The sequence below is a fragment of the Ochotona princeps genome, chromosome 24 (assembly GCF_030435755.1).
Source record: "Ochotona princeps isolate mOchPri1 chromosome 24, mOchPri1.hap1, whole genome shotgun sequence".
Taxonomy (NCBI): Eukaryota; Metazoa; Chordata; class Mammalia; order Lagomorpha; family Ochotonidae; genus Ochotona; species Ochotona princeps.
Genome location: NC_080855.1, coordinates 3,514,478 through 3,575,425, shown reverse-complemented (window position 1 = coordinate 3,575,425; position 60,948 = coordinate 3,514,478). Strand labels below are relative to the sequence as shown.

Genomic DNA, 60,948 nt, shown 5'->3' with positions numbered 1-60,948 from the left:
AAGAGGGTAGGAGCAAAGTGGCAAGGTTGCATGCTTTAATGAAAAGTAACTACCTGGGCCCGGCGGTGTGGCCTAGTGGCTAAAGTCCTCGCCCTGAACGCCCCGGAATCCCATATGGGCGCCGGTTCTAATCCCGGCAGCTCCACTTCCCATCCAGCTCCCTGCTTGTGGCCTGGGAAAGCAGTTGAGGACGGCCCGAAGCCTTGGGACCCTGCACCTGCGTGGGAGACCTGGAGGAGGTTCCTGGTTCCCGGCATCGGATCAGCGCGCACCGGCCCGTTGCGGCTCACTTGGGGAGTGAATCATCGGACGGAAGATCTTCCTCTCTGCCTCTCCTCCTCTCTGTATACCTGACTTTGTAATAAAAATAAAAATAAATAAATCTTTTTTTTTTATTAATTTTTTTTCTTTTTATTGTATTGTTGTTGACAATCTTTACATAGTTAATTACAGTTAAAGGAAAAAAAAAAGGTTTAGGGGGATAGGAAAGTGGGTAATGCTATTATGTCCATATTGTTTCCATCACGGATCTGAGATAAAGGGGGATATTGAGGGAGAAGCCCCACCCGGTTTCCCGCCCACCCTAAGTCCCGGATGTGGGGCATGCTCTGAGATATGTGCTCGAGTGGTGTTAATAGTTCTGCAGTTATGAATCGCTGCCAGTTTCGCTCGATGAGGTCGTCCACCAATTGATATGGTCCATCATAAAGTCTCCGTTTGCCCCATAATTTGCTGCCAACATATAGCTGAGATGAATGATTGACCTGTTCTGTCTTCTCTCCTTTCCTGGTTAGAGTTCTGAGTCCAGCAGTTCGATTGGGGAGATCTCCAAAGATACTTTGAGGTATTCCCAGACTAGTTTCTTGTATGTTCTAGCAAGCACAGGGCCCGGCACAGTCCATCACCCCGATCAGCTGGTGGTTGCAATTGCTGGGTTGGTTCTGTTTTCAGTCCCGAGTTGCACTGGAACCAATGGGTGTTGCAGTCCAGTCTGGTTCGGCCCTTACATCACCCAGTGGGAGCTGCAGCCTAGTAGGGGCGACCCACAATAACCCCCACCAAGCCTGCCCCCTACCCTGGTTTGCCAGTATGTGTAGCAGAAGACCAGTCTGTCCCCCATCCCATTTGGCTCTGGTACTTGTCAATGGGTATTAAAGCTTAGTTCTATCTAACCAACTCAACCATCCAGCCCTCCCAGATGTTGTTGAGTGCCTCTCTATCTAGCCATCCCAGCCCCCATCCTAGTTTTCATGCCCTCCCACGGGAATAGTGACCCAAGAAGGGGGAACCCACTTTTCCCTCCCAGGTCTCTCTGTCCCGGTTTATGCACTCTTTAGGTGGTCCTGAGATTTGACTCGACAGAATTAGTCCCCAGTGCCAGCTTCTGCCAGCTGATGCTGCGGCCCTGATCTAGTCCACATGCAGCGCACAGGTGTTATAGCCTTGCTTGGTCGGGTCTTTAAAAAAAAAAAGTATCTACCTAACAGGGAAGGCAGGCATCTTAGCAAAGCACCTCAGGGGCCAGTGCTTGTGATTCAACGGGCTCATTTTCAAACTTCAAGCACCAGCAAGGTGCTGGTTTGAGTCCTGGCTGCTCCACTTCCCATCCAGCTCCCTGCTGGTGGCCTGGGAAAGCAGTGGAGGGCAGTCCAAGTTCCTGGGATCCAGCACCTACTTGCCAGACCCAGGGGAGGCTCCTGGCTCCTGACTTAGGATTGGCTCAGCTCTGGCCGTTGTGGCCATTGGGGGAGTGAACCAGTGGATGCAAGATATTTCTCTGCGTCTTTCCTTCTCTATGTAAATCTGCCTTTCTAATAAAAATAAACAAGTGTTAAAGGAAAAAAACACAAGGACCTCAGAGCACAACATGGGTGCATAACGGAATGCGGTCCAGTTTTCCCTGCCCTTTCTCCTCCCCCACCCACTTCTCCCACAGGATTTCCTCCGTAGGAAATCGGTAAAATTCTCATGAAGCTTTTACTCCCCAGTGTTATCAGGCTGAGCAGAGAGGGTTCTCCCAGGGTGCCTTTCTTGGGAGCAGGACTGGGACCACCTTTATGAGGGTGGAGGTGGGACTCGGTAGTGTAAGCACTGATAGGCTAATTCCTATCCTGCTGCCTGTTGATGAGTTGTGATACACAGTGCGCCCCTTCAGCCCTGGACTCACCGGGCATTGCAGTTACTGGCGAGCGTGGGAGTAGAACAGAGGGACATATAGCCTGTGACATCTCTGCGGTGTCCTTTGAAAAGACAAAGAGCTAAAAACCACATGTTTTTTCAGCGTCCAAGTTGGAGGTTTTGGAAGGGAAAAAAAAACATCACAGGAGCTTTTGGTTGCCGCCACCGGCACAGGGGCTGCTTGCAGGTGCGCGAGTCTCCTGCACAGCCCGAGAAGGAGGCATCTGAGCCAAGGGGTGCTGCTCATCGGAACCTGGGTCACAGGCTCAGGCCCAGGCCGGTCACAGGGCAACTGCAGGGTTCCCCTGGGTGCTGCATGCTCGTCTTGGGGTGTCGTCAGAGGGGTCTGTCAAGGAGATCTATGGCAGCTGCCTGTAACCAGCAGTCTCCCTGTGTGTGTTGATGAACAACACACCCTGTGCACCCCAGCCACTGGCTTCAAGCTGACATCCACAAGCCCTTCCGATACCTCCAAGGCAGCCCATAGGGCCTCCAGAGCTAGATGTTACAAGGCCCTGGCCCACATGTCTCAGCCCACATGCCCACATGCCCCATGCCTTCCTGGCCAGAAGGTAGTATTTGTCCAGGCTCCTACCGGGATCCAGGAAGGAGGTGTGTGGCCTTGCGTTTGCCCTCACCCCTAGGGCATTGCACTGGCCCCTCTCGCTCACTGCTTCTCTTGCCTGGTCTTGGCCTCCTCTGCCGACCCTCCGTGGGGCTGGAGAGGCTCGGCCCCAGGCTGCTCCCTTGCTCTTCCTAAGGAATCACCTCCGTTCTCGGTGACCTTGCACCTGCAAGCGCCACTGCAGCTGTGTAGATAAAATTTCCTTCCCCTCCTCGGAGGGCGCATCTCCTTGAGGCTGCCTCGGAGACATTGGCCTTTGCATCTGGGAGATGAAGGGCATCCCGCCCACGGCCTTTTCCTTCAACCCGCCCTTGCTCTTTCCACAACTCCACAACACCCAGGTGCCTGCTCATCCTTCCACAATACCCAGATCCCCATCCAGAGTGCTGCCCCCACCCCCAGCACGTCCTGTGCTTTGACGCAAACCCATTCACACCCTCAACCACCCCCACCCTCCATTACCTCCAGACACACGCCTAACTCGAGTTAAATGGCTCAATCCAATTCACAGGTAAGCTTCTTTTACTTGGTGCCGAAACCAAGAGTCAGATACCCCAGCCTGGTCTTCCACATGGATGGTAGGGTGCCCAACTGCTTTGGCCAGCCTCTTTTGCATTCCCAGGTACATCAGCAGGGAGCTGGATCAGAAGTGGTGTAGCCTGGAGGGGATTCAAGTCAACGCTTCGACAAAGGATGCTGGTATCAGGCAGGGGCTTACCCTGCTTCCAGCCACAACATTGGCCCCTTGTTGATGTCACCGAGTTGTCAAATCACACCATTCCTGAAGCCAGGGTCCCTCTTCCGACTTTGCAGTAGCAGAGGACCCAAGAAGTCTCCTTGATGGTTTCATCCAGTTAGAGTCAGGCTCATGGGCTTCCTGAAACCCCAAGCCCCCGAAATGCCCTTTACTCTGTTCCTGTGTACTCATTACCTCTGTGGCTCCTGACCCCGGAGGACACCACCTATTAAATGTGCCTCACACGCATGATCTCCCTAACCCCTCACCATAGCCCCTGGAGGTACATGGCTTTGTGAGGGGTTAAATGACCGAACAAAGCCAGTCAATCAGCGGCTGGTGTTGGACTGGAGCCCAGGAAGTCCGATATCTGTGCACACGCTGCGAACCCCAGCATGACCTCGCACCCCGTGTTGCCTCGTTGCCCCTTCCTGGAATATTATCTGAAGCAGAGCTCGGGTAGGATCACTCCTGACCCACACCGGGTGTCAAGCATGTCTCCAGGTCGTTAACCAGGAGCTGTCTCACATAGGCTCCTTGGTGGCTCCAGTGCCTTCTCCCTTCCACCTCCCTCCGCAGGTGCACCGTCTGCAGTGCAGACGCCAGGTCGCAGCGTGCCAGGGCTGAGCCTGACGGGAGGTCCCAGTTCAAAGAAGAGACTGTGGGCCCGGCACCATGGCCTAGTAGCTAAAGTGCTCGCCTTGACACACCGGGATCCCATATGGGCGCTGATTCTAATCCCAGAAGCTCCACTTCCCATCCAGCTCCCTGCTTGTGGCCTGGGAAAGCAGTGGAGGACGGCCCAAAGTCTTGGGTTCCTGTACCCACATGGGAGACCTGGAGGAGGTTCCTGGCTCCTGGCTTCGGATCGGCACAGCACAGGGTGTAGTCACTTGGGAAGGAAGATCTTCCTCTCTGTCTCTTCTCCTCTCTGTGGATATCTGACTTGGCCATAAAATTACAAGAATAAATCTTTAAAAAAAAAAAAAAAAAAAAGGAGGAGACTGTGAGTGCTAATTGCAGCCAGCAGAGCCTGACGCCTGGAGGGCAGCAGGCACGGCAGGGGAGTGCCCGAGGGAAGCAGAAGTTGGGCCCCTGGGCACTGTGCTTCCAGAGTGACCAGTGGTGACACACGCTGTCCCCAGGCCCTGGCCCTGGCTGCCCACTGGCGACTTTTGCCCTGGTGATATTACCTGTCATTCACCCTTGCTGTTTCACTCATCCATATAACTCTTTTTTTTTTTTTTTTTGTTAACTGAACATCTGCTAAGAGCTGGTCATGAAGTCACTGCTGAAGTTGTAACAGGCAGCCCCACAGACCTAGTCCTGGCCCTCCAACAAAAGTACCTCTGTTACATTCTCGTGTGTGTGTGCTTTTTGAAAGATCTGTTTGGGGCTTGGCGTGATGGCTTAGCGGCTAAAGTCCTTGCCTTACCTGTGCCAGATTCCATATCGGCTGCTCCACTTCTCATCCAGCCCCCTGCTTGTGGCCTGGAAAAGCAGTACAGGATGGCTCAAAGCCTTGGGACCTTGCACCTGCATGAAGATATTTCTCTTCCTCTTTCTTTCTGTCTATAAATCTAACTTTATTATATATATATATATATATATATATATATATATATATATTTTTTTTTTTTTTTTTTTTTTTTTTTTTTTTTTTGCGAGGCAGAGAGATTGGGGAGGGGGCGAGCAGAGGGGAGGAAGAGAGAAATAGAATTTTCATCTCCCCACATGACTGCAATAGCCAGGTCTGACCTAGTCCAGAACCAGCAGCCATGAACTACTTCCGGGTGGCCCATGTGAGCAGCACTTGGTCCAGTAACCACCACCTTCCCAGCAGCAGTAGCAGTAAGCTGCATGGGAGGCAGAGTAGGCGGGGCTCAAAGAAGTATTTTGGTGTGGGATGCCAGCATCCCAAGAGGCAGCCCCGTTGGCTGCACCACGATGACCTTACTTTTCTTTTCTTTCCCCATTCCCAAAGTGCTGAAGACTCATGAATCAAAGCCCGTGAACAAGCACCAGCTGATCTCTGGGTACCATGAGAGCAGTTTCCAAAATGTCGCCTCTGCCGTTCCTGCGGGCACAAGGGGCAGTGCTGCAGTGTCAGTCCGTCTCACCGCAGGCAAAAAGCCGACACCCCAGGTCCAGCTGCAGGGGCTGACGGGAGGGCTTCCCACAGGGCTGCAGGGGCACAAGTGTCGCTGGGGGTGTAGATGCGTTCTACCACACTTGAGTGAAAAGTGTTGGGTTTCAGCTGAAACCCAGCGTTTTTTTGTTTTGTTTTGTTTTCTCGTATGATGTTTATGAAACACTTGCATCACAGCTCACGTGTTTAAAGAACAGACAGGCCAAAGTGAAATGCCAGGAGCGAACTGAGTGTCAGGAGGTGACCATCACTCAGAAATTCATCCTGAGGAAAGAATTCAGCAGAAATAAAGACCATTCATAATGGAAAGCAGCAAAAATGATACACATGACAAAATAAGTGAAAACCAAGTCCATTGTATTGTACTGGGTTAATAATTAGAGCTGTCAAGACAGGCGAAAAACACTTAAACAGAAAAGCAATTCAAAATGACCTGGACCTTATTATGATAGTTATGTATACTTTTATGATGAGCATGAAATCCACACTTAAAAGATTTATTTATTCTTATTGGAAAGTTGGATATACAGAGAGGAGGAAAGACAGAGAAGAAGCTCTTCCGTCCAAAGGTTCACTCCCCAAGTGGCCGCAACAGCTGGTGCTGCGCCGATCCGGAGCCAGGAGCCAGGAGCCAGGAACTTCCTCCAGGTCTCCCACACGGGTGCAGGGTCCCAAGGCTTTGGGTCGTCCTCAACTGCTTTCACAGGCCATAAGCAGAGAGCTGGATAGAAAGTGGAGCTGCCAGGATTAGAACCGGTGCCCATATGGGATCCTGGCGCGTTCAAGGCGAGGACTTTAATTGCTAGACTACCGTGCTAGAATACCCATATCCTCACTTTTTACATACATAGAAATATGAGGGTACCTCAAAAAGTTTATGGAAAATGCACACTATGAATAAAGTATGAAATGTATCTTTTAATTGCATTTTCCATGACTGTTATGAAGAACCCTGGCTCATAGTGCTCAAGCCACAGTTAAGATAATAATATATATTGGGGCTCCTCTAGGTATAGCACATCAAACCTGTGCCTGTGACGCTGGCATCCGCTGGGGTGCTGGAGGTGTCCCGTCTGCTCCACTTCTGATCCAGCTGCTCGCTGGGGACCTGGAAAAAGCAACAGACGATGACCCAAGTTCTGGAACACCTGCATCCACATGGGAGACACAAATAAAGTTCCTGGCTGCTGGTTTTGGGTCGGCCCAGCTCGGCCCACCTGTGGCCACCTAGGCAGTGAGCCAGCAGATAAAAGATCTAGCTCCCTTTCATCTCTTATTTGCCTTGCAAAAAAAATAAATAAATTCTTTTTAATGACGGATTTATTTTATTTTTATTGAAAAGACAGATATATAGAGAGGAGATAGACAGAAAAGTCTTCTACCCGCTAGTTCACTCCCCAAGTAGTCGCAACAGCTGGAGCTGAGGCGATCCGAAGCTGGGAGCCAGGAGCTGCTTCTGGGTCTTCCAAGCAGGTGCAGGGTCCCAAGGCCTTGGGCCACTTTTCTCTTGCTTTCCCGGGCCACAAGAGAGCTAAATGAGAAGTGGAGGAGCTGGACATGAACAAGCGTGGATATGGGATCCCAGTGGTTGCAAGGCCGGGGTTTAGCCACTAGGTTACTGCTGTGGACCCATACATAACTTAAAAAAAAAAAGTGGCTAGGCTGTTGTGGCCATTTGGAGAGTGAACCAGTAGTTTCTCTCTGTCTCTCATTCTCTCCTTCTGCCTTCCAAATAATGTGACAAGGACTAGGATTAGCCTGATTATCTGCGAAGACTACATTTCCCAGATGACCTTGCACCTAGCCACAGCCACATAATTAGACTCAAGCCAGTGAGATCTGGGCAGGAAAGCTAGGTACAACTTCACACTTCCATCCTCAGAAGGAAACCACCAACCACTGCCTTTCTTTTTCAGGACACACACACACACACACACACACACACACACACACACACGGAAGAGAGAGGCTGACAGAATGCTCCTACCCATTAATTAACACGTACATGGCCATAGCGGCCTGACTAGGCTCCGGCCAGGGGCCCAGAACATAAGCCAGGTCTGCTGTGAAGGTAGCAGGTGCCCGGTTACCTGAGTTGTCCACACTGCCTCCCCAGGCTTGCATGGCAGGAAGCTGAGTCAAGGGCCAGAGCCTGGCACTGAGCTGTCTAATGTAGGGAGGGCGAGGGTACAGGGGAGTGGGTGTGTTAGCTGCTAGAGCAAACAGCTGCTCCCAAACTACTGAATTCTCAAGCCTAAGTGGGTTTGCATGTTGGGCTGTGTGTGAAGCTTTTGGATTCTCTCTTCCATCTTCCCTATTCATTAAAGCAGTAGCATCACTGTTATTCACCATCATTATCCCTACCTTCCAGGGCTACTCTTTCTCTTTTTTAAAGACTTATTTTTATTGGACAGATATCCAGAGAGGAGGAGAACCAGAGAGGAAGATCTTCCGTCTGATGATTCACTCCCCAAGTGGCTGCAATGGCTGAAGCTGAGCCAATCTGAAGTCAGGAGCCAGGTCTCCCATGCGGATGCAGGATCCCAAGGCTTTGGGCCATCCTCAAATGCTTTCCCAGGTCACAGGGAACTGGATGGGAAGTGGGCCTGCTGGGATTAGAATCAGTGCCCATATGGGATCACGGCACGTTCAAGGCAAGGACTTTAGCTGTTACGCTATCATACCAGGCCCCTGAGTTACTCTTTTTTTTTTTTTTTTTGACTATCACAAAAGTTTATTAAAAAACAAACCAAAAAACCATGAAAATGTACATGTCCCAACTTTCACATCACACTATAGCAAAACAGGTTCTTCTGGAGAGGGGATCTGGATTTCTCTGCCAAACACTCATTATACTCGTTCCAAGGTTTCTAACATGATACTATTTCCTCGTATTACTACCATTCCAATATTGTTCTGCTGTCCACTATTTGCCATCTCCACACAGTCATCTCCACACATCTACCACCAGATTCACGAAGGGATCAAATCCTTGCAGTATTCCCTGGACATGTCTGCCACCATTTAATTTTAATGACAACTTCTTGTCCATAAATTTCTTCAACTCGGGAGGGTGAGCTTTGCTCATGGCAGCGGCTCGGACGCTCACAGACTCCTGGAAACGCAGTCAGCCCCCTGAGTTACTCTTAAGCACTAAATGACCATTGTGTTCTAATGGTTGGATCACTGCCTGAGACACATTCGGCATTGTTTGCTGAGGAGACAAAGTGAATGCCACGTCATCCATCAGAAGGGTGAATGTTAAAGAAACTGATCCTATCGAACGTTGCCAACGAGTTAGAAAAGGGCTCTTTTGGGTTTTTGTGGCTGACAGGCCAATTAATTGCATTTCTTAAAATTAAAAAAAGAAACCCTGTGCACTCTTTGGCCCAGAAATTCTACCTTTTTGTAGCTGCCCTAGATAAATACATCTGTGTAATGAAGCTCCTGTAGGTATCTCCATTGCAACACTGCATGCACAAAAATGGAAATTAACCTAAATGTTTTGCAACCAGTCAGTGTGGCTACCTGGTGATCCTGGGGCTTTGTCCTACGGGTGTGCGGTGGTATGGATCTGAACAGTGTTGTCAGATCTGAAGTCAGCTGCCAATAGGCAGAACACAGACTTTGGTACAAATTTCCAGACTTTCAATTGCTCTTAAAACTCTCCAACTCTGTGTCCTCCGGATCGATGTGTCAACACTAGAACAGGGGCCAACATTGTTAGCATTCAAAGAAATGAGCGAGACTCCAAGGCACGTGAAATGTCTTATTCTGCAATCAAGCGACCATTTGCCATGAGCAAAGCACCTAGAACAAAATAAATCGGGGTGGGGGTGGAGCATCTATGTAAGAGTGAATATTTACGTGACAGTGGAGAAATACAAATATGATGAGGCTCTTCTTTGTGACACAGAGCAGAAAGCAGGCAACAAAGATTCGCGATGAACAGGCTCAGGATTCCAATCTTATCACTTCATTGTAGACACTGTAAAACAATGCCTTGGGGGTTGCTGTCCTTTCTGTACATCCTAAAACTCCAAGATCCTATCCAGCTCCTGTCTGCTTCCTGATACTTCAAGAAGCAGTTTTCGTTTCTTCAGGGTTCAGACTTCCAGGAATACAGTCACCTTTACAAGTAATCCTTTTACCGCATCAAGGTGGAGCTGAGAAAGTCACAGCCTCCTATGCCAGTATCCTGTTATAAACAGTGGTTCATGTCCCCGTTGCTTCTCTTCCCATCCAGCTCCCTGCTAATGGCTCAGGAAGAGACTGAAGCCAGGAGCTGGAAGTCCATCTAGTTCTCTTGTGTGGGGGGTAGGGACCCCAGGACTAGAGTGACCACCACCACCACCCCGCCTGCCATGGCGCCCCAAGCAGGAAGCTGGAATTGGAAGCACTCCGACTTGGGGTGTGGGGGTCTCCAGCAGCCGTCTTAATCACTGTGCCGAATGCCAGCTCTTTTTTAAAAGCTTCTTTATTTTCATCCCACTTGAAAGGCAGTGAGAGACATTCTCTGTGAACCTTTGAAAGGACACACCTAGGCATGGTCCAGGAGGTACTGGAGCACACACGCTAAATCCAAGTCAGTAATTCTAACAAAGAACTGTGAGTCAGGCAAGCTGGAGGCCAAGGGAAGCTTTGGTTTCAGAGCTTAATTCTTTCCCAGGAAGGATGAGAATACAGCATTACATACATTTTGAAATATATTGATTCACTGATTTGAAAGGCAGAGTTAGAGAGCATCATGCGCTGGGAGGCCAGAAGCCTGCTGTGCCGTCCGTCTGGACAGACAGCCAGCCCAAGGACCAGAGCCACCGGGCGCTGCGTTCCCTGACGCAGTGACCCCCCACTCTCGGGTCCCGGGGGGACAGGGGACAGCAGAGAGGGTTGCACCCGTGATCAGTCTTCCCTAGTCACAACACCTCTCCCGAGGTTTTCATTTTTCTGAATTCTGTAGCCACAGGACAAGATACAATGTATACAAGATAAGGTGTCCAGGTAGGTTAGGAATTACAAAAAAAAAAAAAAAATGTTTTTTCAAGAAGCAGTCAGTGTGTGGATCTGAGGCACTTCCCCTCAGCGGAAGGCTGCGCCTGGGTGGGGTTTTCAGAAGCGTCCAGAATAGCCCGGTCCCAGCAGGTGCAGGGACACTTGGAGCAGAGAACTGACCTACAGGGCTCCTCTCAACGCTCTGTTTGGAAGCTCTATTCACCCTAGACCTGCCAATCATGAAAAAAAAAAAAAGCGCTCCCTTTCATCCTCCTGGGAGGAGAGACAGGAGCCGGCCGGTGCCGGCTAGTTGCTTCTGAGGTGGAAGACGCGAGTCCAGCCCGGACTGGCCCCACAGCGTGTCCTGGCTGCATGCAAACTGGCTGTTTAAACTCCTCAAAGTGACCCGCCCGGGGCCTCCCCTAGCGAGGCCACAAGCCCAGCCCCGCAGGGAGGAAGCGTTTTTCCTAAGTCTCCGGGCCCTAGAGTCCCACTTTCCAGGTTCTCACACGCAACCACCGCCCGCAGCAGCTGGCGAGGAACACACAACAAGCTAGCGGCTGGCCCTGGCCTCCCGGACTATGGCCTTGAAAGTACTTCCGTCGCGCTGACGTCACGGAGCGCCGGAAGGCTCGGGGCGCGCGGAGCAGCTCCCCGCTCAAGGCGGCTGCTTGCTGCGTTAGCCTTGGCGGTAAGGGCGGCTCCGCGGTGGCCGTGTGCCACCCTGACCGGCCCCGGGGTGTCCGTCCCCCCGACCCCGGCCGTCCCTCGTGTGTGTGTGTGGGCACGGCCTTCACTTCACCGCCATTGAGGCCCGGTGCCCTTGGGGTCCCTTTAGAGCCGACTACGCCCGCCTTCCTGAATCCCTTCAAAGGCCCGGTACCGTTCCTCCCGGGCCCTGGCCTGCCATGTCCTCTCCCGGCCGGCTGAAGACCCAGCCCTGTTGCCCCCTCTGGCTGCCTGGCTTCAGGGACCCCGGGGAAGCCCGACCCCCCACCCCACAGAGGCCAGGAGGGGTCGTGCGTGTAGCCTTCTGCGTGGGTGACTCGGGGATATGGGCTTATGGGCAGCGAACAGTGGACCCAAGACTACCGGCTTGTTCCTAATTAATTGTTTCTCCCTTTGAGGCGCAGTTGGGTGGGGGGCGACCTTCACTGTTCCCCAACATCCCGCCAGCGCCTGCTCTGCTTAGGATGCAAGACTCAGTAAGCCTCGCTGTGTTGTCCACACACAGATCCGGCCTGAGGGATGGACGAGCCATGCCTACAGCAGCTTGGGGTGCCAGCTGCCGTGCCAGGCGCCTGCCCACCAGCGTGAACCTCCGAAAGACAGACGGATACCAGGGCTGGCGGCCGGAAATCACCCAACCAAGACTCATAGTAGGCCAGGGAGCGAGTGAAATGTCTTTATTCTTCAGTTGTGCGCCCACCCCCCACCCCGTGGGAATTGCTATGAATTTGTCCCTGGGGTGGTGTGTGTAGGTTGGGGTTTGGGTTCTCGCGTAGAATTCTGGCTGGAGCACCGTAGGGTCTGCTGAGGCCCAAAGCAGCCGTTTCCTGTTGGCCTACCCCTGGCCTGTGTGTTGACATGGGGGCTGGTGGGTGTCCCCAGCTTCCCAGAGGGAGGCTTCACAGGACGTGGTGCTCAATGCCGGCTCCAAACCTGCTTTGTCACTGGCAGGCAGGCAGGTCAGTCCTCCCTCACCCCCAAGGCAGCCGGACCCTAGTGTTCAGTCAGCCAACTTGACCCGAAAGGACAAAGTATAGCACTGCCAGGGAAGCCCCCCAAAAGACAGTGTGGTTCCATGGCGTGTGTCATGAGTAGTCCGCCCCAGTGGGCAGCCACTCTCGCTGTTACCTTGCAGGCCCCAGGATGGACTTCCTTGTGCTCTTCTTGTCCTATCTGGCCACGGTGCTGGCCAGTGTCATCGTGCTCTGTGTCTGCTCGAAAACCGGCCGCTTGAGAGGCCTCGTCGGGGGAGCCACGCAGGTAACCACTCCCCGGGCCAGGTGGCGTTCAAGCCTGTGGTGCCCCATCAGGGTCACCTAACAGGCCGAACAAGAAGTGTTTCATTGCGTCGGCTCCCATGTTCATTTGTGGCATATGGAGCGGGGACCCTGTCTTTGGGACTGCTTGCCATGAGGCCATGTGGGGAGAAAAGCTCTTCATTCCGCCGCGTGGCTCCTCGCCTCCTGGTTCCAGGCCTGTCACTGGGCCTGGGCGTAGCCATTGCCTTTGTTTCTGCTCACCTCCCCATCAGCCCACTCTGGGGATCCCAGAAATGGACAGAATGGAGGAGTTGGCATCGCAGGAGGGCGGTAGAAGACGTGCACTTCTTGGCTGTCCCTGCCTTGGTCACCTCTCTGCCCTTACTAGGGGACATGGTGGTCACTGCCGGCTGTGCTCGGGATGGCTGATTTGTTGGGGAATGGTGATGGGGGCGGCGTGGGGGCAGGCTGGGCCAGGGTGGGGCAGGGGTGGTGATGTGAGTTGAGTCCCCCCGCGTTTGTTTCAGAGGGTTTCCCGTTTTATCCCAGAATGCCTTCAGAGATCCGTGCGAAGCCTGTTTCACTACCTCTTCCACACGAGGTATTTATATTTTAGACTTTAAGTAAGACTTTTTTTTTTAAAGAAATGGATGAAGTGTTTTTTTGGGATGTGCAGAAGTAAAAACCATATTGTGAGGCTGGGGGAGGGGGCTTCCGAGGCCGAGGCTGCCAGCCCACCGTCCCGTGGGAGCACATGGCCGACCCTGCAGCCTTCTCTTTTTTGTCTGTGCTGACTCTTTTTTTTTATTATTGGAAAGCCGGATATACAGAGAGGAGGAGAGACAGAGAGGAAGATCTTCCATCCGATGTTTCACTCCCCAAGTGAGCCGCAACGGGCCGGTACACGCCGATCCGATGGCGGGACCAGGAACCTTTTCCGGGTCTCCCATGCGGGTGCAGTGTCCTAAAACTTTGGGCCGTCCTCGACTGCTTTCCCAGGCCACAAGCAGGGAGCTGGATGGGAAGTGGAGCTGCCGGGATTAGAACCGGCGCCCATATGGGATCCCGGGGCTTTCAAGGCGAGGACTTTAGCCACTAGGCCACGCTGCCGGGCCCTGTGCTGACTCTTTAAAAAGAGAATTATTTATTTGAAAGGCAGACTTAGAGAGAGAGAGAGATGTTCCACTGGCTCACTCCTCAAGTGGCTGCAATAGCTAGAGCTGGGCCAGTGTGAATCCAGGAGCCACAGCTGGGTCTCCCACATGAGTGAGGGGGCCCAAGGACTCGCACCGCCCTCCACTGCTTTCCCAAACACATCAGCTGGAAGCTGGATTGGAGGTGGAGCATCCAGGACTCAAACCAGCACCCATAAGGGACGCCAGCATTGCAAGTACTGGTTTAACCCTCTGTGCCAAAGTGTTGACTGCCTCAGGAGGCTTTCTGTGGTTTCCAGGGTGGTGAGGAGAAGGTTCTGGAAGGTCCTGTGTCTTGGGTTCCAAGCCCCAGCTCAGACTGAGCTGTGGTCCTCTCAGTGGTTTGTCTGTTCGTGACCACAGGTGATGATGGTCTTGGATGAAGCTGCAGCTCTGGGTGTTTAAACCTTCATTCATTTGACAGCTGGAGCTCTCTGCCAGGTCACACACACCGCCCTCCTTCCCCAAGTGCGTGTTACAGGTGGGAGTGGGCCTGGGTGAAGCTGGGGCCAGGACCTCAGGCCAGGTGTCTCCTGTGTGTGGCAGGGACCCAGCGGCATTAGTTGTCACTTGCTGCCTTCCAGAGAGCTGGCATCAGAAGCAGAGTGGGGACTTGAACTCAATACGGGATGCGGGCGTCCCAGTCAGGTCCTTGGCTCTGGGTTTTGGCGTATCTTCTGGGTGTTCTGTTTGCCTCCTTTACTTCTTCCCGATTTGTCAAGCCCGGAGGACGTGGTCCTGAGCGCTGTACTGCTTCTGCCCGGAGCAGCGCTTGTGAACAGGCTGTGTGCCTGCTTCCTTCCAGAAACCACAGCTTCCTCATGCTGCACCTGGCACTGCAAGGCATGGTTTACTCGGAGTACACCTGGGAAGTGGTTGCTTACTGTCTGGAGCTGGAGTTCTCCTTGTTTTACCTTCTGCAGCCCTACCTGCTGCTGGCTGTCAGCCTGGTGTTCTTTGCCGTGACCTGTGTAAGCAATCCTGGTAAGTGGGTCAGCCCTGCTGGCTGCCCAGCCGCCTTGCTGATGGCAGTGCTGTGTACTAGAAGGGCCCCCCCCTTTAATAAGAAATTGGTACATAGGCTTCTATTACCTGTTAGGTGGAGATTTTATGTGTAAATGTGTTAGCAATGATAGTCCTTTTTCCAGGGAATTAAATAGTGTGATGTTTAGATTGAAAAAGATTTATTTATTTATTTATTTATTTTAAAGATTTATGTATTTTTATTACAAAGTCAGATATACCGAGAGGAGGAGAGACAGAGAGGAAGATCTTCCGTCCAATGATTCACTCCCCAAGTGAGCTGCAACACCCGGTGCTGCGCCAATCCAAAGCTGGGACCAGGAACCTCTTCCGGGTCTCCCACGCGGGTGCAGCGTCCCAAAGCATTGGGCCGTCTTCAACTGCTTTCCCAGGCCACAAGCAGGGAGCTGGATGGGAAGTGGAGCTGCCAGGATTAGAACTGGCACCCATATGGGATCCCGGGGCACGTTCAAGGCAAAGACTTTAGCTGCTAGGCCACGCTGCCGGGCCCGAAGAAGATTTATTTATTTATCATTTGAAAGAGCTACCGAGAGAGAAATTTCATGTGCTGGTTCACTCCGTAAATGGCCACAGTGGCCAGGATTGGGGCTGGAGCTGGGCCAGCAGGAGCCAGGATCCTGGAGCTTCTTCCCACATGTTTGCAGGGAGCCGAGGGCTTGGGCCATCCTCTGCTGCTTTTCCCAGGTGCATTAGGGACCTGGTGGAAGTGGAGCAGCTGGGATGTGATCCGCTTCCCATGTGGGATGCTGCCACTTTAGTAGGTGGCTCTACTTGCTTCTCCACAGTGCCGGCCCGTATTCGTTCTTATGACATGCATTCAAGTTAAAGTTCGTGTTCTGTCTCTTACTGGTAAACTTGATCTTTTCCAAAATAGAATCTCTGTGTCACTACTAATGTTTTCTGCTCTTGAGTGTCATGTCAGCTGTTTTTATTGTTAGACTCTGTTTTCTTTTTTTCTCCTCTTTCTTTTTCTTTTTCCTTTTCTCTTCTGCCAGAGCTCCTGTTTGCTGACTCACTCCCCAGGAGCATGCGCTGACGGGGCTAGGCTGCAGCCCAAACCCAGCCATGCCCAGCTGGAATGCAGTCCGGGACTGCTAGATGGCTGTCAGGGCTAAAGCTGCTTCAGCCTTCGCCTGCTGCTCCAGGGTCTGTGTGCGTGAGAAGCTGAGATCTCGGCAGGCTGGCGCCATCTCCACTGCCACCCCTGGGTGTGCTCCTGTGCCCTGTGCCCTGCACTCTGGGCAGGCCGGCGCCATCTCCACTGCCACCCTGGGCCTGCCCCTGCGCTCCGTGCCCTGTGCTCTGGGCAGGCTGGCGGCGTCTCCACTGCCACTCCTGGGCCTGTCCCTGCGCCCCGTGCCCTGTGCTCTGGGTAGGCTGGCGCCATCTCCACTGCCACCCCAGGGCCTGCCCTTGCGCCCTGTGCCCACACTGTCTTGGTGTGTGTGCTTTTAACCCTTGCTGTCTTGGAAGTACCCAGAACCCAGCAAGTGGTGAAGGAAGCAAATGGGGGTGTCTCCAGATCATGAGATATTGAGTTATTCTGCAGCCGCAATAATGTTCTTTTTAATTCTATAACATGAGTGAGAGGAGCACATCCTAGTGTCAGGAAAAGGCAGATCTGTGTTATTGCCAGTGGTGTGCAGGGTGGAGGGCACCGGGCAGGGCAGGAGAGTGGCTGCCACTGGGTTTTGGGGGGAGGTGAGGAGGGCTGATTTGTGAGTTAGGTCCACTCAGAACGAGTGGCAGTGCCAACTGCGGCAGTCTCGGCCGTGTCATAGCAGGTCAGGTTTGTGAACAGCTAGTCCGCCACGTGGCTTGGAACGATGTTTGTTCTCGCCTTTTGCAGGCATCGTAACAAAAGCCAATGAACTGTCACTGCTTCAAGTCTACGACTTCGATGAGGCGGTGTTCCCCAAGGACGCCAGGTGCTCAGCTTGCGACGTGAGGAAGCCAGCCCGCTCGAAGCACTGCCGTGAGTGGGGACTGGGTGTGGTGCTGCTGAGCCCCCATGCGTCCTCCGGGCCTGCTCTGCCCTCTCGGGTCAGCTCTTCTGTCGCTGTGGAGCAGGCCGCCCCGGCCCTGGCCGTGAGAGCCGTCCTGTGTGCAGGACACTGTGCTGACCTGTCCCAGCTCCCTCACCATGCCTGAGTCCTGGCCTAGCCCAGTGCTCCTCTCGGAAATGCAGGGTGAGCCACACCTGCTGTGCTCAGCGACTTCAGAGCCATGTGAGCAAAGTAGAAGGAAGAATTGGTCAGGTTTTTGTTTTAGATTTATTTTTATTGGAAAGACAGTTTTTTTGTTTGTTTGTTTTTTTAAAGATTTTTTTTTTTATTTTTATTACAAAATCAGATATATAGAGAGGAGGACAGACAGAGAGGAAGATCTTCCGTCCGATGATTCACTCCCCAAGTGAGCCGCAGTGGGCCGGTGCGCGCCGATCCAAAGCTGGGAACCTGGAACCTCTTCCGGGTCTCCCACGTAGGTGCAGGGTCCCAATGCATTGGGCCGTCCTCGACTGCTTTCCCAGGCCACAAGCAGGGAGCTGGATGGGAAGTAGAGCTGCCGGGATTAGAACCGGCGCCCATATGGGATCCAGGCGCGTTCAGGGCGAGGACTTTAGCCGCTAGGCCACGCTGCCGGGCCCTGTTTTGTTTTTTTAACAGAGAAGGCTCATTTCCCAAATTGCCACAATGGCTAGAGCTGAGCTAGTCCAAAGCCATGAGAAAGCAGCCTCTTGCAAGGGCTACCACATGGGTGTGCAGAGTCCCAAGAACTTGAACCATCAGCTGGATGGGATGGGAAGTTGAGCAGCTGGGACACAAACTGGCATCCATATGGAATCCCAGCGCTTGCAAGTAAAGGAATAGCATGTTGAGCCTCAGTGCCAGCCCCCAGTCGACAAGTGATTTTAAAAATATTTGTTTATTTATTTTTTTAAAGATTTATTTATTTTTATTGGAAAGTCAGATATATGTAGAGAGGAGGAGAGACAGAGAGGAAGATCTTCTGTCTGATGACTCACTCCCCAAGTTACTGCAACGGCCAGAGCTGCACTGATCTGAAGCCAGGAGCCAGGAGCTCTTCCAGGTCTCCCTGTGGGTGCAGGGTCCCAAGGCTTTGGGCCATCCTCAACTGCTTTCCCAGGCCACAAGCAGGGAGCTGGATGGGAAGTACAGCAGCCGGGACACAAACTGGTATCCATATGGAATCCCGGTGTGTTCACGGCGAGGATTTTAGCTACTAGGCCACGCCGCCGGGCCCAAGATTTGTTTGTTTATATATTTGAAAGGCAGTGTGGCACCAAGAAAAAGAAAGAAAGAGATCTGTGAGCCAATTCACTTGCCAAGTGGCCTTTGTGCCAGGCCAGAGCCTGGAGCCAGGGGCTTCATCTTGGTCGGCCAGGAGTGTGGCACTGATTTCCAGGTGTAGTGCCAGGAAGCTTGGCTGAGAAGCTGAGCAACTGGAAGAGTCACTCTGAGATCCGGGTCTTGAGCAGTGGCATGGCGCTCTGCACCCCAACTGCAGCCCCCAGGAGTGAGCACCCCTGACCGCCTCATCGGTGCAAAAGGCTGTGCCCGAGACGTCTCTGCGCTCGCTCAGACCAGCTCGGGGAAATGTCACCAATGTGGAACCCTTCAGTCCCATTGGGAATGCCTGACTGCTAGTGGAGGGCACGGAATTTGTGGGTGGCAGGGAAGGTGGGACCACATGGCTGAGCTGTGCGCAGACATTCCTCCAAGTGTTCCCATAGCCCAGGGGAGCACCAGGAATGCCTTGCCTTCCCTGGCTCACCTGGGCTGGCCTCAGTGCCCCCTCAGCCTCGGATGGCTCCACCTGCCATTGAAGCGAGCTGAACAGCTGTGTGCGAGCTCGGGGAGTGCTCCCTTGCCTGTGTCACCGCACTGCAGCCCACGCTGAGCCACGAGTGGTGCCATGTAAGTTGGAGAACAACTCTACATAGGGCCGGTGCTGTGACACTGCAGGTTAAACCATCGCTTGCCATGCCAGCGTCCTGTATGAGCGCCAGTTCAAGTCCCAGCTATTCCCCTTGCAGTCCAGCTCCCTGTTTAACCTTCCCTATCCAGTGCAGCTGGTGTGCCTGGAAAAAGCAGCAGAGTGTGGTCCAAGTGCCTCCGCCCCTGCAGCCACATGAGCGAGCTGGAAGAAGCTTCTGGCTCCTGGCTTCAGCTCTGATGTTTGCAGAGGAGTGAACCAACAAATAGAAGATTGCTTTTTTGCTCTTGTAATTCTACTTTCAATGAAATAAATGGATCTTGGAATAAAATGTAGACTTAAAATCAAAACCCAGGGATGCATTCGTCACTGTGACTGGGTTCCTCCCCGACTTGACTTGAGGCCACACTTGCAATGCTGCACACCCGTGTGTGGGTCCTACCCATCTCTCACCCGCCTGTGCCCCCGGGCCGACCCCGCGCATGCCCCTCTTCCCCTGCAGGCGTGTGTAACTGGTGCGTGCACCGCTTCGACCACCACTGTGTGTGGGTGAACAACTGCATCGGGGCCTGGAACACCCGCTACTTCCTCATCTACCTCTCGGCGCTGACGACCTCGGCCGCCACCATGGCAGCCGTGAGCAGCGCCTTTCTCATCCACCTGGCGGCGGCCTCGGACCTCTACCAGGAATCCTACGTAGACGACCTGGGCCACTGGCGGACTGTGGACGTGGTCTTTCTTACTCAGGTGACAGTGCTGTGCTGTGGTGTCTGAGGCCACGTCTCAGCAGTGGGAAAAGGAGGTTGATCAGTAGAAACCCGAAGCTGTTCCTTGGTGGAAAACTCTTGTCATCCCATGTCGTTCAGTTCGCCTGCAGCAATTTCAGCCTGTCCACAGAGTTGGGGAGTTATCCCCACCACCTCATTACCTAATTCCAGAATATTCTATTGCTCCTCCTGTCTTCCCCTAGGCCCTGGCAACCACTTAGCTCTCCTTTATAGAGATTTTATTTATGTGAAAGACGCGCGCGTGCGCACACACGCACACACGCACACACGGAGGGGGATGAGAGCGAGCTCTTCATCCACCGGTTCCCTCAGTAGCCCAGCCTGGAGCCTAAAGCTCACTCTGGATCTCTCCTGGGTGGCAGGGACCCAGGTACTTAGTCTTCCTGGACACTCAGGAGCAGGAAGGCGGAGCTGGGGCTCTGACCTGGGGACTCTGGCATGGGATGTGGGTGTTCAAACCACACCTTGGTTTCCATACCTGGTACTCACCTACTTCTGACTTGGTGAACTTGCTTTTTATAGATACTTTGTATAAACAGAATTATACAGAGCAGTACCCTTTGGCTGGGCTGCTTGAGGCTTATCTGTATTGCTGTGGAGTTGTGGAGTTGTGGCTTTCCCAGACCACGAGCAGGGGCTGGATGGGGAGTGGGACAATGGGACATGGTGTGGGACCCATATGAGATCTGGGCATGTCTGAGGTGAAGATTCAGCCACTAGGCTATCCTGCTTGGCCGTGGATTTTTGTTTTGATGCACAAACTAAGGTCAGTATTTGCTTGGCAGATGGCTTCCTGGCACAGCACCATCCCCTGAATAGCCTTGCCCTCCTGCAGACCCTAGTGTTGTTGCTGGACTGGGGCCAGCACTGTGGGGTAGTGTGTTAATCCTCTGCCTGGGACGCTGTCAGCCCATATCTGCTCCAGTTGAAGTCCCGGCTGCTCCACTTCCATTCCGGCTTCCTGCTAATGCACCTGGGAGGGGAGCAGAGCAGAGCCTGTCCCAGAGCCTGGGTCCCTGCACCCATGCGGGAGAACCAGATGGAACCCCGTGCTTTGGCCCAGCTCCAGCCTCTGTCTCTCATTTTCTCTAATTCTGCCTTTCAAATACAAATAAGCAGATCTTGGAGCTGAAATATCTCAGTTGGGAGAGCGTTAGACTGAAAAATAGGCAGATCTTTAAAAAATACTTATACGAAAGGCTTCTAGTTCCCTCTGCAAATGGCCACAATGGCTGAGGCTGTCCTGGTGCAAGCCAGGAGCCCGGAGCTGTTTCTGGGGCTCCCACGTGGGTGCAGGGGCCCAGGCCCATTAGCAGGGAGCTGGATTGGAAGAGGAGCTAGCATTCTGAGAGGGAACCCAGGTGTTGCACGCAGTGGCCCAGTTTGCCGTGCCTTGGCCCCGCTGGGACTGCTGTCCGTGGGTCTGGGTTAGAAGCAGGTGGGCCAGCTGGAGACAGGGCTGGGTGTGAGTGGGCAGAAGCAGGGCTGGGCCTGATGCGCTTCCTCCTCTCTGCCCCCAGTACCTGTTCCTGACGTTTCCCAGGGTCGTGCTCCTGCTGGGCTTCCTCACCGTGCTGAGCCTCCTCCTGGGCGGCTACCTGTGCTTCACCGTGTACCTGGCCGTCACCAACCAGACCGCGCGGGAGTGGTACCGGCAGGACTCTGCCCAAGGCCGACGCTGTCCCCTGGTGGCCGGGCGAGCGCGCAGCGGCCACTCCCGCGGGCTGAGGGCCAACCTGCGCGAGATCTTCCTCCCCGTGGTCCCTTGCTGCGAGGGGAAGAAGGAATAAGGGCGGACAGAGCGCGGCTGCCTTTCCAAGAGAGTGTGCACAGGGCACATAAATGTCTTTCTTTTTGCGGTTGCCGGTTTTCCGAGCCTGGTGTGTTTGGGTTTCTGCTGTGTGTGTAAATGGCCTGTCTGCACATTCGGACGGGAAGACAGGCGCTGTGAGGGGGTCGCCCTCGCTGGGCCCTGCTGGAGCTCGGACCTCTGAAATCTTGGTTTCAGGGAATCCAGAGGTGACACTGAGACCGTGGGCTGCTGGACATGTGGGGCCTTACGGCCGTGCGCCCTGATGGACAGGAGGCCCTGCAGGACTCGGTGTTGCACGCCAGGGCGTCTTCATGGCAGCCACGTCAGGGCGCCTCAGCCTGCCCTCTTCCCGGGCAGCTTCAGCCTGAGCTCCTGGCCTGCCCCACGCTCTGCAAGCCTTCCCTGCCCAAGCCAGCCTATCGGCTCCGTGTAGACGGAAAGAGTGCTGGACAAGGGCTCCCCGCAGGCTGTTTCATGCCTGCAACAGCAGCAGCCGGACCAGGCCAGTGCCTAGAGCCCGCAGAGGGGAGTGCAAGCCAGGGGACCCGCGCGGGTGCCAGGCGCCGTGGATCAGAAGCAGAGCAGGGTAGACACGACAGACGGTCGTGCCAAGTGGCATGTTAAGGTTGTGCCAACCCTGGTGCTGAGGGGTGTTCAGGGTGGGAGAGGCTGCAGGTAAGGTGGACCTTGCAGGCTAGCAGAATAACCCCAGCCTGGGAGGAGCCAGTGTCCTGAGATGCCAGGTATGCACAGAGGACGCAGGGGCGCCAGGGAATCCCAAACTGCCGGTTTCCAGGCTTTAAGGAGGAGTGGGGTCTGGGGGCGGGGCCCGCGGTGGGGGGGCAGGGCTTGCGGTGGGAGGGGCGGGGCCTGTGGTGGGCAGGGGCAGGACCTGCGGCGGGCGGGGCGGGCAGAGGCGTGGCCTGCAGCCGGCGGGGCGGGGCTGGCCCTCGCCGGCCGCCAGGGGGTGCTCGGCCCGGGCGCGCGTCAGGCCCCGCGTCCCGCGTTTGGGCCCTGCGGGCCGCCGTCGCCGCCCCGGCCTTCCGCCGCCGTTCGGCTGCGCGACTCCCGCACTCGGGGCGGTGCCGCCCTCGCACCCGCTCGCCACCGGCCCCGGCCCTCCGTCCGTGCCCTGTGCGCCTGCTGGCCGGCGGCGGAGGCCATGGCGCCCTGAGCGGCCCGGCAGCCGGCAGCGGGGGCGCAGACCCGGGGTCGGGCGCAGGCCCGAGGCGCGCCTCTTTGTCTCCGCGGGCGGCGGCGCGTCCCCGGCTGCCCCGCGGAAGTGGGGCGCACCATGAGCGACATCCGGCACTCGTTGCTGCGGCGCGACGCGCTGAGCGCCGCCAAGGAGGTGCTGTACCACCTGGACATCTACTTCAGCAGCCAGCTGCAGAACGCGCCGCTGCCCATCGTGGACAAGGGCCCCGTGGAGCTGCTGGAGGAGTTCGTGTTCCAGGTGCCCAAGGAGCGCGGCGCGCAGCCCAAGGTGCGGCAGGGACCCCAGCACCCCCACGCCCCGGGCAGGCAGCTGCCGGCTTCCCCGGGCTGCTCGGCCCAGGCCTGCCGGGTGGCCGACAGGGGACAGTTCCCCGAGACCGGCACTGGCGTGGGGCTGCCCCCGCCCTGGGCGGCCGGGACAGTCTTGCGCCTTGGGGAGGCAGAGGGATGTTGTGTCCGATCGGCCGCTGTCGGGATGAAATGCTGGTTTTATTTGTTTATTTTTTGATTTCTTTCTTTTTCTTTCTTTTCTTTTTTCTTTTCTTTTCTTTTCTTTTCTTTTTTTTCTTTTTTTTTTTTTTGCAGAGGCTGAATTCGTTGCAGGAGTTACAGCTCCTTGAAATCATGTGCAATTATTTCCAGGAGCAAACCAAGGACTCGGTGCGGCAGATCCTCTTCTCCTCCCTGTTCAGTCCTCAGGGGAACAAAGCCGACGACGGCCGCATGAGCCTGCTGGGGAAGCTGGTCTCCATGGCCGTGGCCGTGTGCCGGATCCCCGTGCTGGAGTGCGCTGCCTCCTGGCTCCAGGTGCTCAGGGCTGGTGGGAGTGGGCTGAGGACCCACCCACCTGTCTGCCTGGGGGTTCCTCTGAGGGTCCCACTCCCCTATCTGGGGTTTCCACTGAGGGTCCTCCTACCTGTCTGCCTGGGGGTTCCACTCTGGACCCTCCTACCTGTCTGGAGATTCCATTGGGGCCCACCCACCTGTCTGCCTGGGGGTTCCACTGAGGGCCCACCCACCTGTGGGGGTTCCATTGGGGCCCACCCACCTGTCTCGGCCTGGTTACTCTCCAGTGTGGGGGTGTAGACCCCAGTCCCCAGTTCCACTGAGGGCCCACCCACCTGTCTGCCTGGGGGTTCCATTGGGGCCCACCCACCTGTCTCGGCCTGGTTACTCTCCAGTGTGGGGGTGTAGACCCCAGTCTCCAGTTCCTACACGTCAGGGGTGCACACAGTGCTTAGTGTTGATGACACTTTTTCCTTCATGCCTTTAAAAACTTGACGTATATTAAATGCACAGCTGACTGGGAGAAGGGGAGACAGAGATCTTCCATCTACTGCTTCACTCCCCCGATGACCCAGTCAGCCAGGAGCCAGGAGAGCCATCCTGGTCTCCTCCAGGGTTGGCAGGGGCCCAGGCGCTTGCAGCAACTTGTGCTGCCATCCCTGGAGCATTGGCAGGAAGCCGGATTGGAAGCAGGGTAGCTGGGATTGAAGCCCACACTCTGCTACGGGATGCTGGCTTCACAGGTGGTGGGTTTACCTGCTGTGCCACTGTGCTGGCCCCTGGAATTTTTAAGATTTATTTCTTTTTATTGCAAAGTCAGATCTGCAGAGGAGGAGAGACAGAGGAAGAGCTTCCCTCCTATGATTCACTCCCTAAGTGACTGCAACAGCCAAGTGCTGTGCCAATCCGAAGTCAGGAGCCAGGAACTTCTTCCAGGTCTCCCACACGGTTGCAGGGCCCCAAGGTCCTGGGCTGTCCTCGACTGCTTTCCCAGGCCACAAGCAGGGAGCTCGATGGGAAGCAGGGCTGTCAGGCTTAGAACTGGCACCCATGTGGAATCCTGGTGCATTCGAGGCGAGGCCTTTAGCCGCCAGGACACTGTGCTGACCCCCTTAAATTTTCTTTTTTAAGAAGAAGCAAAAGACTTACCTTCAGATCAAGTTAATTTTTTTATCTTAGGTAAACATAGTAAGGTGGGATATTGAAAACACTTTGCATGCAGTCCCGGAGTTTATTGATCTGAACGGCGTAGCCACAGGGGTGAGGAATGGAGCGGAGGGGAGGGCGTCCATCTTTTGTCTCCTCTTGCTCCCCAGGTGTCTGCCCAGCCAGGGCTGGCCCAGGCTGAAGCCAGGAGCCAGCAGCGCCAGCCTCCACCTGCCGCCTCCCCAGGTGTGCATTAGTGAGAAAGCTGTGGTGGAAGCCAGGGTGGGACGCACGCCAAGGATGGGGCATCCCAGGCAGCAGTGTGGCCTGAAGTGCCACAGCAGCCCCCGAGAGATAGGCCTGCTTGTCGTCAGATGAGCATTTTCTGTCCAGTTGGATCATTCCGCTCTCGAGTCGAGTTAGGCCTGCATCGTACAGTTGGCAGCTCCTAAGGGACACAGGCAAAGGAAAACTGGTTTAGTGTAGGTGATATTTGAGTAAATTGGCTTTGTCGTGCTTTCTGTGCTACCCAAAGTCTCTGAAAAGCCACTCGTCCCCCTGTGCGATTCTCCAACAAAATCTTTGATTAAATTGATCATCACCCAGGCCAAAGGGATTTTCTGTGGTTTCATAAGGTTGCTTCATCCCAGAGACCCACAATCTCATGATTTAAATTTAGTTTCGTTTATCTGAGAGACGCACAGAGACGGGTTATCTGTGGGGTCACTTGCTGGGTGCCTGCAGTGGCTGGGGTGGGGCTAAGCTGAACCTAGAGCTGAGAATTTGGTCTGGGCCCCCACGAGTGGCAGGGCCCTCCCTCCCTCCCTCATCGCCTGCAGCCTCCCAAGGTGCCCACTAGCAGGAAGCCAGAATAGGGGACAGAGCCAGGGTTAAAACCTAGGCACTCTTCTCTCACATTTATTTTACTAATTTGAAAGAGTTACGAAGGGGATGGTTAGAGAGATCTGCTGGTTCACCCTCCCCACCCCACCCCACCCCCAGTAACCACAATGGCCAGAGCTGGGTCACACCAAAGCTAGGAAGCAGGAGTGTTTTCAGGTCCATACATGGGTGCAGGGAAGTATATGGGTCATCTTCTGCTTTCCCAGGTGCAATAGCAGGAAGCCAGATTGGAAGTGAAACAGCCGGGACTCAAACCAGCGCTCATACGGGATGCTAGTGCCACAGGCGGCATTTTTACTTTCCTTGCCACAGTGCTAGTCACAGACCCGTTTTTAAGGGATTCGGGAGTCCCGTCTCATCTGATGTGTTGCCACGCTGCCAAGCACCCATGCCTCAAAGTCCTTTTACTCCTATTTAGTTAAATGTTTTCCTATCTTGTTTTTAAAATATATCTAGCAGGGCCCAATGTGGTAGCCTAGTGCCTCAAGTCCTTGCCTTGTACGCACCAGGATCCCATATGACCGCCAGTTCTAATCCCTGCAGCCCGCTTCTCATCCAGCTCCCTGCTTTGTGGCCTGGTAGAACAGTCGAGGATGGCTCCAAGCCTTGGGACCCTGCACCCATGTGGGAGACCTGGAAGAGGCTCCGGGCTCCTGACTTTGGATTGGTTAAGCTGCAGCCATTGCGGCCACTTGCAGAGTGAATTAGTGAAGGGAAGATCTTCCTCTCTCTTCTCCTCACAATATATCTGACTTTTCAATAAAAATAAAATAAATCTTTCTTAAAGACTTAAGATTTATTTTATTTTTATTGAAAAGTCAGATATACAGAGAGGAGGAGAGACAGAGAGGAAGATCTTCTATCTGATGATTCACTCCCCAAGCGGCCGCAAGAGCGGGTGCTGCCTCTTTCCAGGTCTCCCACACGGGTGCAGGGTCCTAAGGCTTTGGGCCGTCCTCAGCTGCTTTCCCAGGCCACAAGCAGGGAGCTGGATGGGAAGTGGGCTACAGGGATTAGAACCGGTGCCCATATGGTATCCTGGCGCATTCAAGGCGAGGACTTTAGCCTCCAGGCCACGCCGCCGGGCCCAAAAATAAAATAAGTAAATATATATATATATATATATATCGTAGAGTGTGACTGTTGGCAGTGCCCAGGAGAAAGGTCCATGGGATGGGTATCTTCATGCCCACGATCTGTTCCTGGGGCTGTATTCACCCTTGGGGTGGTCTTTTTGCCCTGACACCCTGCAACACTGGGGTTCACGTCTCCCTACTCATCCTCGGGTGTTTCCGGGTGCTGGCATGGAGGTTTGCCGTGGGAGAGGGCCTGGGTTGTTTGGATTGCAGTTTGCCATCCTGGGGCAGGTTTCAGTCTGCCTGAGTAACCTGGCCCGCCACTGCCTCGACATGGCACCCCAAACTGCCTCCTCACCGTGGCACCCCACAGGCCACGGTACCCCAAGCTGCTGTTGGCTGGCTGGAGCTGTGGCTGACAATCGAGTGGGAAGGGAAAAGGCAGGGGCTCCTGGGGCCTTTGGATCAGACAGGGCCGAAGGACCCAGCCAAGGAGAATGGGGTTGTAAGAGGGATTACAGAATCATGCCCTAAACATTTACTACTAGGCTAGGTCACACACACTTGGTTACATTTTTTTTGCAAAATGGTGGCAGTTAGTAATTTTTATTTTTTAATCTGTGGAATCCTAGCCTGAAATCCTATTAGGTTTTCAAAGTCCTTATTTTCTCAGAGTTAATTTCTTCTGTGTGAACTAAACAGGGGTTCGGCAGACGTCTTGGTTATTTATTTTTTGGGCTGATTTGTTTTAAAGGGAAGCATTAGAGAGGTGTCTTTCCTCCATTGGTGTGTTCCTGACGGCTGTGATGGACAGGCTGGTCTGGGCTGGGCCAAAGGCAGGAGCTTCTTCGAGGTTTCTCCCATGGGTGGCAGGACCCCAAGTCCTTGGGCTGTCTTGCGCTGCTTTTCCCAGGTGTGTTATCAGGGAACTGGGTTAGAAGCGGAGCGGCCGGGGCTGCCAGTCTCACAGATGGCAGCTTGACCCCTGTCTGACCAGACCAGCTGCCATGCACATTTCACGCTGGGTGAGGTAGTGAGTGCCATTGGCCACTTGGCGCTGTAGTGTGAGAGCAGCCTAGGTCGGGGGCAGATGCAGGAGTCGCAGTGAAACTGCCTTTACCGGGAAGGGTGGCGGGGTGGCTTTGGTCTGTGGGTTTCGGGTGGCCCTCCTGTGGTAGCCTGTACCTCCCATGTCTTCGCAGCGGACCCCCGTGGTGTACTGTGTGCGGCTGGCCAAGGTCCTGGTGGACGACTACTGCTGCCTGGTGCCGGGCTCCGTGCAGACGCTGAGGCAGATAATCAGCGCCAGCCCCCGCTTCTGCTGCCAGTTCATAACCTCCGTCACCGCGCTGTATGACCTGTCCTCAGGTAACGTCTTCCTAAGGGAGGCTCGGCCTGTTGGAGAGGGAGAGAAAGACCTGCCGTCTAGTGGTTCACTCCCCGCATGGCTGCAGTGACCAGGGTGGGGAAGCCAGGAATTCCCTCGGGGTCTCCCACGTGGATGCTGGGGACCCAAGCATTTGGGCTCTCTTCTGCTTTCCCTGGGGTGTTGGCCTCTCAGGCAGTGGGATAATGTGCTGTGCCACCATGCTGTCTCCTGGGTAAACTGTTTAGTATGTTGCCCTCAAAGAAGCTCCAGTTAATTGTCAGTCTTAGGGGGAGGGAAACTGACAGATCTCCCCTCTGTTGGTTCACTTCCAGGTGCCCACTGTGTTGGCTAGTCTAGGGTTCAATATGGGAAGCTCAGGCGAGTCTCCTGCAAGGGTGGCGGGGTCAGCCACCTGACTGGTCACTGCCTCTCCAAGGACGCTGACGTGAAGGCCTAGAGCTGGGTGACCGGCCCTGGCCCCGTGCCGTGGGGAGTGGCTGTCCTAACCTGTGTGCTGACTGCTGGCCCCACCGCGTGCCCTGGCCCTGAGCCTTTGTTGCCTGCTGAACACTCGGGTGAAATGTCTAGTGAATACACTGGCCTTTTTGTCACCAAAATGTGTGTGTCGGTCCCAGGCTGAGAAAACTGTGGTTCGCCTGGATCCTGCAGCTTGCTGCGGGGCTGTTCTCACAGTGTCCCCACCCTCCTGGTCAGGTGGCCGAGGGGACACAGGCCGGGTCTGCCATCTGCCGCGGCCTCCCCAGAGCCCCTGACCTGCCTTTTTTTTGTTGTTCTTCCTTGGTTTTTATTTTTGTGGTTTTTTTTTTTTTAATTGATTGACTTGCCTTTTCATTCAGGCGAGTTGTGGGCACAGTACCACATACACACGGCTCAGCCCTGCGTTATCCACGCTCCTCTTGCCACACACGCAGTGGTCCACACACATGGGAGAACTGTCTGATGGGTCGGCAGGCCCTGATCGGGAAGCCAGGAGGCAGGCGCTTTGCCCGGACCTCCCCTACACGTGGCAGCAGCCACTCTCTGCTCCTTGCTAGGAGTGTCGGCAGGGAGCTGGCTTGGAAGTGCAGCAGTGGGGACTTGACCCGGCACTCCGACCCACAGCGTAACCAGCTGCTGCACAGCACCGTCCCCATCTCTGGTCTTGCTGGGTCTAGACCAGCTCCCGGTGTATCTGGAAGGGCGCCCCTCAGGCTGCATTGCCCCGTGGCTTCCTTAGAATAGGCACACAGGTGCCAGCGTGGCTGTTAGAGACATCGGTGAGTCATCCCCAGCAGGAAAAGGTGCGGTGGAAGTGGTATTCGTCCCTCGTCGCTGTTTAGGCTCAGAGCCCTCTGGGCAGACTCACAGTAGCACAGAGTGGGCTGTGGTGGCTGTAGCAGGCCTGGGGCGAGGGGCTGGGACCCCCACCTGCTGCAGGCACTGCCCCCTTGCTGAAGTGACAGGGAACTACAATGGACAAGCATGCCGTCCAGTGCACTGTGTGCTGGTGTGTGTGTCCACGTGTGGTCTCCATGGCCCTGTGGCTCCCAGCTGGACCTGTGGGCAGCATTTGCCATGTGGGCTGTACAGCAGCGCACTGCCCCTGGCCTTGCTGCCCGAGAGCCAGCACATGGTCGTTCTCCCCCGAGGCTCACCAGGGCGGCCTTCCATGACGTTTCCCACTCAGTTCAGCCTGTGTTGGTCTCCACCAGCCCCACATGATGCTGTGGTCTTTCCCCTGCGGGTGGACTTAGCTCTCTGGAGAAAGTGCACTGCCTTATGGGACCACCGTGCGCGTCCTCTGAGCGCAGTTTGCCACAGGAGACGGCCTGAGATGCATGAGCCTGTGGAGCACAGAGGGCCGTGGCATGGCGAGTGGCGCTGAGGCCCTGAGTCCTGTCAGGCTACCGTCATGTGCCTGGGCTCTCATGGCCTCAGGACCTCGGGAAGGGAGTCCCTGGCGCAGCCTCCCAGGTCCCTGGGGAAGGGGCTCAGGCCGTCCACAGTGCCCTTGCAGGTGGGCAGGCACACGCTGCTGTCCGCCCTCGGACACGCCTCAGCATGCACCTGGCGGCTCCAGAGGGCGGGTTGTGAGTCTCATGGTGACCAGAAACAGCTCAGGGAGCCACAGGCTGGGGTTACCACGTGACGGTCACTGAGCACAGCCCCTGTGAGCGCACAGCAGCAGGCGGGGGCAGTGCTGGCACCATGCGCAGGGATGACCTCGGCAAGGAAGACCAGTTCCTGGAGTGGTCTGATGGAAGACACCTGCTGACCCAGCCCGCCAGCCTGGGAGGGGCTCCATCTTTTTTTTTTTAAGATTTATTTATATTTATTGGAAAGGCAGATATTTAGAGAGGAGGAGAGACTAAGAGGAAGGTCTTCCGTCTGAGGGTTCACTCCCCAAGCGGCCGCAACGGCTGGAGCTGAGCCAATCCAAAGCCAGGAGCTCTTCTGGATCTCTCACACGGGTGCAGGGTCCCAAGTCCTTGGGCCGTCCTCAACTGCTTTCCCAGGCCACAAGCAGGGAGCTGGATGGGAAGTGGAGCCGCCAAGATTAGAACTGGCGCCCATATGGGATCCTGGTGCGTTTAAGGCGAGGACTTTAACTGCTGTGCTATCATGCCAGGCCCGTGGGGGCTCCCTCATTCTTAGGGTTGCCCTGGGCAGGGGCACCCAGTCCCAGAGAGCAGGTTGGGGACACAAGTTTGAGCCTGTGGCCAGCCTCAGGACCTGCTTGATGATGCCTCCAGGGGCCGCGCCACCTGGTGGTGATGGGCTGGGTTGTACAGTCGGTGCTGCCAGGTGCTTGCTTTTTTTCTTTTCTTGTTTTTTAGTTAGTTTTTTTGTTTGTTTTTTTTAAGATTTACTTACTTTGATTGGAAAAGTAGATTGATAGAAAGATCTTCTATCTACTGGTGCACTCTGCAAGTGGCTACAATGGCCAGAGCTCAGTTGATCCAAAGCCAGGAGCCAGGAGCTTCTTCCAGGTCTGCTACGTGCAGGGACCATGTGCAGGGTCCCAAGGCTTTGAGCCATGCTCGACTGCTTTCCCAGGCAACAAGCAAGGAGCTGGTTTTCTCCCCAAATGGCCTTGATGGCCAGAACTGGGCCAGTCTTAAGCCACAAGCCAGGAGCTTCTTCCAGGTCTCCCATGTGGGTGCAGGGTCCCAAGGACTTGAGCGATTCTCTAGTGCTTGAACTGGCACCCATGTGGAATGCCATCCCCCCCCCCCGAAAGCAGAGGCTTAGCTCACTGTGCCACAGGCCCAACCCCTACTGTGTTCTTTTGATGAAACCCAGGAGGTCACTCGGTGTCATTCTCCTGAGCTTCCTTGTACTTTGGGAGTTAGAGATGGGCGTGTTTGGGGAGGAAGTGAGTTGGTCTGTGCCCAGAGCAGACATCTGCATTTGTTCAGCATCACAGTGGCCAGGCCACAGACTGGCAGCTCAGAGAGGTCAGGCCCATGTCGGGGGAGCCTCTCTCATGGCACCCCTTCTCTGCAGATGACCTCATCCCACCTTTGGACTTGCTGGAAACGATTGTCAGCTGGATCTTCGAGGACCCGCGCTTGATTCTCATCACCTTCCTGAATACTCCGATTGCAGCCAATCTGCCCATAGGATTCCTGGAGCTCACCCCGCTCATCGGCCTGATCCGCTGGTGTGTGAAGGCACCACTGGCCTACAAGAGGAAGAAGCAGCCTGCCCTGGCCAATGGCCACGTGGGCACCAGCAAGGCCACCAAGGACTCGGGCACAGGCGCCGAGAAGGACTCACACCTGCTGTACTCGAAGCTGCACCTCAGCGTCCTGCAGGTCCTCGTGGCGCTGCAGCTGCACCTGACCGAGAAGAACCTCTACGGCCGCCTGGGGCTCATCCTGTTTGACCACATGGTCCCGTTGGTGGAGGACATCAACAGGCTGGCCGATGAACTGAACCCCCTCCACGCTGCCCAGGAGATCGAGCTCTCGCTGGACCGGCTGGCCCAGGCCCTGCAGGTGGCCATGGCCTCGGGGGCTCTGCTCTGCACCAGAGGTGAGTGGCTGCCCGGGCCAGGCCTTGTCCCCTGCCCCTCCACCTTCTTCCATCAGGCACATGTCACGGCTGCTCTGGCCCAGCTTTTGCACCCTGGGCACGGGGGTGAGGCACGAGTCGGCTTCGTCTTGTCTGAGTGCTGTTCTGAGTTCTTTACACTGAGGTGTCGGTGCAGATTGGTGTGACTTCAAACTTTTAAGAGATTTATTTTCGTTTGAAAGGCAGACTCACAGAGGAAACGAGACCGAGAGAAAAATCGCCCACCTGCTGGTTCGTTCCCAAAATGGCTGCAACAGCCAGAGCTGAGCCAGTCTGCAGCCGGGAGTCAGGAGCCTCTTCCAGATCTCCTGTGAGAGTGCCCAGGCTGCCTTCCCAGGCCTTAAGCAGGGAACAGGCAGGGTACAAGCAAGCACCCACATGGGATGCCCGCACTAGCAGGTGGAGATTTGGCCAGGTGAGCCATCATGCCAACCCCTAAACATTTTGAAGTTTTTGACTGTTATATAATTGTTTGAGAGACAGAATTCCTTTCTGCTGGTTTGCTCCCCAAATGCCTGCAACACATGGCCCTTGGCTGGGCTGTACCCAGGGGCCAGGAGCTCAGGGCAGGCCTCTGAAGTGGCCTGCAGGAACCCTGTCCGTCGCTTAATTCCCACCTGCCAGGATCCACACTACGTGGTGGCAGGACCAGGGACTTGCACCACCCCCTGCTGCCTGCCGGGGCAGGGCATGCATTGGCAGGGAGCTGGAGTAGAAGAGGAGCAGGGACTTGAACCCAGGGCCTCTCGTAAGGGATGGGCATCCCAGGAGTTACCTGAACGACTGCACCAACGCCTCTCCTCTCTAAGTGGGTTTTTTTTTTTTTTTTTGCTTTTTTAATGATTTGTTTGTTTGTTTGTTTGAAAGACAGAGTGACAGAGAGATCTTCTGTGTGCTGGTTTACTCCCCAAATTCTTGCAGCAGGTGGGGTTAGGCCAGGCTGAAGCTGGGGGTCTCACTCCATCCAGGTTTCCCATGTGGGTGTCAGGGAAGTGCTTGGGCCACCATCTGCTCACGTGTGTCAGCAGGAAGCTGGATCGGAAGCAGAGGTGTGGGTGCCCCAAGCAGTGGCTCAGTCCCCATGTTGACACACGTGTGAGTCCATGCAGCTGCTTCCCAGTCAGGGCCCACGTTCCCATTGTCCAAGTGTTGCCTGGTTCCCCGTGGATATTCCTCAGCCGACCAGTGGGTGCCAATGACGTGCAGTTTTGCTGTTCTCGCAGGGTGGCGGCCGTGGCCCTGGGAGTGCCTCAGGGGTCCGGCTCAGTGGGACCCCTGCCTCGGACACTTTCCCAGGAGGCATGGCCACCCCTTCCCTGGACGACAGCTTCTGCTTTGGTCAAGTAGAACAGCCGTTTCCTCCTGGGCACTGGGAGAGCAGAGGGGTGGGCGCCCCCTGCACAGGCCTGGGGGAGTGTGGGAGGGCGGTAGCCTTGACTTCCTCTGACTGCCCACGTCTGCTTGCTTCCAGATGACCTACGGACCCTGTGCTCCAGGCTACCCCATAACAAGTAAGTGCCTGTTGGCACGCTGGCCTGTGGGACCTCCAGCTGTGCGTTGGTGCTGAGGTGGGGAGGGAAAGCAGGGCCAGCCCTCGGGAGGGGTGTGACGTGGGCTGAGGAGCGTAGCCGGGCGCACCCAGGGGTCGCCAGCCCACCAAGTGGATGGTGTGCTTCCTTTAGCCCTGCCTGCTATGTGACAGGACAGTGGGAGGCACCGCCCTGCAGGCTGTCTGGGACGGTGTGTGCGCAGAACAGGCCTCACACACTTGCATCCCCGCGGCAGCACAGCCTGCCACTGCCACCTTCCCTCGGCACAGGCTGCGCCGTGGGAAGACATAGGATTCCCCACGGAAGCACGGGGGCACGTGGCCTTGGGTCGGGCTGACGGAGGTCAACACTCAGCTCCTCCCCCTCTCTTTTCTCCAGCTGCTCATAGGTCACACCTGCAGGTGCACTGTCCACAGGGTGGCCCTTGTTGGGGGCCTCCCACCCCATGGGGGTCCTCGAAGGACCTTCTCAGTCTGAGCAGCACGCACCCCTGCACCTGTAGTGACCTCTGTGGAACTGTCCCTTGCTGCCCACAGCATTGCTGCATGTGTCTGATGTGGTCGTGGCCTTAGCCATGGTCCCTCATTTGCTATGTGCACTGCTGGGCTTGGCGGGCTGTGAGCCCTCCTTACATGCACGAGGAGCCAGGCATGCCACAGTGGGTGGTATTGGCTCCCAGCCTTCAGAGCGCCCCATGCACCAGAAGCCTCTGGAATTGCCTCCTCCCTGGCAGGCTGTGCAGTTCAGAGGCATCCTCATCTTTGACAGTATCCTTCCCCAGAGTCTCACAGATAGAAGGGCCATGACAGTGTCAGAACCACCACCATGGCTGTGTTCCCCAGACACCCCTGTGCCAGGTGTGGCTGGAGGGCAGCATGTAGGACTGAGCCTCTACTGCAGGGCCGCCAGGGACCTGGCAGGCTGGTCTGTGGTTGGAGACGGGCATGCGGGCGAGGCCCTGGAGAGGGCTGAGCACAACTGATCACACGGGAAGGAGTCTGTCAGAGTGGGGGGCTCCAGAAGAAAAGCTGAGAGTGATGGGGTAGGGGTCACAGAGACCCCAAGAAGGGCATAGGCCGCAGGAAGCTAGACTGGGAGCCAGCACCCAGACCAGCAAAAGGGAGTTGGGGGCATCATCCCTGGTGAATGGCTGCTGGGGCTGAGGAGGGCTGTGAGCACGGGGTCTGCGGTGCCCCCATAGGTCAGTCGGGGAAGGGGGAGGCTTATGCTTGGGATCTGAGCAGAGGCAGCCAGAAGCTGCCCTGCCCTGGGCTACGGAGCTGAATGGAACCTGCTGGTCCCTCCCTGGTCTATGGTCACCTCTGCCCAGGGAGAAATTCTGGCAGAGCAGGTCATCTCAGCTCGTCCCCTGCATCCTGCCTGGGAACCCGCATGTCGGGGCCTTCCAGGGCCTCTCCTGGCCTGAGGTTATGAGGGGCCAGGCGGGCAGGTGGAAGGAGCTGGCCCCGGCCCCCAGGGTCTGTTGTGCAGATGGCTGGCCCAGCCAGTGGGGCTAACCTTTCTCCTTGTTCGCAGCCTGCTCCAGCTGGTCATCTCGGGTCCAGTGCAGCAGTCACCACACACGGCGCTGCCCCCTGGCTTCTACCCTCACATCCACACGCCCCCGTTGGGCTATGGGGCCGTGCCTGCCCATCCTGCTGCTCACCCTGGCCTTCCCTCGCACCCCGGGCACACCTTCATCTCAGGCATGACATTTCCCTTCAGGCCCATCCGCTAGGCAGCCTCCGAAAGCCGCCAAGCGGCCACGTGCCTTCTGTGCCTGGGTCGGAGGATGCTTCCGGAGAAAAGGGGGGTCCAAGCCCACAGAAGAGGACCTGGGGGAGGCAGCCAGGTGCACACCTCGCTGGCGGTGCCGCCCTGCACACAGGCTCCTCTTGCTGGTGGCATCCAGAAAGGCTGGCGGAAGGAGCGCACAGCCCAGGGCACCGAGGGTCTGATCAGCCAGCTCCGACACGCCGTGAGGATTACTGACGTGGGAGACCGCTTCTGTCATGACTGTGGCATAGCCCTGCCAAGAACTCGGGCGCCACCAGCAGCTCCGTGAGCTGAGAGCTGGAGCAGCGACTGCAACCTCGCACGCAGCCCAGGCGCCGCTCAGGGATGCCTGCCGGGACAGCCCGGATTGGAAGTCACTAAATGTTCCTTTCATATGTTCCAATAAATTGTTTTCTAAACTGTTTCATAGACTCCAGGGGATGACTACATCTTGAGTGCGAGCTTGGAGCTTTTCCCTGGTGTCGATCAGGGAAGGAGATGGGCTCCTCGCTGCCCATGCACTTCACATCTGCAGACCTTGGGAGTGCACTGTGTGAAGATGGCTGCCTAGGGGATGGGAGGAGCAGTGCCCGGCTTGGGGCTGCCCTGGCCTGCAGTGAGCAGTGGGATCTGGTGGCAGTCGCCAGCAGGCTGGACCCTGGGGGCTGGAGGTAGAGGGGGTTGCTGCGGCATTTTCTCCCCTCATGCTGTGTCTCCTGGGATGGGCTAAGTTGGTCATGTGTCAGATCAGGAGCTGGGGACAGGTGCCATCCCTTCCCCTGAACCTGCACGCGGCTGTGCACAGGGCACAGCGTGGGTACAGGGTGAGCCCACGGAGAGTGTGCATGGCCGTGCTTTGTCCCAAACCTGCAGGTGGCCGCATGTGCCAGGCATTTGCTAAGAAGTTAACATAGCATCAGCAGACACATGGGTGAGTGTTGAGCGGTTTAAACACCCCCATGTGACCATCACAGTAGGTGGGTTCAGTACTGGACTGGCTCCCGACTCCAGCTTCCAGCTCACCGTGGGAGTCGATGGTGTTGCCTCAAGTCCTTGGTTCCTAACTCCTCCATGGGAGACCCAAACTGATGATGCTTCCGCCTGGCCCAGGTCCAGCAGGCTGGCAGCTAATCAGCAGATGGGATCTTTCTGCCTCTCCAATTATTTTTTAAAAAATTTGTGTCTGAGAAACTGTCTCTGATGTGTAAGGCCAATGGCATCTACACAGAAAGTATCAACAAATGCAGGTTCATCTGGACAGTGCAGTCCATGCCTGGGCAAAAAACGGGGGTGGAAGATGCATGCTCCATGCAGCCAAGGAACAGAGCTGAAGGGCTGGGAGCCTTGGTAACGTTCACAGCATCTTCCCTGGGCCACACAGAATTAATGACTTCAAAATCCGTGTCAGGGTGTATTGCAGTAAGCCATGGCCGGCAGCATCCCCTTGGGTGCTGGTTCCAGTCCCTGCAGCTCCACCTGCCATCCAGCTCCCTGCTCATCCATGTGGCAAAGCAGAATGGAGTCCCAGGCTCCTGGTTTTGGTTGTCTGGCCCAGCCATGGCCATCGTGAACATCTGGGGAGCAAACCAGCAGATGGAAGAGCTCTCTCTTCCCGGCCCCTTCTCCTTCCCCTCTGTGACATTGACCTTTTAAAGACTTACTTTTTATTCCTATTTGAAGAGCAGAATTATGCAGATAAGGTGAGACACACAGAGATCTTTCATCTGCTGGTTCACTACCCAAAGGGCCAAAATGGACCAAGGTGAGCACTGGTTCATATCCTGATGGCCCCACTTCCCATCCAGCTCCCTGCTTGTGGCCTGGGAAAGCAGTGGAGGACGGCCCAAAGCCTTGGGATCCTGCACCCGTGTGGGAGACCCAGAAGTTCCTGGCTCTTGGCTTTGGACTGGCTCAGCTCTGGCCGTTGCAGTTTCTCAGGGAGTGAACCAGAGGATGGAAGATCTTTCTGTCTCTCCTCTCTGTGTATCTACCCTTCCAATAAAAATAAATACATAAATAAATCTTAAAAACAAAACAAAAAAACAGAAGACAAAGCTATTAGGGAGGACTTGAGCCCACCATGCCTTGTAGCCTGGACCCAGACACACATTCAGAGAGAAGGCCACATGAGGGTGAAGGTCAGGATTAGTCAGCGTAAGCCTGAGGCCACCAGTAACACCCAGCAGTGGGACAGGTCTGGGCTAGGTACCTTTCCACTTTCAGAACTGTGACAGCAGAACTCAGATGTGAGTGTAGACTTTGTTTGGGGTCCAGTGCAGTAACCCAATGCCTAAAGTCCTTGCCTTGCATGCTTGGGATCCCATTTGGGCAGCAGTTCTAATTCTGGCTGCTCCACTTCCTATCCAGCTCCCTGCTTGTGGCCTGGGAAAGCGGTCGAGGAAGGATGGCCCGAAGCCTTGGGACCCTGCACCCGCGTGGGAGACCTGGCTTTGGATTGGCTCCACTCTGGCCATCACAGCCACCTGGGGAGTGAACCAGCAGATGGAAAATCTCTCTGTCCTTCGCTCTGTAAATCTCTTTCCAATGAAAATAAATCTTAAAAATAAAGAAAGATGTTTGGTTTATCAGATGTGAAGTGCATTGGGCTTCTCCAGAGAAATCCGAAAGATGTGGGTTCACACCATGTGTGAATACCCACCTCCGCCTGGGCCTGTGGGGGGTGCTCACAGCTTTGGAAGCAGAGGCACCATCACCTCCTATGTCCCGAAGCAAGCCAGGGACGAACCCCAACGCATGGCTAAGGGAGATGGCCATGGATGTTCCCGTCCCCAAGCCAGCAGGCTCGACACACCAGGACCCGAGTATGCAGTCTGAAGATGTGTGTCCCCGCCTGGGGCTGTCAGGCCCATGAGCTCTTCCTGTCGCTGCCATGTCTTCCCCTGGTGGTGAGGCCCACCCACAGCAGAGGGAGCCAGCTGCTTCATTCAGACACCTGATCTATCCAGTCACACCCAGGAAAGAACAATGTTTGGCCAAATGTCCGGCCTGGTCCAGTTAATACAGACATCAGCCATTGCACGAAAGTTTCCCCACCCCAGCTGGCGCTTGCCAGCCACTCTTCCCAGAAGGAAACTACAGGGTTCACTCCAGCACAACACAGACAAGGGTAACCGCTTCCAACGCGGCTGCCCAGGGCCACCTTGGCCACTTTCTCTCACAGTCTGTCCAGCTGCCATACTAGTCGTTCAGCCCTGATCTCACTGTGTGGAAGATTAGCACATGCCAGCGGGCACCTGAAACACCCGCTGAGCCCTAGAGGGCCCTGTGACTGAGTTCACCATCACGAAGAGTCACGGACGGGAGAACAAGAGGAAGTGTCCCAGAACACAGTGACTGAAGCAGCCCCAGCTGGCAGCCACTGTCCAGTTCAGCTCCAGACAAAGCAGGTGCCAGAAGGGAAGTCTCCAGGAAGCAAAATGAAACAAGAGAACAAATTCCCGAGCTGTTGGACTGGGCAGGAGGTTGGGCTGACAGCTGTTCCTAGAGCCAGCAGAGGCGGGAGATACACAAAGCCGTTCCGTGAAGGAATCAAAGCCAATGGCAGAGGAAAAGTGATGAACTCATTCAGAAAAAAAAAAGCATAAAAGAATAAAAAGCCCACTTCTCCGCGGTGCACACTAGTTTCATCAGAGTGGTATGCAGACGCCAACAGGGGTTAAGGAAGTCTGACATTAGATGGTGATCACCCGGAGTCGGCTAATGTACAGGCGAGGGCACAGTTCCCAAAGAGGCTGCGCCCACTTCAGCCACCAGCTGCAAGTCCCACCCATGCCCCTGACCTAGGGCCCCCGCAGTCAGGGGCTCCCATGATGTAGTCGCTCTGGTCATTCCCAAGATCAGCCTAGAAAATCACAACCTAGGGAAGAAAATGGTTACAGTCTGGACCCACCACCTCCGGTCCCTGCAAGAGGCCAGGGGCCAGGGCCGGTGTGGGCTGGTGTGGCGCTTCTTGGTGTTCAGCCCACGGGAGTCCATCTGCACAGAAGAGGGCTCACCCCAGCCTGCTGTACTGATTCAGCATGACACAGTGGTGACACCATGAACTCTGGGCTGGACAGGGACAAGAAGGAGTTGATAAAACAAGATTGCAAAGGCTGAAGGCGGGAGACCTGGGAGGATGTGTGAACGCTGCTGGAAGGAAGCCAGCTGAGAGCCAGATTCCAGGAATGAGGCGATGGGGAGGCAGAGGCAGCTCTTCTTCCCTTCTTTCCCCCACTCCCCTACTGGGGAATCAGGGGTGGTCCGAAGGGGCACCCCTCCTCACCTGCTCACATCTGACTCTCCTGGCCTGCAGGCTGCTGAGTGATGTGCCTCCAGACACCCGGCAGCAGGTGGTGCGCAGCCTCCGGACAATTCTGCCTTCAGTGTCGGGGTCTGGCTACTGCACCTGTTCCCACGGTTGAGCCATATGCTGCCCTCTGTCCTCCTTGGGAGATGGTTAGGTAGGGTCCTCCTGGAGGAACCCCTTGCGTGGGCAGGAATCAAGCCCTGGGGGAGGGGGCGTGACCCGGGACCTTGGGACCAGAGGAAGGCATCAGAGGCCAGGAGAGGGACAAGCCCAGCATACCAGGGCTGGTCCCACAATCACAGTTCGCGCACCCGGGCGGCGCCTGCCCTGGAGAACACAGCTGGATCCAGGAGGAGCTTCATTAACCTGGCGTCATCTCGTACCCGGCCCAGGAGTTCCAGAGGTCAGGCTTGCCCTCCGGGGAAGGGGAGGCGGGATGGATGGGCTCGTCAGGGAGCCCCAGGCCGGTGCGTCCCGAGCCAGACGCCAGCCAGTGCGCGCGCACAGGGGATACGGCACCGCGTGCTGCGCTGAGGCCGGTCCTGGACACGCGCAGAGCTGCTAGTCTAGCGTCCGCGCCCGGGTGCGCGGCCGGCCCGGGAAGGGTTAAGCCAACCGAGCTGGCGGTGGCCTAGAGCGGCGGCGGCAAAGACCACGGCGGCGGCAGCGGCGGCGGCGGGGGCCGGGGCGCGGGGGCGCGGCGGGCGCAGGGGCGGGGGACAGGATGCGGATGCCGGGGGACTTCCTGTGCCAGCCCCGCGCCCCCGCCCCCGGCCCGGCCCGGCCGCGGCGCCCGCCCCGCGCCCCGGCCTGGCAGTCTGCGCGGGCTGCGGGCACCTGTAGCAGCCCGCACCTCGCGCCGCCCACCCTTGCCCTCGGCCCGGGGTTCCCAGCTGCTTTCCTATGGGAGACGGCCCGGGCCCTGCTGCGCGCCGTGGTCCGGCCGGGTGCGCGCTGAGTCCCCGGGCCTCCAGGGAGTCTACGCTAACTTGGGCTCTGGAACTCCCCTCGGCGCAGGGCGAGCTCGGCAGCGCTGACAGCGCAAGCGGCACGGAGGAGCGCGCAGCAGGGGCCCCGGGTGGCACCGCGCCTCCGCGGCTCTTGTGGATGGAGGCGCCTCCAGACGCAGTAGGTTGAGCGCTTGGCCTGCCTGGCCTGCTCCGCTCGGCCCCTGCGTGCGGACCACACCTCCCCTGGCGCAGACGCTGCCCTGCGAGCTGGAGATGCGGTACCAGGTGAGGCCCTGGAGCACGGCGCCTCTCTCAGGAGGGTTTGGGCTGGACTCCGACAGCCCAGGTGCACCGGGAGGCAGGAGGACTGACCAGGGTGGACTCAGCGAGGGGCGCCAGGGCATGTGCCCGGCCCTCAGCAGTGCCATGGCACATAATGGTGCCTTAGACATCTGCCGCTTCAGGTGGCATATTCCACAGGTGGCCTCAAAAGGCTGGACGAGCCCCCGACCACCCCTGCAGCCCGTAGAAGCTGTGGAATCCCTCCAGGGGTCCTATGGTGTCCCCAGGCTCCAGGCTTATGCGATGCCCCCTGAAGAGACTTAGATCTGGGTAGGATTTCCCGCCCATACCCCCCCAGGCCAGACTACCCTGGCCTTAGTTTGCTGTAGTCCCCGCTGCCCTGCTTCCCCAGAGGGGTGGAGGCCTCTCTGAGGGGTCCCTGGCCAGGGGCCCCGCTGAGCACCTCCTCCCTTCCTCTCACCACAGCCAGCTCCCCAAGATCCTGGGCTGACGGCCAGGATGGAGCTGGGGCCGGCAGCCGCCACTGAGACCTTCATTCTGGAGCTACACTGTGTGCAGGATGGCGGTCCCAGGCCTGATGCCCTCTCAGGTGAGGCTCCCCCTCGCCCGGGGAGGGGCCCCAAGGAGAAAGGGGGCAGCCCCCACCGCATGAGCCTCGTGGCACATGGGCAGGTCTTTCTTGGGATGCTCCAGGGTGGCTCTGTGGCTGGCTGAGGTCTTGCCAGCCCATGTCTCTGACAGGTGGTCCCTGCCATCCTTTTAACTGGCCCTGCCTGCCAACTCAGTTGCAACACACTTGTTAGAAATCATTTGTTAGAAACACTGCAGTTGCGACTCCAGGAAGTTGCGGTGGCATTACAAGTTTCATGTTGGGAATGGGGAGACTCCATGATGCCATGTGTCCCTGGTGCTCCTATGGGAGTGGTGGGACAAGGTGGGGCACACCTGCTGCAGGTAGGGGGTTGGCAGGCTTTTATGATGACCACCTGCTCACCCGAGGCTGGGGAGTCTGAAAACGGTGTGGGGCATGGGCACTTGCTGAGTTCTCTGCCTGTTGCTGCGGTTATTAGGATTTTTTTTTCCCCAAAGAAAACTATATGGATGCAGATATCTGTTGGTTGGCCCTGGAAAAGGGGCCAGAAATTAAAATGGAGATCAGGGCGCTGCAGGGAGAACACGTTGTTGCTATCAGGCCTGGCGGGGAGAACCCCTCCTTGGGAGAAAGTAGGATTACCTCGCAAGAAGCAGGGGGATGCAGCCTTGGCTAGGAGGGAGGAATGTCAGGCCCAACTCACCCCCTGCCTCTGTATTTAACCTCTGGCCTCCTCACTTGGTGTCTGCCAGGTGTTTCCCTCCTGTCATGGAAGAGGAACGGAGTGCCCGGGTCAGTCCTGGCCATGGCTGAGTGGCAGGGACCTGGCACACTGCCAGCGCCCCCGGGCTATTGCACACCAAGCCGGTCACACTCTTGTAGTTTCCAATCTCCACTTCCCTTTGCAGGGGAGGTAGGAGCTTTCCCAAGAGTCTCCTGGAGAAGTCGTTGGCTGCTGGCCTCCAGCTGTCCCATGGGGTGGCACCAGACCTGCCTGCTAACCCTTGCCCTCCTGGCTCTGGGACACCTGGGTGATTCCTACCTAATACTGCTTCTGGCAAACTTATACAAGTTCTTGATTATTCACAGAGAAGGTGGCTTTCACGGATGGAAAAGTGTGACTCTTAACAGAGGTTCCAGGTCAGCCTGGGGCTGTGTGCTGGCTGCACTGGCCAGTTCGTGGCTGCCATGCTGTCCGGGTGCTGGCATGGAGCATGTTCAAAGGGAGGCTGGGGAGGGCACAGTGCTCCCAGGGGGATGACCTCCCTTCCCTTGGCAGTTTGCTCTGTGCCATGCTGTACCCACGGCTGTGGCCAGGCACTGGGCAGAGAGCGTGGTGGAGGCGGAGGTCTGGGCCAGAGTGACCTTGCCCGTGGAGCCTTCTGCCTTGGCTTCCTGCCATTTGCATTACAGGTGACAGTGGAGGGAGCGAGGGGAACAGCAGCTCCCAGTGGCCAGCGGGGGCCAGTGAGCGCCTGGGGGAGACCCAGCCTGGACCGCAGCAGCCTCCTGCACTGGAGCCGGAGGATGAGGAGGAGGAGGTGGAGCTGGAGCTCCTGCCCGTGGACCTGTCAGCGGAGCAGGAGCAGGAGCTGGAGCGGCAGCGGGAGGAGCGGCAGCTGCAGCTTAAATTGCAAGAGCAGCTGCAGCAGCTGGAGCGGCACCTGGAGCAGCAGCAGCGGCTGGAGCAACAGCAGCAACTGGCGCAGCAGGAGGTGCAGCTGGAGCTGGCCCCTGTGGAGCTGGGTGCCCAGCCGCCGGAGCTGCAGCTGGAGCTGACCCCCGTGCAGCCCGAGCTGCAGCTGGAGCTGGTGCCAGCAGCTGCGGGTGGCGCCGGGCCGCCTGGCCCCGGGGCTCCAGCCACCGTTGTGGTGGCGCCCCCGGGGTACGTGGTGCTGCAGGAGCTCATGGTGCTGCCCGCTGTGCCCACGTCCACGGTGGTGCCCATCCCGGGCCCTGCAGGAAGTGCCGCTTTGACGCCAGCGCGGCAGCGGCGGCGGCGCCGGGCCCGAGACAGGCCGACCATCTGCGGGGAATGCGGCAAAGGCTTCAGCCGCAGCACAGACCTGGTGCGGCACCAGGCCACGCACACGGGTGAGCGGCCGCACCGCTGCGGGGAATGCGGCAAGGGCTTCTCGCAGCATTCCAACCTGGTGACACACCAGCGCATCCACACGGGTGAGAAGCCCTACGGCTGCTCCTACTGCAGCAAGCGCTTCAGCGAGAGCTCGGCGCTAGTGCAGCACCAGCGCACGCACACCGGGGAGCGGCCCTACGCCTGCGGCGACTGCGGCAAGCGCTTCAGCGTCTCCTCCAACTTGCTGCGCCACCGGCGCACGCACTCGGGCGAGCGGCCCTATGTGTGCGAGGACTGTGGCGAACGCTTCCGCCACAAGGTGCAGATCCGCCGCCACGAGCGTCAGCTGCACGGTGCCGGCCGCTCGCGGGGCCTCGGCCTGCTGTGCAGCTCCCGGCCTACCGCTCCTGCTGGCCCAGCGCGCTCGCAGCCAGTGGGCAGCGGGCAGTCCTGCCACAAGGCTCCCTGAGCCCAGTTTGTGGTGGAGGAGGAGCGGTCTCTCCAGACACCGTCCCTGTTCCCTCAGCACGCGCCAGCCGCTGCTCCCTACTCCACTCCTCCCCTGTATCCCCTACCAAACCCGCAGCCAACGCTTGAAACCACCCACCAGAAGGCAGGGACTGATGGCCACTGGGCACTGGTCCTGGGGAGGAGTCAGCCAGAGCGCCTGATGGGAACTCTCTCCAAGTGGCCATCGGTGCAGACAACAGCAACACACCCCCTCCCCACCCCAAGCGAAAGCTTACAGGGAGACCCCCGTTACACTTGGGGGGGGGAAGACTTGGCCTCAGCTAATTGATTCCAAAAACGACAGAGGAAGGAGGGTGCACTTTGTGCTCAGAGCAAGGGTCTGAGTGACCCCCCCCATCTTTCCTCTGTTCTCCTGGGAAATAAAATTCTCCCCAGGATGAACCCCTAGCAGGTGGCTGTGATGCGCACAGCACGCCTGCCGTCAAGGGCCTTGGGCTCAGGTGCAATCTCCCCTGCCCCTCACCCGGGGTGGGGGTCCGCTCTGGCTGGAAGGTGAGACCTTCCAGGCGTGTGGCAGCGGGAACCCAGTTTCCATGCCCATCTGCAGAGTCCCCTGGACAATCAATGGTAAAGCAGAAGGCATCCTGGGAAAGCTCAGTACAAAGAAGAGGGGTCCCAGCTCGGACCTGCTGTGGAAAGAACCAGCTCCGTGCTCCTGGGGCGCCGCCCGAGGTGGACACAGACCCAGGGGCAAGGCAGTTTTGGCCATGGCTGGGGTGGGCACTACCCGGGCAGACCCTCTGTGGAGAATAGGCGAGGGACTCCGTCTCATCAGCTTCATCGCGTTCCCGCAGGCAGGTGCAGAGGGTTGCTCCCTGGGAGAGGTCTCCCACTAGCACCTCCTGCTTGGCCCAGTTCCCACAGGGTCCCCAGGGTCCCGCCGTACTCCTCCCCCTCCCCCTCCCCGCCTGTCCGTCTCCGACACAGCCCATCGCACTTTACACGCCATGTCCTGGAGAATGAAATCCAGAGGACAAATAATAAAATAGAGAAATGCCGTGTCCGCTGCCTCTTACTGGCCTCTGGGTCCCTTCCTTCGAGCTGGGTGGGGACCCGCAGAGCTTGGTCCCCTGAGGAAGGCCTGGCCATCACCATCCCACTCCCTGGACAGCCATGGGTCCCTCGGCCCTTTCACCAGTGGGCCCTGGACCCAAGCAGAAGCCATTCCTGACCTCCATGCAGCCCGGGGTCTGGTCCTGCAGGGACGGATATTTGCTGCTCGGTGACGGGGGCTTTGGTGTCAGATTGGGACCAGTGTGAGCCATAGGGTGGGGTGCAGATTGCTGCCTTGCCTGTAACTAGGGGCACATGTGAGGCCTCTCTGCTCTCTGCCTTTTCAGCAGCCCCTCTAAACCCTGCAGAGGCTAGACATACCGGGGGGATGGGTGTGGGGAGGCGTAGTGTGCCCCCAACCTAGGTCAGGAAACCTCAAAGCAGGGTGTCTACCCCCACTCCCTCTCCTGTCCTTGTCCTCCCTAACCTCCTGGCTGGCTTCACTTCCAAGGCTGGCTGCTGGGAGACCTAGCTGAGGATGCCCAAGTGGGGCGGGGAAGGCACAGCTAACTGCAGCAGGAGGTTGCTGTCCCAGGATCTAGAGGGCTCCCAGTGGGACAGGCCATGTGACCTCAGCAGCTGATGCTGCCGGGTGGAGCTGACTGACCTCCTGTGAGAATTTTTTTTTAATTAAGATTTATTTATTTGGAACATACAGATGTTCATTTTCTGGCTTACTCCCCAAATGGCCACAGCTTGCTCCTCCAACTTGCTCCAGCCAGACCAGGTGCCAGGATGAAGCCAGGAGCCAAGCCCCTGGTCTCCTGCGGCTGGAAGAGACTCAGGTCCTTGAGCCGCCCCCGCCGCCTCCCAGGAGCATCTGCAGGGAGAGGATCGGAAGCAGGGAAGCTGGAGCTTGGCCCTGACACCTGCTCCTCCTGAGGCCTGAGCCCAGGGCTTTGTGTCCGAGAGGCTTGCTGGCCAAGCCTAGAACTCTGCTGAGACGGAGGCTGTCCAAGGGTAAGCTCGGCTTGGCACCTTGCGTGGGGCCTTTCTCGTGCTCTGCGTCACTTGTGATGTTCTGAGGGTGCCTGGGAGGGCTTGGTGACTGCTGTCCCAGCCGGTGGCTGTGAGGCCACCCACTTTCTTGCGTGTAAAACGGGAGTGCCAGGGCTTTGTTCTAGACTGGGGAGAAGGTATGTGTACCTCCAGGCCGGGCTCTCGGGAGGTGCTGGGGATGTGTCTGCTGAAGGAGCCACCTAGCACCTTCTCCTTTCTTTGCTGGGAGTTTCCGAGACAAGGCTTTGTGCTGTTCCAGGCTTTTATGTTGTTGAAATGAAGACTTTGTAACCTCGGTGGTGATGATCTGTGGAGAAACCTTCTTCTCTGTGTGTGTGACAGAGAAAGAAAGAGAAAGCAATAGAGAGAATCTTCCACCGCAGGTTCGCTCCCTGAATGGCCACAACAGCTGGGGTTGGACCAACTTTGGCGCTGTTGAAAGCCGCCCACAAGGGATGGTGTCTCGGGCAGCTGCGCTCTTTCCCACTTAGTTCTCAGAACTCAGCCCTTTTCCTCCTGCAGGAGGCCCTTCTGAGCTCCTCCTGTGCTGTCCTGCCAGGGTGTGGCACCAAGCCCCATTAGCCAGGAAGGGTGCAGACCCATGTCCCCACCCTCCCTCCATCTGCTGGCAGGGGGCAGAAGCCGGTGCAGCCCCCCTTACAGAATACCAGAGGCTAGACAAACAGGTGCAGAAGCCTATTATAACATAGCATAAGGAGACCCTCGGTGCAAACTGGACTGGCTTTTGCACGTGGCATGGACAAACAGGCATCTATACACAAGTAGGCGCTCGGGGTGCTTGTTGGCTAGGGAATGCTAAGCAGGGAGTTGGGGCGGGGGTTCAGGCCAAACAGATCCAACAGGGTTACAGGCGGAGGATGGCCGGGCCATCACAGTACCCAGGTTGGGGGAGACGGTTTGAGCAGATATGGAAGAAGGTGAGGATTCTGGCTGAGCTGACTGGAACAGGGCTCCTGTGGGAACTGGGCACTGCCAGCATGGGCAAGGGAGCCCAAAGTCACAGCTGGGCTGGGCAGGGGGGACAGGGGACAGAGAATCCCTATTTCCAGTTCCTAAAGCAGGATCAACCCCACCCCTGCCTGCCCTTCTCCATCTGGCAGCTTGTGTGGAACCCCTTTAAAAATATATTTTTTATAATGTTGCATTATAACTGGTACACAGTGGTTTTTCTCTCTCTCTTTTTAGATTGATTTTTTTTTATTTGCAAGGCAGAATGATAGAGAAAAACAGAGTTTCCATTTTCTGGCTCACTCCCCAGATGGCTGCAACCATCAGGGCCAGCCCAGACCTGAGCTTGCTTGTGTGTTTGGCCCTGTTTGGTCTGTTTGGGGCTGTTCCTGGGTGTCCAGGTCTTTCTGCATTTCCTGTTGATGCTCCTCCCCCTGCGCAGTCCTGGGATCCCCATGAGCAGTCCCCCCAACATCCTAAACCCAGTCCTGATGCCCACCAGCAGCTGCCACCTCAGGCACACTGCTGAGCACCCAGTCACCATGGGCGGCCTCCATCTTCCCGGCACAGTTCACTGGCCCTCCCCAGGGACAAGGAAGAAATGGTCCAGGCAGGGTGGGAGCTGGGAGGCGCACCAGGGCATGCACAACCTTCCAGGCTGCTGCCGGTGCCAGGTGTGTGCGCACACGCCTGGGGGATGGAGGCCAAAGGTGGCCGCGGCTCTCATTGCTCCTGCTTCTCTGCGCGGGCTGCGGGACCTTCCCCTTCGTGGTTCGACCTTTCCTGCAGTCCTCGGCTGACGCCCCCCAATCCTTCTGCCCCCCAGTCTGTCCGTCCCGCAGTACACTCCGCATCCCCCGCCGAGTGCATACGCAACCCTGCGCGCTGGGGACTTCGGAGGGACTTTGTGTGTGTGTGTTGGGGGAGATCTAGCCCACCTGCGGTGGATCGGTAGCTCCCCTCACCCAGCCAGGAGGGGGTCAGGCTACACACGCCGGCTGGACGCTCCCACAGGCCCCTCCATGTCCCTCCACCGGGGGCCGGAGCGGGCCCTGTGGTTCCGCAGGCTCTCCTGGACGTGGCCGAGTGGAATCCGGGCTGGGGGCGTCTCAGGGGTGGGCTCCAGGAGATCCGGGAAGCCCTGACGGAGACTCCGGCAGGCTCCGCGTGACCGGAAGTGCCCCCTGCGGGCGCGCGCGGGGCGGGGCCGGAGGCGGCACTTCCGGTGCCCACGCGCCGCCGCCGCCGCCGCCGCAGCGCAGCTCGGGGGCCGTCACTTTGTGTAGCGTGGGGGGTCCTCGGCGGCCCGCAGGCCCCAGCCCGGCCCGGCCCGGCTCGCTCGGTGAGTGGCGCGCGGCGGCGCGGGGAGGGCAGGTGCAAGAGGGACTTGGGCTGCCCCCTGGACGCTGAGCGCGGGAGGCCGCGGCGCGCACTGCAGGACCGGAGGGGCGCGCGGGCTCGGCTTTGGGGAGGCACGAACGCCCACACCCCGTGGACCACGTCCCAGCCTCCCCGCTTCCCGGGGTCTGCGCGTTCAAGGCGGGCTGGGAGTCCCTTGCACCGCAAGGAGTGGGCGGGCCGGGGAGGCCACGCGCAACGCCTCGGGAGTGTCCGCCGCCTCCTGCTCCAGGGGCGGACACTGGACCGCGCTGCCCCCGGGACACACCTATCCAGGAGAGGCTGTCACTTCAGGGCGCCTTGCGGGAGCTGGAGCGCCTCTCCGCGCACTCACTTCCCAGAGGGAGGTGGAAGGCAGGGCTCGGGGACCTGGTGCCCCCAGCGCCTGCCTTATGGCCTTGGGGTGTGTGTGTGTGTGAGTGTTGGAGGGGGGCAGGGTCTTGTCCGAGTCCCTGAATGGTGTGGTGGCCTTGCTGGGCTGTTGTGCTGAGCAGGTGCTTGGGGAGGGAGAGTGGTTGCGGCTGGTAGTAGGAGTGTCCTCTGGTCCCGCAGCTCTTGCCTGGGCCGAGAATCTTTGGCACTTGATTCTACAGGTATCTGCAGGCCTGGCGAGCTGGCCGGGGCGGTTTTGGGAAATCTGGTACCTGCACCTGCTCCAGGCATAGACCCAGGAGTGGTTGGGATGGTGGCCAGCTCCATGGGGCTGTTCAAGGATGGGGGACTTCCTGGGTCTCCCACCCCCAGGGAAGGAGGGAGACTAGGTGTGGGTGTGGCCTTCTGCACTTCTGGATCTGGGGTGTGTTTTGAGCAGCTCCTTGAGCATCTGTCCTGGGGCGTGGGGGAGGGGTGCTGCTGCAGGTGCTGATGCAATGCATACCTGACCTCCTGTGGCTTGCTGGGGGTGAGAACCCAGGGGCTTGAGGAGTCGGCTGGGGGAGCCGCTGACAGGCTGCACTGAGGAGGCGGTTGCATGGGCTTTGATAGGTGGACGGCGCCCTCTGGCCCAAGCTGCAGGCTGTCAACCATGACCTGCCCTTGGCTCCTCTTTTTGTAGCCTTTTCTGACCCCCTTGCCCTGGGCACGTGTGCGGGGCTGACCTCTGTTGATCTGTGGGGGTAGAGACTGTGCTTCTGGGGTGACCTAGTTTGAAGGACCCCCTTGCTTCACCCAGCTTCTGGACCGTCCACTGCAAGCCATAGAGTCACTTCTTTAACTGCTGTCTGCCTGTTGCTTCTGGGGGCCAAGCTCAGGAAAATGAACAGGGCCCAGTGAGGTCTGAGATGCAGTTCTGCGCTTGCCTGCATGGGGCGGGGGCGGGGCTGCTTCTGCACCTGTGGCTGAAGAAGAAGAAGGATACTGGCGGGGTGTGGGGGTGTGTGTGCCTGGGCCGTGGTTGCCCCAAAGCCTCCTGCATCCCTCATGTCTTTTTGTGTGGCAGCTGCGGCTACTCTGGGCTCTGAGGTCGCTGTCCTGGGTGGCAGGGACCAGAGGCAGCTGTTCCAAGCTGGGCTGAGCTTGGAGTAGTGTACAGCCCTGGGTGCCAGTGAGGAAGCCTGTCCTGGATGGTTTTCTGCTGCACCTGTGGCAGCCTCTGAGTGTACTCAGCAGGGCTGGGGCCGGGGGCTGCCTGGAGACTCCACCAGAGTTGGGCAAGTTGAGGCCAGAGGTGGGGCAGGTACATGACCTCGGGGGTGTAGGTGCTGTTAGAGGGACACAGTGGAAACAGGGCCGCTGATGAGGTTGGGTGCTGGGGAATGGACCCAGCTTCATACCTGTACCCCAAAAAGAGCCAGAGAAACTCATCCAGATCTCCAAGTCCAGGGCCGTGGGATGGCAGGGGTCCGTTCCACTTGTGTTCACTTCCTATGCTGGGCAGCCCAGAGGCTGGGTCCCTTTGGAGCTGGGACCGTGCCCTGCAGACCTTAGGGGTGTCTGGTCAGCAGAAGTAAAGAAGGATCCCCTGTGCGGTGAACTTGGCTTCTTGGAGCCCCTCCCCAGCTCTCCCTACATGCCCCAGGGAAATGCCTGCTCATGCCTGCTCTCGCTCATTTACCAACAAGGAGGCCAACCTGCTGTCTGCCAAACAGCGGCCTCAACTTTGACCTGAAGAGGCCCTGGCACAGTGCCCATTGGTCCATGTGTGTGGAGCACCCGATGAGCTGCTCTGTTCCCCTGTTCAGCTGGGCTCTGCCAAGCCCTTGCTGCGAAACATGAACCGTCAGACTCAAAGACGACACTGGCGTTCCCCCGGCCTGCTCCCACCTAGAGCAGCAGCAGCTCCGGGCATGCAGGAGGCTGCTCATGGGGGGGGACTCTTGGAGCGGCCCCCTACCCTGAGAAGAGCCCTCGCCCTCCTTGCCATCCTGGTGGAGCCACCACCCTCAGCTACCGTCAGCACCTTGTCCTGTGTTCCCCCTCTTATGTTTCAGGCCGAGCGCAGGCTCTGTCCGGGAGGATGGCGGCCCTTCGGGCAACCCCAGACGCCCCAGGTGCCCTCCTGCCCAGGGCAGAGGATGGAGCAGAGTGCCATCCTGACCAGGAGGAGGCCAAAGAGGAGGAGGAGGACGGTGACGGCGTGGAGGAGCAGAGTGCTGCCATGGGGACCCAAGCACGCCTCGGTCATGGTGGCAGGGCCAGGGTCCCAGTTCTCCAGGGAGCAGGTAAGAGGAAGCAGACCGAACCTTGAGAGAAGAAGTTAGGGAACTGAATGGGGCGTGGCAGGCCAGCGAGAGCCTTAGGAACAAGCCGGGTGCTAATGGGCACCAGGGCCCAGAGATGCACGGGCAACCCAGAGCCCTGGCTGTGCTTGCTGGCTGACCAGGTTGGATGCTAATGGGCACCACGGCCTATATGCTGAGATGTGGGATAGCCCAGAGTCCTGGTCCTGCTCGCTGGCTAGCCAGACTGGGTGCTAATGGATACCAGGGCCCAGATGCTGAGATGCGGGGACAGCCCAGAGCCCTGGCCCTGCTCCGCAGCCAGGCTCTAGTGGGCAGCGGTCCCTGACGCATCTTTCTCCTTAGCCTTGCAGGGTTCCCAGCTGGCAGCTACTCCCAGGCATGAGCTGGAGGACGAGGAGGAAGAGGAGGAGTTCCTGGCAGCTGAGTCTCAGGTGAGCTGGGTAGTGTCCTTCCACAGGGCCAAGGCAGCTGCTGTTGGGGAGGCCTGGGGGATGGGGCACCTGAATCCCCCGACCACCCTGCAGGAAGCAGCTGACTGTCCAGCCCAGGCCCGAGGTCAGGCTTTGCTCTCCTGGGCCTTCTCCAGCTACTGCCCACTCTGCTGGGCTGTACATAGTGACTGCCCGGGCCAGCCGCGGGCAGCATCAGGAGCTCTGTGTTTCCAGGGGCTGGTGACCTTTGAGGACATAGCCGTGTACTTCTCCCTGGAGGAGTGGGAGAGGCTGGACGCTGCGCAGCAGGGCCTCTATCGGGAGGTCATGCAGGAGAACTATGGCATCCTGGTGTCCCTGGGTAAGGGGGCGTGGCCACGTGGGAGGCGGGACGCGTCTGCAGCTCCAGGGTCTTGCAGAGGGTGGGTGCTGGAGCCAGCCCCGCTACCAGGGGAACCCAGGAGTCCCCCAGCTTCTGGGTGGAGCAAAGGGTACCCCGGGTGCCTTCTAGTCCATCTAAACTCACGGGCTGGACGCATCCATGGGACTGCCAGCCCAGCTCTGATCTCCAGAGGCCCCCAGGGTGCAGAGGTAGGGGAGGTGTGAGTGTGCTTTCCGTGGAGGGGTACGTGAGTATGTGTGTGTGTGTGCTAATGTGTGGGGTGTGGGGGGTTGGCAGGGTGCAGGAATGAGGGCAGACTCCCAGGAAGGGATGGAGGAGTGGAATAAGTGTGGCTAGGGACAGTGTTGAGGCAGCTGTGGAGGCATCCCAGCAGCTGCTGCTGTCCTCCTGGGCAGGATACCCCATCCCCAAGCCAGACCTGATCTTCCGGCTGGAGCAAGGAGAGGAACCCTGGGTCCCTGACAGTCCCCGGCCCGAGGAGGGAGACATCGTCACTGGCGTCTACACAGGTGCGTGTGAGCTGGGCTTTGTGCCAGCACAAGGTCTCGGATCTGCTGGCACACTGTGGCCTGGGTCCTGGCCGCTCGTGCTATTGGTTACCGTCTCGGGGTGTGGAGGACACACAGAGCTGATGGGGGGCCCCTGGTGCTTGGCCCAGCCTTTGCCTTGTAGCCCCTCCGGGCCTGGCTGGGTGGTCCTCAGACCAGCGGATGGCGGGGAGCAGTGCATGCCTTGAGCTGGCCCTCCAGCTTCTCTGCCTCCCCTGCCCTCCTGGAGGCCTGTGACCTGGGCAGACAGGTTGGAAAGGAAATTTGGGGATCAATGTGGACAGAAGGGGTTTGGGGGTGAGTTTGAGCTTTTGGGCTTTGATCTTCAGCCCTGTGAGCCCCACCTAGAGGAGGGAGAGTGTGAGTGGAGCCCTCCCCCCCGCACTCTGTGTCCCCCATTTTTCAATCTCTGGATGTCAGCCTAATGGCTTGTGGAGGCAGCTCTGGCAGGGAGATCAGGCCACTGCCCGCTGCAGGTGCCTCTGGCTTGGGTTGGAGTGGTACTGCCTGAGGATGCCGGCCCCAAAGCTGGAGACTCCCAAAGCTACAGCCTGGGCTGTGGCCTTTGCTCACTCTTCCCAGGCCTGCACAGGATACAGACCCCTTTGGAGCCTTCCGTGGGCTCCTAAGGGCAAGAGTGCTGGCTGGCATGCCATGCTGATGCTGCCTCCAGGGTGAGGTTGGGGCACAGCAGGTATTTCCCAGAGTGGGAGGTGTGACCCATTTGTGGAAGGGCTGGGAGGGAGGGTGGCATGGGCCTCCACTGGCCAGGCTCTCAACGCATGGTCGGACTGTGCCTCATTGCCATGTATCATGCAGGCTCCAGTCTGGATGGGCTGCTTCCCAGCAGGGTGACACCTGTGTCCAGTGTAGAGCTGGGGTTGGAGAGCTCCCCAAGGGGCTGGCTGGCTGCCGCTGTCCTCTGCTGGCCTTCCCCTGTGGCTGGGCCTGGCTCCCTGCCCCTGGGCTGCGGGAGAGGAGCAGGCCGACTCGGTGTGCTAGACAGGGATTTAAGGGTGTCCTTGACTCGACTGTAGGCACTTGCTGTGTGGTCTGTGCCCTAGTGGAGGCCCATGAGACGGACAGGTGTGTCCTGATGGAGTTTGTTTCCAGGTTGGAGTCTGGCCTCATGCTCCTTGGTTAGTGGGTCCCCACAGGGCATCCCTGTACTTGGTCACACTCCCCACGTGTATGCCTGCACTGCCTGAATGCCAGCAGGGACCCTGCCTGCATCAGGCTCCCCCGGGGCCTGCTCACCTCTCGCGGCTGATGCCCACCCCTTCTCCCTTACCTGGCTGACTGCAGGGCCTCTGCTCCCTGGGGACTGCCCAGCAGCTACCTGGCAGGCTTCCCCTGGTGGAACCTCATTTCCTGCCAGCCTGCAGCCTGAGGCAGGAGAGAGATGGGCCCCCACCTGGTGGCCCACCCCAATCTCCCTGCCTCAACAGGTGATGGGTCTGGGTCCTCTCCTGGGGTGACCCACCCAGCAGGCCACCCAGCCCCATCTCTCGTCCTCCCTGTTGTGTCCTTGACGATAGAATGCATGTCTGAAGTGGAGCCTATGTCTGGAGCAGTAGCCCTCTTCCTGCCACCCCTTGCCAGCCCAGGCTGGCACCAGGCTGCTAGCTCCCTCACCTTGGGAGACTCGCTGTGTGTGAAGCCAGCGCACCTCGGCCTCGCCCTCTGGGCTTGGCTCCCGCCTGCCTGTCCCTGCTGGGGTGCAGGCGCTGCTCAGCCACTGGCACAGGCTTGGGGTTCCTTTGAGTCACCTGTTGTCTGACTTGACCTCAGGAGCCCAGTGGTCATGCAGGGTAGTTATGACGTCCAGAGCTGTCCATGTGGTAGAAGGGTTTCCCGGTCTCCCACCCCTGTCCTCAGCAGGCTTGTGCTTCGAAGGAGCAGGTGCTGCGTCTGGTGTGTGGTGATCCCCAGGCCATCGGGGCCAGAATCTGTGTCTCAGGCTGCACAGAGGGCTGGAGTGTGGCACTGCAGGTGCAGTCCTGGGGAGCTGGCTCATGCTGCCCCTCGGCCACTGCCCTCTCAGTGGAGCCGGCCCAGCTAGGGCAGGGACAGGGTTGGGGAGGGCCTGCTGGTCCACAGTTAGTCCAGGTGGACCTGGGGGACAGCTGCCGCCCAGCACACAGGCTCCTTGCATGGCCCGCCACCCTCCCTGCCACACATGGCCCGTGAGCTCTGGTTGTGAGGCCACCCTGTGCTGTGCTGAGCCCCAGAGGGGACCCTGGGCATGAGCAAGTCCTGCTAGCCTGGCTTGTGAGGGAGTGACAGAGGGGCTGTGAGCCTGGTGTGGAGGACCTGGGTGGGGAGGCCTTGTTCCTGCTTCATGCTTGGTGACTGCTGTTACACCCGCGCATCACACTTGAGGAGCCAGAGGCCCTTTCAGGGTACCTGTAAGGGCCCTGCCCACAGCCCCATTTCGTGGCGACTCCTTATTGTAGCTAGAGGTCTCTGTGCACCTGGCCTACCCCTCTCCCCTCCCCAGTGATCCTGCATTCTGTAGTAGCTGCTGGCTCAAGTGAGCCAAGATGGCTCCAAGACTCTGGTACCCTGCCTCCTTCACTCTCCCACCTCGCTCCTGAGCTGCGTGGGCACTGTCTCTGGTTGGGGGTGGGGCACAGCTGCCTGGAGAGAAGGTCCTGTGTGGGGATCTGTGACTGCCCCGCTGTAGGTAAGCACTGTGGCTGCAAGGGTGGCTTCGGAGATGGCACACACATGGCAGTGGCCAGCCCCCGACTGGGATGCCAGCAGTAACTCAGCAGTGTGCTGTGGCTATCCTAATCTTGGTGTGCCACACCCCTCCCACCTGGTGGCACTGGCAGGTGCCAGAAGCACTCCTCTTAGATGGGGCACTGCCCAGGGTCCCACAGTCAGAAGTGGGGCAAGTGGGGTTCAGGCCCTGGCAGCCTGTTGAATAGGCTCTTGAGCAAGCTGAAGAGGACAGGGCAGAGGACCCAGGCCACACAGTGCTCACAGGGTGGAACAGGCTGGGCACGTCTCCCTGGAAGGCGTGGAGGCACTGCAAGCCCAGGGGGAAGACGTGGGGTGGAGGGAAGGCCCTGGCCTGTGCTCCCGTGTTGGCCTCCTTGGAGATGACCTGTGGTGTCCTGGGGGTTTTTGTTTTAACATTTGTGTTTTTTTTTTTTTTTAAAGATTTATTCATTTTATTACAGCCAGATAGATACAGAGGAGAGACAGAGAGGAAGATCTTCCGTCCGATGATTCACTCCCCAAGTGAGCCGCAACGGGCCGATGCGCGCCGATCCGAAGCCGGGAACCTGGAACCTCTTCCGGGTCTCCCACGCGGGTGCAGGGTCCCAATGCATTGGGCCGTCCTCAACTGCTTTCCCAGGCCACAAGCAGGGAGCTGGATGGGAAGTGGAGCTGCCGGGATTAGAACCGGCGCCCATATGGGATCCCGGGGCTTTCAAGGCGAGGACTTTAGCCGCTAGGCCACGCCGCCGGGCCCAACATTTGTATTTTTTTGGAAAGGAATGAGACAGAGCTTCTACTCACTGGTTCACTCCCCAAACTCCTACCACAGCCAGGACTGGGCCAGGCTGAAGCCAGGAGCCTGAAGCTCCATCTGGGTCTCCCATGTGGGAGAAAGGGGTCCATGTCCTGAACCATTGTCTGTGGCCTCTGTCCTGGGGTGTGTATTGGTACGCAGCTATGAGGCTTCAGGCCTGAGACGCAGGCCCTGGGCCACCTTGGCAGCAGCAAATAAGCAGAGCCTGGCACTGTCCACTCGGGCCCCCAGGGCCCTCCTGCAGTCTCATCTTCACTGCCTTTTGGGGTCCTGGGTGGTTAACTCCCCCACCCCCCATGCCATGTTTTACACTTGTCCCTGCACCTGTTGGGCAATGGCCAATCTGACACTGGTCACTGGGTGGGGTGGGGTGGGGGTGGCCTCCCCAAACCAGAGGCCCTGCCCATTACCTTGGGCCTGGCCTACAGCAGAGGCTCCCTGGCCAGGGCCTAAGGAGCACCCCACTGAGATGCCCACTGGTTCCACACTGAATCTCCCCCGCTGTGGGGTCTCCTTAGGGTTCAGTGAGATCCTCGTCCCAGGGGGACCCAGGCTGTGCTGCTTCCCCTGCCTGCCTCCTCCCAACCCCCGGCCGCGGTGGCACTTACAGCGAGCTCAGCCTGCGTCGGCCAGTCTGTGTGTGTGAGACATTATGGTACCAGGGTGGGTGTGGGGGGCAGGAGCAGCCTAGGAAGGAAACTCCAGTGATTGTAAGCAGAGGAATTTGTTTTTTTGTTTTTAATGTAGAGTGACAAAGATGGAGCTAGTGAGGGGGAAATCTTTTCATTTTCATCCAACAGCTAGGGCTCGTGCAGGTGATGCCAGGAGCCCAGAAGTCCGTCCAGGGCTCCCTCCTGCTCTGCCCTGAGCTAAGCTGGCCCAAGAGGCCAGACAGCCAGCTCCAGCCCTGTCACCATCCTCTCTGGGCACTGGGCCCCGTTAGAGCCTCAGCCTTGGGTCTCACCCCAGCCTGCAGATACGCTGTCCGCCTCCCCCCACTCCAGGTCCTACTGATTTTCAGCAGGGTGGCAGCCAGTCCTAGGAGGCCAGAGGGATCCCGTGGGGGTGCCTGTTGGTCAGGACTGGCTGCAGGCGTGGGCAGCCCCACGTGTGTGCATGGCATTGTTCTGTGTGGTGCTGGGGGAGGGCTGGGTAAGGTGGCTGGCCAGGGCTGCCTGTGACCTGGCTCCCGGCCCTCCTCTGTCTCCTTCAGGGTCCTGGTTCTGGACTGATGACATGGAGGACCACGAGGAGGAGGAGGATGAGGACTTCCTGGCGGAGGTGGCCGAGGAGGAGAATGAGCCCCCGGGGCTGTGGTCTGCAGCCTATGGTGTGGGAGATGTGCCTGGGACTTGGGGGCCGGATGACTCGGATCCAGCGCAGACTCCGGAGAGGTGGGGGCTCGACCCTGGCGACCTCGGGATCGTTCCTGAGGGACCTGCAGCTAAGCGCTTCCTGGCCATGCGGGAACCTGGGGCAAACCTGCTGGCGCCATGGGCGTTCCCTGCCGCGGTGGCTGCCCAGGCGGGTCGGCCGGAGACCACGTGTGAAGTGTGCGGCAAAGTGTTCCCGCACCGCTCGCGGCTGGCCAAGCACCAGCGCTACCACGCCGCTGTCAAGCCCTTCGGCTGCGATGAGTGCGGCAAGGGCTTCGTGTACCGCTCCCACCTGGCCATCCACCAGCGCACACACACGGGCGAGAAGCCATTTCCGTGCCCGGACTGCGGCAAGCGCTTCGTCTACAAGTCGCACCTCGTCACGCACCGGCGCATCCACACTGGTGAGCGACCCTACCGCTGCGCCTTCTGCGGTGCGGGCTTCGGGCGCCGCTCCTACCTGGTCACTCACCAGCGCACGCACACGGGTGAGCGGCCCTACCCGTGCCCGCACTGTGGGCGCAGTTTCAGCCAGAGTTCTGCCCTTGCGCGGCATCAGGCGGTGCACACGGCCGACCGGCCGCACTGCTGCCCGGACTGTGGCCAGGCCTTCCGCCTGCGCGCCGACTTCCAGCGCCACCGGCGTGGAGGCAGCTGCACCGAGCCCGCCGCCGGCAGCGGGGAAGGCCCTCAGCGGGAGAATTCGGAAGCACCGCCCAGGGTGGGTTCCCAGGAAGCCGAAGCCGGGCCTGAGGGAGCTGAGGAGCCCGAGGCTGGCGAGTCGGGAGAGCCAGAGGCTGAGGAGACGCCCACCCCCGCGAGCAAGGAGGACTCGGAGCAGGACAGGCGATTCCCCAACCTGGGCAACGGACTGGGCGAGGGTCAAGGCCCTTCCTCGCACCCGCTCGGCTTCCACTTCCCGGGGCATCCCAAGTCCTGGCTCCCCCCAGATGGTTTCCCCATTCTTGGCCTCCCCAATTTTGGGGAGCGGGTCCCAGGCGACGGACGTCCCCTGGCAGGGCCGCTTTCCCTGGTGGAGGGCACGGGGCTGGCCTGCAGCACCTTCAACAGCAGAGGTGGGACTGGGAGCGTTGGCGGTGGCCTGCGTGCCTTCGGGCCAGCCGTCGGGGGGCTGCTGGCCGAGCCGGCACCTGCCACACTGGCGGAGGAGGAGAGCCCGTGGATCTGCTCGGACTGCGGCAAGACGTTCGGGCGCCGTGCGGCGCTGGCCAAGCACCAGCGCTACCACGCGGGTGAGCGGCCGCACCGCTGTGCCGATTGCGGCAAGAGCTTCGTGTACGGCTCCCACCTGGCGCGCCACCGGCGCACGCACACTGGCGAGCGGCCCTTTCCGTGCCCCGAGTGTGGTGCCCGCTTTGCCCGCGGCTCGCACCTGGCAGCGCATGTGCGCGGCCACACTGGCGAGAAGCCCTTTGTGTGCGGTGTGTGTGGTGCGGGCTTCAGCCGGCGGGCGCACCTTACGGCTCACGGGCGCGCACACACTGGCGAGCGGCCCTATGCGTGCGGGGAGTGCGGTCGCCGCTTTGGGCAGAGCGCGGCACTAACGCGGCACCAGTGGGCACACGCCGAGGAGAAGCCGCACCGCTGCCCTGACTGCGGCAAGGGCTTTGGCCACAGCTCAGACTTCAAGCGGCACCGGCGCACGCACACGGGCGAGAAGCCGTTCCGCTGCGCCGACTGCGGCCGCGGCTTCGCGCAGCGCTCCAACCTGGCCAAGCACCGGCGCGGCCACACGGGCGAGCGGCCTTTCCCGTGTCCCGAGTGCGGCAAGCGCTTCTCGCAGCGCTCGGTGCTCGTGACGCACCAGCGCACGCACACCGGCGAGCGGCCCTACGCCTGCGCCAACTGTGGCCGTCGGTTTTCACAGAGCTCACACCTGCTCACCCACATGAAGACACACCGCGGCTTGGCTGGTGCGCCTGGCCAGACGGCAGCTCCCACGTCCAAGGCTGAGGCGCCTGCTAAGGCACCTCCAGTCACCGCTGCTAGCACTGGGTTAGGTGAACATGGCAGTACCCTGTTAGAATTTGCGGGTGGCACGAGCTTTGGCTCGGAGCCTCCGTCTGCGTTTGCGGGGCCCTCAAGCGCCTATGAGGAGAGCATCCTGTGAGGTGCCTGTGGCCCACGGAAGTGCAGGCCGCCTCAGGCACAGGCCACTGCGTCCCAGTCCCTGGCTTGTTCGGTCATGGGAGGGTGAAGGTTCCAGTCCTGGGTGTGGTGCCTTCTCTCGGTTCCCAGCACCCTGCGTCCGCCCCGTGGCCTTGGGGATTCCTCCTACCCCGTGCCAAAGAATGGGAAGGTGAGGCAGCGCACGCAGGTGGAGAGGCTGGGCTGCCGGAAGGAGACTGTGACTGACAGCGTTGGCCGTGGCAGGCAACACTATTTATTATAACCATTGTTGGTGTGGCAGCCCGTGGGGAAAATGAGGAAGGAGCGTGTGAGGGAGGAGGGGAAGCCGGGGTGCAAGGGTAGTGGGAGAGAGTGCCCAGCCGCTGGGGTTCGGGAGGTTCAGAGTGTTCAGGGCTGTCTGAGGGGAAGGTGGCTGTGGCTGTTGGCCATGGCTGCTATTTCCATTTTGCGTGTGGTCTGAAAGACCTGGGAGGAGAGAAAGCTAGATGCCAGTTTGTGGCCAGTGCAGGTAGTTGCAGGGGCCCCCAGGGGGTTAGGACCCCTGCCCTGATTAGTGCAAAAATCTGAGCCCCTGTGGCGGCTGGATGTGACCTGCTTCGCCACCTTGGAGTGCCCAGCCCTGAGTGTCTACACCCGACCCACCCCCAGTGCCCCGCAGCAGTGTTTGGATGAAGGATTTTACTAACTGTCATGTCAGCAGCAGGTTCCTTTTGCTCTGTTCCTGTGTTCGTGCACAGGGGAAGCCAGAAGCAGTCTTTTCAAGTTTAGATTCACTTTACACGGGTGCATAGTGGGACCACTGGGCTGTGGCAGCTTGTATGGTGGCTGTCCCCATGAGTAGAGGGACTTGAGCCCCAGGCTGCCTGATAAATGGATCTGTGGAGACCTCCTCACTTCTCTCTTTGGACCAGGAAACATGACTGCATTCCCTTGTAGACCTAGTTCTCTCTTAGTGTAGACACGGCCCTGGGGGCTGAGAGCCCCCAGGCAGGCTGTCAGGGGCTGGGGAGGGAGGTGCCCTGTAGTCAGTCTGTTGGTGGGGGGGAGGAGGGTCAGGGTGGTGGTGGTGAGAATAAGCCCAGCTGTTGAAGTTGGGGAGTGGGATGGTGAGGAGGGCCGTACGGTGCCTCTCTGTCTTCCTGAGTTTCCCAGCGCTACCTGAACCTCAGAAGGGCCGTGGACTGGAGGGGCCTCGGGTGTCCCAGCTGCTGCTGTTGCCCTGTCCGGCACTTGTGGGCAGGAGGACTTAGCTTTAATAAAGAACAGAGA

At 58.2% G+C, this 60,948-nt stretch overlaps 4 protein-coding genes and 1 pseudogene across 7 annotated transcripts; 4 read left to right on the top strand and 1 right to left on the bottom strand.

The window, feature by feature from the left end:
* Window positions 1-8,405: 8,405 nt before the first annotated feature.
* Window positions 8,406-8,819, bottom strand: LOC118757793 (small nuclear ribonucleoprotein G-like; annotated as a pseudogene).
* Window positions 8,820-11,261: 2,442 nt separating this feature from the next.
* ZDHHC4 (zinc finger DHHC-type palmitoyltransferase 4) lies at window positions 11,262-21,481 on the top strand. 3 transcript variants are annotated; one of them, XM_058680310.1, is made up of 9 exons: window positions 11,262-11,371; window positions 11,915-12,059; window positions 12,545-12,669; window positions 13,196-13,269; window positions 14,446-14,509; window positions 14,785-14,845; window positions 16,755-16,880; window positions 19,365-19,609; window positions 21,171-21,481. In XM_058680310.1, the coding sequence occupies exons 3-9, from the start codon at window positions 12,553-12,555 to the stop codon at window positions 21,438-21,440; spliced, it is 957 nt and encodes a 318-aa protein (XP_058536293.1). In that variant the 5' UTR covers window positions 11,262-11,371; window positions 11,915-12,059; window positions 12,545-12,552; the 3' UTR covers window positions 21,441-21,481. The 3 variants fall into 3 exon arrangements, with proteins under 3 accessions (XP_058536293.1, XP_058536292.1, XP_058536295.1); XM_058680309.1 differs by lacking the exon at window positions 14,446-14,509 and having other exon boundaries at window positions 14,667-14,845; XM_058680312.1 differs by lacking the exons at window positions 11,262-11,371; window positions 11,915-12,059; window positions 14,446-14,509 and having other exon boundaries at window positions 13,218-13,269; window positions 14,667-14,845.
* A 994-nt stretch (window positions 21,482-22,475) lies between these two features.
* INTS15 (integrator complex subunit 15) lies at window positions 22,476-35,788 on the top strand. Of its 2 annotated transcripts, none has more exons than XM_058680304.1 (6): window positions 22,476-22,949; window positions 23,324-23,488; window positions 27,795-27,960; window positions 31,469-31,999; window positions 33,510-33,549; window positions 35,125-35,788. In XM_058680304.1, the coding sequence occupies exons 1-6, from the start codon at window positions 22,758-22,760 to the stop codon at window positions 35,324-35,326; spliced, it is 1,296 nt and encodes a 431-aa protein (XP_058536287.1). In that variant the 5' UTR covers window positions 22,476-22,757; the 3' UTR covers window positions 35,327-35,788. The 2 variants fall into 2 exon arrangements, with proteins under 2 accessions (XP_058536287.1, XP_004599329.1); XM_004599272.2 differs by having other exon boundaries at window positions 23,267-23,488.
* Window positions 35,789-40,349: 4,561 nt separating this feature from the next.
* ZNF853 (zinc finger protein 853) lies at window positions 40,350-44,288 on the top strand. The gene is made up of 3 exons (XM_058680307.1): window positions 40,350-40,908; window positions 41,392-41,515; window positions 42,932-44,288. Exons 1-3 carry the CDS (start codon window positions 40,897-40,899, stop codon window positions 44,062-44,064), a joined length of 1,269 nt encoding a protein of 422 aa, XP_058536290.1. The 5' UTR covers window positions 40,350-40,896; the 3' UTR covers window positions 44,065-44,288.
* Window positions 44,289-48,387: 4,099 nt separating this feature from the next.
* Window positions 48,388-59,974, top strand: ZNF316 (zinc finger protein 316). Its single transcript, XM_058680288.1, has 6 exons — window positions 48,388-48,489; window positions 50,975-51,205; window positions 51,569-51,657; window positions 51,892-52,018; window positions 52,456-52,569; window positions 57,366-59,974. Exons 2-6 carry the CDS (start codon window positions 51,001-51,003, stop codon window positions 59,657-59,659), a joined length of 2,829 nt encoding a protein of 942 aa, XP_058536271.1. The 5' UTR covers window positions 48,388-48,489; window positions 50,975-51,000; the 3' UTR covers window positions 59,660-59,974.
* The last annotated feature ends 974 nt before the right edge of the window (window positions 59,975-60,948 follow it).

Bases quoted from the DNA above. Each gene is read 5' to 3' on its own strand.
- ZDHHC4 (XM_058680309.1), top strand. From the start codon at position 12,553: ATGGACTTCCTTGTGCTCTTCTTGTCCTATCTGGCCACGGTGCTGGCC. The intron at 13,270-14,666 runs GTATTTATATTT...GCTTCCTTCCAG, and splicing joins CACTACCTCTTCCACACGAG to AAACCACAGCTTCCTCATGC. The intron at 16,881-19,364 runs GTGAGTGGGGAC...CTTCCCCTGCAG, and splicing joins AGCCCGCTCGAAGCACTGCC to GCGTGTGTAACTGGTGCGTG.
- INTS15 (XM_004599272.2), top strand. From the start codon at position 22,758: ATGAGCGACATCCGGCACTCGTTGCTGCGGCGCGACGCGCTGAGCGCC. The intron at 22,950-23,266 runs GTGCGGCAGGGA...TTTTTTTTGCAG, and splicing joins AGCGCGGCGCGCAGCCCAAG to AGGCTGAATTCGTTGCAGGA. The intron at 23,489-27,794 runs GTGCTCAGGGCT...ATGTCTTCGCAG, and splicing joins GCGCTGCCTCCTGGCTCCAG to CGGACCCCCGTGGTGTACTG.
- ZNF853 (XM_058680307.1), top strand. The intron at 41,516-42,931 runs GTGAGGCTCCCC...TTTGCATTACAG, and splicing joins CAGGCCTGATGCCCTCTCAG to GTGACAGTGGAGGGAGCGAG.
- ZNF316 (XM_058680288.1), top strand. From the start codon at position 51,001: ATGGCGGCCCTTCGGGCAACCCCAGACGCCCCAGGTGCCCTCCTGCCC. The intron at 52,019-52,455 runs GTAAGGGGGCGT...CCTCCTGGGCAG, and splicing joins TGGCATCCTGGTGTCCCTGG to GATACCCCATCCCCAAGCCA. The intron at 52,570-57,365 runs GTGCGTGTGAGC...TGTCTCCTTCAG, and splicing joins CGTCACTGGCGTCTACACAG to GGTCCTGGTTCTGGACTGAT.